Source organism: Petromyzon marinus, chromosome 2, assembly GCF_048934315.1.
Source record: "Petromyzon marinus isolate PM22_M1 ecotype Great Lakes invasive population chromosome 2, UKy_Petmar_22M1.pri1.0, whole genome shotgun sequence".
NCBI classification, from domain to species: Eukaryota; Metazoa; Chordata; class Hyperoartia; order Petromyzontiformes; family Petromyzontidae; genus Petromyzon; species Petromyzon marinus.
In genome coordinates this window covers 21,638,956-21,711,044 of record NC_133668.1, presented here as the reverse complement: position 1 = coordinate 21,711,044, position 72,089 = coordinate 21,638,956, and the positions used below count along the sequence as shown (strand labels likewise).

Genomic DNA, 72,089 nt, shown 5'->3' with positions numbered 1-72,089 from the left:
CATACGTATCTAAGAGACAAATAAAACATTTCTGTCTTTGAGATAAAGCAAATAAATAATTTGAAAATGTTGCACATCGTGGAAATAAAATCACAGCCTATTGCATTAAAACTATCATCTCGAACGAATGAGACAGGACGGAAACAAAAAAAAACATCTCAATGACAACACTCCATCTATATATATTCTACCCCTCTGTGTGTTATTATCTCCAGTTTTAAAGAATCAACCAGTTATACACAATACAATACATATCAATCTCTGACGAAAAAGCTACATTTGTAATCCGCATATTTAAGAAAATATAGAGACCATTAATTGTACTATCAGTGTGTATTACCTGGAGAATATATTTTATACAGCGAAATTTTCACTTCGTATCATAGTTGTGTTTTGTTTTATCAAGTTTATTTAAATAAAATACAAAATAAACAGTATGAAGCATTGTAGCGGGTCTTCTAACTCAACTCAACATAATATAAGACACCTGAAAATATCCCAGTGTACAGCTGTTGATCTGTTAATTTCCTAGTTCTTTATACGAGGCAGGAGCACCCTAGACCAAGTTTTCTCCAAAGGCAAAGATCCCCCGTATAGCCTTAACAGACTGTAGGGGCAAGTGCTGTTAGCGAGCAGCACCAATTGAAGGCCGGCACGGCACACGAGGGGGTCGGTGGCCAGCACCACGCCCGGCCGCCTTTTTCACCCCAGTGGCGATGTTTACACACCGCACCAGGCATTCGTTTGAGTCTGAGTCGACCTAGAGGAGGCCAATGACCGTAAGCGTGAACCGAACTCGGGTTGCCGGGTTCGCACTGCACTCCCCACACAGGGCACATTACCCACAGTTCTCCACCCGGCAGAACCTCACTTTCCCTTTCCTCTAGTTGCTCGGCCTACTTTGCGACTACATGCGCACAACTTCAAAGGCCACCTGCCCCAGAACACACATTTGCCTTGGTTTATACCCTGTGCGTTCTTTGCAAAGTGGAGTGGAAAATGGCAGCCTTCACCTGGCCCACTCTGTAAAGCGAGCTAACACGACTGATTTAATCAACTTAGCGACTGAACAACAATCCCCTATCTGCCAGTCTCCAGAGCAACAAATCGTAAAAAAAAACCGTACATATACTGAAGGTACAATTTACAAATTATGCATTGTCTAAACATTTTGGACAGACATTGTCCTATTATAGTACATTTATTCCAACAATAAATTGCATTAATATACCGTGTTTTGCTTTATAAAGCTTTGGTTTTAAATATAGATATAAACCAATGCTTCCCGTTACATCCAGCACACATTTAATTGTTTTTAATGCTTACATTGATTCACGTAATACTGACGCAGCGTATGTAAAAAAAATCACATTAAACCATTAATTTCCCAAATTATTTACAACTAAATATAAAATTCACATTATGTAATGCGTTAAATTGCGTTGTCTCGTACATTTTATTTTCATTGTGTTCGTCATGAACAATGCCCAACTGTTGCTGCTCTAGTGCTGAACAATTTGTGTCCAGCACTTGGCACAAAGGCATCATATATTGTCATGAGTAATTCTGACCATGGGCATTTCCCAAAGCTTTTTGTTTGTATATTTGCAGTTGAATAGGGTTGCAGAATCTTTAATCATTGAAAACATAATGCCACTGCTTTATCGCCCTGTTGACCAATGGTCTCAATGTGGATGGCTGTCGATGCTGTAATACTCATTGGCACTGAGTGGAGGTTTAATGCCATCCTTGTGTAGTGTAACACAAGTCGGAGATGAGGTAGTTGCAGGAGGCACCTTCTTTATTGTAACACTCTTTAGGTTCACGGACAGGCTCGCCTCCTTCCTTCTCATTGCCGTACGGCCCAGCCTAGACACAACCCTAGCCGCGTTACACCGACGGCGTCGACCGAGACAGCCAACAACTGTCTGGCCACGCAATTATCGAGTGAAGGCGGAAGCGACGAAGGCGGCGTAGACGACAGCAACGGCGAGACGAGTCCACTCCCACAGCCGGCAGCCCCGAGCTCTCGCTCTCCGCTTCTTTTATTCTACTCGGCGTGGCCTGGTTCCGCCCTGGCCACGCCGCCCTTCTCGAACCCACGAGCGGGTTCCAGGGGCTTCCCGATGAGGTCTTCGGTGACCCTTGCCCCAGTTCCTCCGCCCTGCCGACACACACGCCGTGTGTATATGCTGGACGGCGTGTGCGCTAACTGTCCACCGCAGTTGCCGCTGCTGGGCGGCAGTCGGCTGTTGCTGTTGAGATTCCTTCAATTTTTAATCACAAATAACGTGAAGTTGAAATGCCCCCACCGATGTTACTGCATATGAAGGAGGGTCACATTAGTGAATTAACAAATCATCATTACCATCGTCGACAACATCATCATCATTATCATCATCAATAGCAGGAGTCTATGTAGGAAGATGTTTTTGTGTGTTATGCTCCAGCCAGGACCACTTACTAATATGTCAAATTTTATTTGACATATTTAGTTGTATTTTTTATTTGCATTCTGACTGCTTGTGTTGTGGTTTTTGCAAACATGATGCCTTGAATAAAGGTGTCAGTTTTTGTGCCAGTTAAAAGGGTAAAACCTATTCCTATATCTTGTTTCTGGCAAAGGAGGTCTCATAATGTAAATGCTCACCCCGAGCCCTCAATACTCTGATAGTGCGCTGTTTTTGAGTTGTACGCCTTTTGGCGTCTTCTGGTCCAACACCAATGGAGACTAGGCTCTAAGAAAAGCTGTCTCGGGTGTGGACCAATCAAATTCAAGGACAGTGCATATTATTATCAGGGTTGTCTTCTTTTTTGTTTGCATTCTGACTGCTTGTGTTGTGGTTTTTGCAAACATGATGCCTTGAATAAAGGTGTCAGTTTTTGTGCCAGTTAAAAGGGTAAAACCTATTCCTATATCTTGTTTCTGGCAAAGGAGGTCTCATAATCTAAATGCTCACCCCGAGCCCTCAATACTCTGATAGTGCACTGTTTTTGAGTTGTACGCCTTTTGGCGTCTTCTGGTCCAACACCAATGGAGACTAGGCTCTAAGAAAAGCTGTCTCGAGTGTGGACCAATCAAATTCAAGGACAGTGCATATTATTGTCAGAGTTGTCTTTTTTGTTTGCATTCTGACTGCTTGTGTTGTGGTTTTTGCAAACATGATGCCTTGAATAAAGGTGTCAGTTTTTGTGCCAGTTAAAAGGGTAAAACCTATTCCTATAAAATAAATATTGTTTTGATTTGTAGTTTAATAGTATTCATGACCGAAATAAATATATATTTCAGATTACAAGAGAGCAACATATTAATTAATCATGCACTTAGTGCATTATATGTGCATGCTGTTTTACTTAGGGAGATTCTCACCAAAACGTTGCCTTTGGCTGCTAAACTCCACTTCCTATGCAGGACATGGAGTCCATTGGAGAGGTTTTCAAAAGGTTTGTTGGCCAGGGCTTATTTCCTGCCAGTGGTGTTAACGTAATAACTATTGCACTTGTATTATCAATTGTCTAATGTGTATTGAAAATGTGAGTACTGCAGTGAGTGCAAATTAATATTCAATCTTGATTTGAAGCTTTCGTGACTGCAGGAATCCATACTCCTTGGTTCTTACGGTAAAGTCACGTGGGTAGCTGTGGTTGTCCCACCTGATGACGATTGCTTGTGTTGCGATAGAAACGTCGTGATCTATTATTACTTTTCTACCTACAAGTTAATATTATTCAATTCTCAAAACATTTAGTTTTTTTCCCCTCTGCTTTGATTTTATGAACGTGTAAATTAATAGTTATATCATACGTGTATGTTAATTTACATTTAGACCAAGTTAGACCATGGAAGCTCCCTGGAGCTTGAGATCAAATTCGTTGAGGCGAATGATGACCTATTAAACGTTTACAAAATATTATTTTCAGCATTGTTTAGTATCAAATGGTAAAATTGTTTATTCAAGCCCCAGAGCATTATTAACAAAACGCACATTCGCTTCACAAATATTTGGCTTGGTTTTGTGCTGCTAAATCCACCCCGGTTATAAACATCGAAAAACACGTGAAGCAATCACGCCCCCCCCCCCCCCCCCCCCCACTCATTCTCTGCTGAGGACATCCAAAGCGAAATTGCCTCCAGATGTGCGGACGACCACGCCGTGTGTGAGCGGGGTGCTCCTGGCTCGCTCATCACCTTGCCGCCCTCTCACTGCTCGTGGCATTCAACACCGCCGCTGTGTGCCAGCCTGACCGGCCGTGGCCCGGTGGATATTGTTAATGGGCGTAATGACACAAGTGAACGCGTGGTGGTGGGGGGGGAGGTGATACCACCAGGGAAAAGCTTGGAACACTTGTTGTTTCACTTGATTGGGTTAGTGGGGAGGGCACACGGCACACGGATGCCGTTGCTGAGAGAGGGGTTGTTCCACCACCCGCCCTGCCCCTGAGGCCCCCTTCACCTCTCCTCATGCCTTTTCCACCAGAGGATCGATATGCCCCCCTTCGCTGGTTTCTGCCGCATATGTTGAACCCAATGCAGGTGTGCATGTGTGCACACACACACACACGTGTGTGTGTGTGTCTTTGTGCATGTGTGTGTGGTTAAAATACTAACCTCTCATTATAACCATACCACCACTCTAACGTTCCCATTCATTCAAAAGCATCAAGCGCGCATCAAACGCACACTTTTCAAGTTGTATATCGTTTCCTGTACAGCAAAAAAAAATAGTACCCAGGAAAAATGGAACATGAAACCCCTAATATGCGTGTTTGTGGATCCGTGTCCGTTGCACACTGGAAAATGTTTCATGGCACTTAAGACGTCTATTCGTAAAAGCATTGTCACTTTACCGGACAAGCACATGTTTTCTGTTTACAGGAGGGTGTAAATATTACGATTTTAAATGTAGCATATGTAATAATGCATAATTATTATGTAACTTTGTGGAAAGTCAAAAGTAGTCGTTGTATAAAGAGACCGGGCCCTGCTATTTGAATATGCGATTTTCACCAATGGCCTTCAACGGAGAACAGCACTGCCCCTTGTGCTGAATTTCCACAACCTCTGATTAGCACAACTGGCTACATACTGTGCGAAAGAAATTCAACATACATGGAATGTAAGAGCATTCATTAGTGCCCAGGTTAAGGCCATCGACTCACGACACTTTTGAATCTCGTCTAATCACAAGGTGTTTGCTCAGATTTGAGCCCAGGACCTCACGAGTACCAGCTCAGTGCTCTGACCTCTGAGCCAACCAGCCCCTTCACAACTCAGTTTAATATCACATCCAATGGCATAGCCACTTTTGGATGCTTGATGTTGTAAATTAAAGACTGTAGGCAGTCTACAGCCAAGTCAAACTCTAAATCACCATGCTATAAATATAAGCATCAGTGCATGTGTAGTGAGTCCAACTGAGTCGCAGACGTTTTTCTTTAGAGGCGACACATTTATTTGTAACATCAACATGTTAACACAAAGGGGTAACTGCCCCTTTACCAGATACAGCCTAGGGTGGTGGCCACCCAGCTAACTACACGATACGGAGGAGCTACAGTTACGAAGGGTCTGACCCTCACTCGGGTCCCGGCCACGTGTTGATGCCTGTAGAGCTTCCAGCTTGTAGATGTAGAGCTTTCAGCTTGTAGACGTAGAGCTTCCAGCTTGTAGACGTAGAGCTTCCAGCTTGTAGACGTAGAGCTTCCAGCTTGTAGACGTAGAGCTTCCAGCTTGTAGACGTGGAGCTTCCAGCTTGTAGGACGTAGAGCTTCCAGCTTGTAGACGTAGAGCTTCCAGCTTGTAGGATGTAGAGCTTCCAGCTTGTAGACGTAGAGCTTCCAGCTTGTAGACGTGGAGCTTCCAGCTTGTAGACGTGGAGCTTCCAGCTTGTAGGACGTAGAGCTTCCAGCTTGTAGACGTGGAGCTTCCAGCTTGTAGACGTAGAACTTCCAGCTTGTAGGACGTAGAGCTTCTAGCTTGTAGGATGTAGAGCTTCCAGCTTGTAGACGTAGAACTTCCAGCTTGTAGACGTAGAGCTTCCAGCTTGTAGACGTAGAGCTTCCAGCTTGTAGAATGCAGCGACCCCGGTCCCTCTCAGGGACCCACCTTATATCCTTCCGGTCGGGTCTGCTCTGCCCTCGGCCCCGCCCGCCTTCTAGCTCCCTCTCGATCCCCCTCGAGAGCTCTCCCTGAACATGTAATAACCCCCTAGCCCCCCCATCTGGGGCCTTCTCTGTGGACACTCCAGATCACGTGTCTATGGGGTCAACCAGAGTGCCATGGCCCGGGGCAACCCTACCCCTGGGCTGACACTCTCTCACTCCCCCTGGTGGGAGCCCGCACTACACGCTACGCGTGGTGTCCGCGCTATCCCAGCGCTCACCAAGCCCCGCTAGGGCTGGTACTACACCCGTCTACGGGGTGTACGCGATGACGGTGCATCGCACGCCGTGCTGTGCTAGAGCCGGCCTCACACAGCAACCCACACGGTGCTGTCCGCAACGTAGGGACATCGGACAGTGACATCCCTGATGTCACTACACATGTACAACACTGGAATTGAGTAAACTTTATTTATGTATTTTGCCTATCCCTGTTGGAGATATAGAGCCACCAGGATTTGTGTAACTTTCAGAAAAATATTAATGGTGAAAATTCTAAAACATGGCATGTTGGGGAAGTTCTCTGCTTGCCACCGAAATCTAACATGCCCTGCAGACAAAAATGCATATACATTACATCCCCACAAATGCTTATAATATTAATGTATCAACTGCCATCTTTGTGTAATTTAATATGCTTCATTCAATTAAGTGTCCCATATTTAACCTGGTGAAACCCTAACAAGATTATGCATCTATTTCGCCATGGAGTGCTCCAACATAAAAACAATCGGGATGCAGTCTCATTTCAAGTATAAAAATAATAAGTCTGGTTGATGCTCATTATTGATAATCAACAATGTTTTATTTCATTATTAAGAGTTGAGAAATGTTTTTATCAACTTATGAGTTTTGTTAATATTTGCTTCTCAGTGGCATTTATTTGTAAATGATGCAAGCATGGACTGGAACTTACCAGTTTGAGTATGCAAGAGCACATCACAGTAATAATTTGGCTAATTATGCTACAATTGCTTGGGCAGTGAGCAACCACAGTAAATATGGTGCATATGCTTATCAGGTACACTTCCATGCACATGTTGTATACACAGCTGCAGCAGTGGAAAATCAAGATGATAAAAAAATTGCCTTAACCCTTTCAGCAAGAATACAGGTGTTCAGATGTTCAAACACCAAATAGATACCTATCACAAGGATTCAAATTTGTATTAACCACAAAGCTTATGAGGAAAAATAGAAACAAGTATGCTTTGATAATATAATGTATGCATTGTCCTTCAAACTGAGTGGCCTACACCAGACAGAGCTCGACCTGAGCTCTTAATTCTAGATTTCTCCATTGTTTTTATGCTCTTCACCTTTTGGTATTCTTTGGTCTGACACTGGTGAGACATGGCCTAAAGGAGGCTCTCTCTGGTATAGGACACTCAGTTTCCAGGACAATGCATACATAATTATTCAAGCATGTTTGATTGCATGTTTTACACACAAACATGTGGTGGTTAATGCAGACGTAATGCCTTGTGATAGGTGTTTAAAGGGTCCCACTGAAAATTCAAGTTCGTGTCAAAGTGTCTATCTGCACAAGCGAGCAATTAGATGGTGTTCATCGCCGTTGATGGCCTTGAGCCAGTGGTAAAAATGTCACACATCTCAAGGTGGGTGCCAATCACCCCGAGGGAAACCCAAACGTTGCAACCTATTTCATCAAACCCAATGGAATAATGGGCTGAGTCAAACCCAGTCTGGCATTTTAATTCAAAGTCTTCCGATTTAGAGTCAGATGCTCCAACTGCATTGCTGTCTTCAGGACCAGAACTGAACATCAACCACAATGCAGGCTGAATCTTTATGTAGTCTTAGGCCTTGTGGACGTGCTACACGTCTGCCTATTGTGTTCTGGCCTCAGTGTTAAAGTGGGTGCATTATATCCTTTAAGACTATTCTGTGTGTGTGTTCACGCAATCAATCAGCCTTTAGTGATGAAGCGATAAATGTCACCCACCAGCTCCCCAATGATGGATTTTCCTGTCGATCCTGCTGAGTGGGGCTAGTCAAGTCTGCGCCTTCTGTGGACGTCTTCACCTGCAGAGTGCCATGATGGATCAGTGCGACCCTTAGAGCCCCCACTGAAGCAGCCTGTCTGTAGGGCAGAGACGGGTGGGTGAGTCAAGGGGGGCTGGTGGCAGCAGATGCCACCCACCCTCGTAAAACACTGCCCGGGTCAGTATGTGGACAAAGAAGTCTCTCGGGGGGGGGGGGGGGGTGGTGGGATGCAGAGTAGTGCGTTCCTCTCATGTGCAGCAGTGCAATGTCACACTGCATTACGTAGCTTTCCTGTGCCGATAGGTTTCGCCAAGAGATGGACCAAAATGCCGTATAATTAATCACTACACAAGCAAAATGTCTCGGATTAATTGTTAAAATGCGCCATTTTTCGGTTTTCTAAAGTGAAGATGCGTGCCTCTACAAAAGGGAATGGGTGGTGTGGTTTGTGTCGTGCATTGTTGTATTGGTTAGCTCACTGCGCTATGAATCCAGCGACATGCGTTAAATTCCCAGCGACGGCTAAATTGAGTGGTCAGTGGTGTCTGATCTCTGGTCCTGAGCTTCCTCCCACTCTGACCAGCGTGGTGAAGTTTGTCAAAAGGTCCTGATGACTGACATAACATGCTGAGGCCTTGATCTAGTAGGAGATTAACAAAGGGCTGTGAATGATTAAATTAGATGAAAGAGAAAATGCTATGCTTTTATTTGGTGTGAAAATGCTTTGAGGGTGTAAATCACAGATAAATATATTTTTTCTGAGAAAATGTGGTTTATGTTTTCAAAAGTTAACAAGTAAAGCATGCATTATATATACCCAAATAACTAATATGCTTGGAAACTATGACTGTTGTTTGGGCAAGTTTATGTTTCATGAGACATATGCATCATGACTTAAAACTTTCGTGACTACAGGAATTCATATTCTTTGGGTCTTTCGGTAAAGACCCAAAGAATATTTGGCTTTACCGAAAGACCCAAAGAATATATATGGCATCATATTTAGATGAAAGCTACAATTTTGCTGTTTGATTGCCAGAAAAAAGGGGAAAACCTATTCTCATATTTTGGTACTGGCAAAGGAGGTCCTATGATGTAGCTGTTCACTCCGAACTCTCATTACTCTGATAGTGGCATTGTCTTTGTGCTGTACGCCTTTTGGCGTCCTCTGGTCTAACACCGGTTGAGACTAGGCTCGAAAGAAAGTTGTCTCTGGTATGGACCAATCAGTTTCAAAGACAATGCATATGTCGTGACTGGGAATGCCACTGTGTGGTGCCGGGCCTGCGAGGCCACGGCGGGATGTATACTGTGCCTGACACCTTAGCAATAATTGAAGATTTAGTCCAACATGGACTGAATCCTGATGTTCCTACTCTGGTTAGGCACTGCCTTACCAACACTTACTTCACCTGGAATGGTACATTCTACGAACAAAATGAAGTTACCCCCATAGGTCCCCCCTTATCACCAGTGATAGCGAATGTTTTCATGGAAAAATTTGAAACAGATGCCATCAAGACATCCGCCCTACGTCCTTCCTTGTGGAAGAGATATATAGATGACACATTCGTCATTTGGCCACATGGCCTGCCAGCTTTGAACCAATTTCTCAACCACATTAATTCCATACACCCATCCATCAAATTCACCATGGAAGTGGAGAAGGATGGTCAGCTACCATTCCTGGATGTTTTGTTTGAGAAGAGACCTGATGGCTCGTTGGGACACTGTCTACAGGAAAGTCACCCACACATGTTCCTATCTGAAACCTGATCCCCACCACCACCGGGCACAGAAGAATTCCCTCATCAAAACACTACACCATAGGGCTCACTGCATTTCTGACCAACACCACCTAGCCAGTGAACTGGAACACATACACCAGGCCCTCAAGATGAATAGGTACTCGGACCGTATTATTCGCAAAGCTGTTTTTCCAACCATGGAGATACAACCCCCTGAGACGCTGATCAAAACCATCACATTACCATACATAGCAGGTGTAATCAAAATTTTTTCCAAAATCTTAAACAAACACAAGACCCTGTGGTGGCTGTTAGATTGGGGAAACGAAACGACAAATCTCAGACCGTGTTCGCGAGCACAAGTCAGATCTGAAACACGGCAGAACAAATACCTCTGCCGTGGCTGACCATTGCTATAACGCTGTGGGCTCTCATGATATTGTTTTTTTCCGAGACCAAGGTGCTCTGCAAACCTTCGGGCTACTATCAAAGGTTTGTTCATGAAGCCATCCAGATATATAAACATAGACATAACTTCAACCGAGAAGATGGATACAAATTGAGCAATCATTGGAAGGATGTTATTAACCAGGAAAAACCTTAACTGCTTTGTGGTGTTGCCTTCATATCCGCATCTCCAGTTTCTTCAGCCTCCCACTCCTAGCCCCGCCCACTTCCCCCCTTCCCCGGCATTATGTCTGCTCGTCCTCGAAACGCTCTCGTAGCGCTCCACTTCCCCTACCCCACACCCCCCCCTCTCTATCTCTCCTCCCTGGCTCCTCCTCCCCCCCTCTCTTACCTATATAGCCTCTTGTCACGGCAGCCCTTTTGCCCACTTCAGAAATTGTTTCTTGCTGTGGTTGTCCCACCTGATGCCGGACGCTTGTGTTGCGCCCGAAACGTCGTGATTTAATTTATTTTATTATATACCTACGTGACTTTACCGAAAGAACCAAAGAGTATGGGATGTATACTGTTGTGTGTAAACCCCGGACATGGGGTGTAGTACCAGCCCTAGTGGGGGCTTGGGTGAGCGCTGGTTAAGCGCGGTGGCACCACGCACAGCGTCCGGTGTGGGTTCCCTTTGAGAAAGCGAGAGAGCGTCAGCCAGCTAGGGTTACGTTGGGGGCATGATACTCTGGCTGACCTGGGGACACGTGACCGGATGATATTGGAGGGGGGCCACCGGTGGAGGGGGCCAATGGGTGGTCACATGGTCCGGGAAGAACTCTCGAGAGCCTTTGGGCAAGGGCGAGAGAGGTCGAGAAGGTGGGCGGGGCGAGAGGCGGAGCCAGCCCCAGCCCGGCCCGATATAAGGGGGGCCCTGTGAGGGGCTCCGGGTTCTTACTGTTGGAGAAGCAGGAGATACACGTCAAGCTTGAAGATGCCTCCAGCCACGCGGTCCGGGACCTGGCTTGTGGTCTGGACCAGGATAGTGGAACCGTGTCTAGTTCCGACGTAGCGTGGTTAGTTGGGTAGTCACCACCCGAGAGTATGTTGTGTTAATAACCTGGAGTATGTTGTGCAAATAGTTTAATAAAACGTGTTGCTTCCTATGACAACGTCTGCGACTCAGTTGGACTCACTACACATATTATTAGAATATGTTTTTTTTGCATTCTGACCACAAGTATTGTGGTTAATGCAGACATGATTCCTTGTAAAAGGTTTCAGTTTGGTGTTTTAACATCTTAACACCTGTTTTGTTGCCAGAAAAGGGGAAACCCTATTCTCATGGAAATATCAGTTTGGCTTAAGATGTGACACTTTTATTGCTTTTTTAATCAATTGAATATTTAAGTACTATAACCATTCACTAACGATTATTTGAGTTTTGTGGAAATTTTGAAAAGCATTAGGAAAACACCCTGCAAAGAAAGTGACTTAAAAAAGTGCACGGATTTTCACGAAGTAAGAATTGCATTACACATATCCACACTTAACTAAGTTGCCTCTGTGGTAGTAGTTACATTGGAGAAACCAATCGCCATGTCTCGGACCGCATTCGTGAACACAAAGCAGACCTTAAACACGGTAGGACCAACACCTCGGCCGTGGCAGATCATTGTTACAATTCAGTAGGCTCACATGACATTGACTTCTCCAAGACAGAGGTTCTTTGTAAGCCATCTGGTTACCATGAGAGATTCGTTCATGAGGCTATCCATATATACAAGCACAGAGACAATTTCAACCGAGAAGATGGATTCTGGCTTAGGAATCATTGGAAGGATTTGATAAACCATTTCAGGTCTTAATTGATTGTTCACGCTTACGGTGGCTTTCAGACAGCATACATTAATTTTTCGTCTCCCCCCTCCTCTTTTCAGAACATAAATGGACTCGTCCTTCTAAACAAACTGCCAAATCGCTGCCCGTGGCGCTGACGTTTTTTAAAAATTAATAAGTACATGCAAACACCATTTTAAAAATAAATAAATAAAACCCGCCACTTCTTTCAAATGTTTCTTGACGTTGGTTTTCACACCTGATGATGACCGTTTGTGTTATGGTCGAAACGTCGTGAGAATTTTTATTGTTTTATATATATTTTATTATTGTATTGTTTCCCTTCAACGTGACTTTACAGAAAGAGCTAAGAATATGAATTACTGCAGTCACGAAAGCTTTAAATCAAAAGAAAATTAAGATTTATTTTAAATTTAGAACAAAAAATTGTACAGAACCCCCAAGACAAAACGAATCTTGTCTGTGCGATGCAAGCTACACAGACATAATACACACACTAAATGAGTGCACTTCATATCCAAGGGAAATGAGAGAAATATATACGGTATTGACCACTGCGTACATTGTTAAAAATACGAGCTTGGATATTTCTATATGTGATAGTATGTATTATTAAAGCCCAAGATAATAACACGTGTGACACGGTTTTATACCATGCATAACGCGTGTGAAAGGTCCACTTCATTCAACACATGTCCACACACATTTATTACATTATTGCACACCTACAAATTGGTTCCATACACACATTACAGGCTGTGGCAAATAACGAATTTCATTAAATGAGCCGAGACAAGAAAAATGCAAAGCTCCCATCTAGCCAAATTTGTAAACATTAAACAACATTCTTGTGTATCGCTTCAGAGAGACTCGTTTTTTTATGATTTCAATAAATAGTTGTCTGGTTTGTTGAAATAAGTTCATCTCATTTGGCTCGGCTTTCACCATGCAAGGGACGGCTAAAAAACGGAATGATTTACAACTCGCAAAACCCGTGCTGTTTGATGTTGCTGAACTGGGCCGCTGTGAAACACTGGCGAGCCAATGCATGTCCACGCTCTGCACTGTGCCCTGAGTGTTTGGAGTAAAAAAAAAATCCCGCAATCATTGTAAGACGTCTTTTGTCTCTGTGCTCTCGTTTAAAGTAAGCAAAATCAACGCGCAAGAGCATCCAATCGCCGCGGGAAACTGGGAATGAACCAATGGGCGAACCGCGAGGTTTAATATCAGGGAGGAGAGACGAGGAGGGGAGGGAGCCAAGTAGGCTTTAATGCCATTACACACATCTGCTCTCACGCATAGCCAGACACCAGCGGCGGGGCTTGCGCCAGGAGCGGGCTTGACCAAAGTGCATCTCCACACCGCTGCGCAGTCCGCATAGCGGCGTGCATTCCACGGCCCTTGCGCGGTGCGTTTGGCCCCGAGGAGCTGTCGCCCTCCCGCGCTACCTTCTCCTCCCCGTGCGCTACAGTTTCTTCCTCGTGTGTCTCTCTCTCTCTCTCTCCCTCCGCCTGTCCACTTCTCTCGACATGTGGCCCAGAGTCGGGCTGCTCGTCGCCTCGCTGGTGAGTCTCGGGGAGAGGAGCCGGGTGCTGCTGAGCCGTCTGGTGCCCTGCATGAGGGATCGCTCGCTTTGGGGTTCGGGTCCTGGCCACGCGCGCGCTGTGCGGCACGTTTGGGGGCCTTTGATGAACGGCAGCCCTGGCTTAGTAGGGGTGAACGATTTTGGGGAAAATATCTAATTGCGATTTTTCTGACTGATATTGCGATTTGATTCTTGTTTTTTTTTTAAAGTCAAGCTTCAGTTCAATATTCACTGTGTAATAGATTTAAGACACGTGATGGAGCATTACCACATGATACCATCAAAATCTGAACTGCTCTATATATCTTGATTTGATGCAAGGGTGAGAACTTAAAATATATGAATTGCTTCCAACATGCATTTATTATAATCTTTTAATTGAAACAGAACAATCAAACTTAGAACGATTGTTAAGTTAAATAAATAAAGTTGTAATAATAAAAAAATGAAACAATTCCAATAAGAAAGTAATCGGACTTTTCAAATCGCAAAAAAATCGCAGCCTTTGCGATTTGCTAATCGCATTGTTTCAAATTGCGATTTCGTTTTGAAATCGATTAATCGTTCAGCCCGAGTTTGGGGTACCTTATACTCTTTATTTAACCAGTGTGAGTACAGAAGATTTGAGTTGTGATCTGCACGGACTTGTAGTAGTCGTAGTTAGTGCGTTGCTATAGCACGTGCTTCAATTTACGTATGTTGAACTTTTTTTCGCACCGTACATAGTCAACCGTGCTAATCGGAGGTGCGGGGAAGGACAACAAACTAAACACAAAGACCAGTGTTCTATTAATGTATACCTGTACTGTAGTTGTAAGAATACTAAACTCTGTACCACTTGATGGCACACTTGATGTGTATATATGCACGAACTACGGTCGTTGATATTTTAGACGCACTGTTTTAAACCTGCACGTGAAATTATAAATAAGGGTGACTGGCGGTAGGGGCTGTAGCGTGGATGCTTGTCATCCCCGACAACATGCCAACGTTGGGTGTGATTGGAGCCAATATTGTGCCAATAAAGTGAGCGCAATTTGGGCCAAACCTTCCATATTGACGGGAATTTTTTATGTGAATTGTGACATGTATATGGGCGTGCGCATATCACACAATGACTTAGCGCAAAGTATCGTCAGCAACCTCGTAGTGAGAGCGCATCTGCAAATGCCACGGCATGTGAGCTGCTGAATTAGTTCTAGGCCGAATAATAAGTGCCGTTGGGATGAATCTAACGCGAACCTAACAAAATTAACTGCTGGTGTAATGACTTCCGACAATATTGAATTCCAGGAGTTCTTAGGAAATCTCTGATTCTAAGGTCCGCCTGGTGTGTGTCACGCATCTTTCTGATGGCCCATTCATTGATCTGCGATAAAAAATAGTTGTGCTTCCAGATGTGTTGTTCACGGCAACTCATGACTCTTCGCGTGTGTTGCCCTGCCAGGTTTGATTTAGGGGAAATATAATAATCGACGACATATGGAGCAGCCGGCGGAAGGCGGTGGGGTTTTATTGGTCGTTGAAGGGTGCTCCCGTAACCTGCTCTGCTCTGCGGGGCGATTTTATTAAGGTTGGGTCTCGTCCCGTTTTAGGCGGCTCAACATTTCAAATGCAAGTAAATGTATTGTTTGAAACTTTAAACAACACCAGCCACGACACCGGACACCCCACCGCAATTGATAAAGTGGTATAGTTGTGTACGTGCCGCGATTGTAATGATTACGATGTTCGTTTTCCATGAAATTCGCGTGAAAGTGATTTTTTTGCGAATGGAGACTCACATTTCACAAATAGTGTCCTTGGTGGGACGATTTTGTAGTAACGCACTAAGACGGTCACCGCATCGCGCACTTTGAGATGCGCTTCTGCGGGCCGTCTGGAACGCTCTTCTTTCCGATATTAGGAAGCCGCTGGCGCTATGCACTTTAAAATCTAGATCGGGAACTCATTTCTTTAGAACTGTTTTTTTTCTGTTTAGTTTGTTGTCCTTCCACGCGCCTCCGATTAGCACGGTTGGCTACGTACGGTGCAAAAAAAGTTCCACATACGCACACATCGCGTGCGCGAGTGCATTACAGCACCACACTAAGCCAAGCGTAGATTTAAATGTTGACGGTACAGTCTAAATATTTTAAAAACAAATTTGTATTCTATTTTCAGGAAGAAAAAACACACACCTGGCGTCGTTTGTGCATATTTAACATTAACTCGTAAAGGCTGTGCATGCGATAGATTAAGTAGTTGCACGTATCACTTTTACTATATTCGCTAGAAAGTTTACAATGGACGGGATACATTGAGTGCAAGAACAGAGACCCGACTGACACGTGTGAGCAGGAATTGCAAACAATAATACAAAAGTAACACGCACACACACAAGATCATAAAGGCAAGAAAAAATAACCGACTCTTTTTTTTGCCTCGAATTCTCTTGTTTTGTTTTCGTTGCGATGTGAGCGCTGATAGGTGGTGATTACACGTGGCCACATGGGCACAATGAGGCTACGGCGTGACCAATTATGCCGGTCACGGCCTCATTGCTGCTGCTGTTGTTGCTCCACCGTTGCTCGGCACGCTGTTTTGATAAGCCCTCTGTGAGCCTATTAAACGCTCTCGAGTGAGACAGACTGAGGGATGTATAGAATGCCTTATTGTCCAGCACATCAAAGGGTGAGCTTCGGAAAGGGACACAGATAAGGGTGGCTTTTCCGTGCCAATGCACCCCGCTAAGGTGCAGCCTTCCCCTACCGGTTGTGCCCAAGACGATGGGCTGCGGAGGGCATTTTGCAGCACGGATTCTGAGCTAGCTAAACTGACTGGCTTTCCTCTGCTCTGTAGCTTTGTTTAGTTCGACATTTTAATCGTCTTTCAATAATGTACTGATCTCCAATTTTCACGATGGATACCGAACTTGTTTTTTTTGCTTCGGTGCACCTGTGGACTTTCTTTGTTGTGCATCGTTTAAATATATGTGAATGTGTATTTTTTTATTTAAAAAAATGTAGGCATCAACATAATTATCCATTGCTACTACTACTTAGGCCTCGAGACCACGTCTTACAGCTCTCGGTTGTAATTTCTTGGGCTCAATTTTTGATGCAATTCAAGCACGATATATAGACTCGTGTTCATCAGGTGCAGTTTCAACATAACTTCCTGAACATTTTTTTATATTTTTGTGTTTAATTTATTGTCCTTTTACCGCACCTCCGATCAGCATCATGGTTGGCTACGTACGGCACGAAAGAAGAACAATGATTTGATTTCATTGGCGAGTGATGACAAAGAACAGGCCCTGATGTGTACACCTTGGATGCGCGGTTTTAAGTTGGTCCTCTTTCTTGTCACTATTTCACTGAATAATTTCGAGTGTCCCTTCCCCCACAGCAGCCTCCACCCCCCGGCCACTTTTCTTATTCCCAACAACCCTTTTCTTTCCTCGATCCCCTTCTGCTAACTTGACATTATAAGGTCGCACCCGTTACACGCAAATGTGCTTGCCACAAATTAACCATGATACCTCGCTGCTTTCGTCAAGGGCCATAAACCGTCATGCAAACTCCTTGCCATCCTATCAGCGGCTTTTGGCTCGCCATCGAGCAAAAGAAGGTCACTGCATCACCGCACTTTCAGATGCGATCCTGCGGCCGTCTGGAACGTTCTTCCTTCCGATATTAGGAAGCCACTGGAGCTGTGCACTTTTAAATGGAGACTGAAAACCAATTCCTTTAGAACTGACTTTTAATGTTTAGTTTGCTGTCCTTCACCCGCAGTTCCGGTTAACACTGTTGGCTACGTACGGTGCAAAAGAAGTACAACATAATCCCTTCACACCCCCTTTTACTCCTCACTCGCTCGGCTCCTCACTGACTCTTCCCTAGACTCCTGCAGTCTACCTATTCTCTAACCTTCCCCAATAGCTCCCCCCATAGAAGGCAGGAAAAGTTATTGTTGCAGTGTATTTTCATGCAGACATTATCTTCCAGTTTATATTAAAAAAAAAACTTTGTGGAATGTTAATATAAAGTTTGAGGAGTCTATTATATATACATATATGTACATAATTGTAATAAAGACTTTGTAAAAACTAATAATTTTGATTTAAAGCTTTCGTGACTGCAGTAATTCAGATGGCAATGTTTTTTTGCAGATTTGTCTTGATGTAATATTTTTTCAAGGTACCAGGCACGAAGGTCTTTAAAAAAATATATATGCCTCTTCGGAGGGATGAGGGGGACACACACACACACATTCATAGCATATTGCAGCAGATTAACTGTATAGCTTTGTGCAACTTCTCTACGTGTGACACGCAGGTCCCCGCAAACAGACTTTGGCAAAAGCAAAAAAATATATATAGCAGCCCAGCTCTGCGCGTTGTTTCTTTTTCACTGGTGCGCCTGAGACACGGGGACGCTGTGAACAGGCAGGCGAAGAAGGGGAAATCGTACAACGTGGAGGCACGCGGCAGTATTTTTTGTTGTTTTAAGTGCCTTGCACGTCGCTTGGCGATGTGTGTGTGTGTGGGACAACAGAACGCCGGCTAATGCCCCGACACGTTGTTATTATTATTAGGGCTCGAGGCAACTGCGGTAGCAATGGCTGGTCAAGTGCATAGGTGCAATGTGTTCATTTTCACTTGTTTAAGCAAAGAGGTGTTCACGTTGTTCAGCTGAAACCAACAAATGTTGTACAGTACCGTAAGGTGAACTGCAGGAACAGTGTTGTAGTTGTATGCTTTGCTCTGTAATTGAAGAAACCTTTGAGACTATTTTTTTTTTTAAAACCTTGTTAATCTGTTCCAAGCCTCCTGCGGTGGCATTGGCGGTGGTCACACGAGGGCCTGACTCAACTCGCTATTTGTTTCATCACACACGTTATTGTACGATGGCTATTTTAAAATGCATTGCTATTTTATATAAACAAAGCATCTTTTTATACTCTTTGGTTCTATTCGGTAAAGTCACGTAGGTAAAACAAATAAAAAAAATAAAACAACAAAAATCACGACGTTTCGGCCACAACACAAGCGGCCTTCATCAGGTGAAGGGACCAGACTGTCTCGAGGACAGCGCTGGAGTGAACACAGCTAAGCTCAGACCGCGACCTTTAAGCATCTTTTTGTCTTATATTTTAGGGTGTTCTAAACTAACCAAAAAGCATTCCTAAAAGGCCGCTCTACTTTTATGAACTGCTAGTGAATGATTCAATATTTTGATGAGGTGCAGTACAAAAAAATGTACATTCAGCTCTTAATACTTATTCTGATGTATCACCTTGTAGCAATAAAACATCCCGATCAATTTAACACGTTGGCTTTCGCCACTAATGTTATTTCCAATAAAGGTGTTTTGGGTTAGATCTCTTAAAGTATAAATGTGTAGTACTCTTTGGATCTTTCGGTAAAGTCACGTAGAGAGAAAAATTATAAAACAATAAAAAAAAATCACGACGTTTCGATCGCAACATCAGCAATCGTCTTCAGGTGAAAAACATACAGGAGAGCTGCTGAGAATATATATAGGAGAATATATTCTCAGCAGCTCTCCCACTATATTTTTTACCTGTTGACGATTGCTTGTGTTGCGATCGAAACGCCGTGATATTGTTATTAATTTTTATTATTTGTTCTATCTACGTGGCTTTGCCGAAAGACCCAAAGAATGTCGTTAACCCACCTCCCAACAAAGCCAATTTAGTTACTACTGCAGCACACCAGTGTGTTGGAGAGAAAACCCACAACATATACAATGTACATTTATTCGATCTAACCCAAAACAAACGTTTATTATGAATCAGAATCCTAATGTCAATACCTAAAGCTGTCTGCTCTGCAAGAACATGCGCACCTAGCGAATGATTGTACAGTTTCCATTTGTATTGGAGAATATGGCGCCCCTAGTGGATTCAACTAAACTGGAGATGAGAAAAAATAAGTAATATTTTAAAATACCTTTAAAAAAAAAACACGCTTTAATTAAATGTGCAAAAAACAAGGAGCAGCAAACTCCCGAAGCTAAAAGACCACGCAGTGCAGCGCAGTGGAAGCGTGATATAGCAAACTTTAAGTAAGCACATGCCAATGAATGATTTTTGTATTCATCTTCTTTGGTTCTTTCGGTAAAGTCACGTAGAATGAGAATAAAATAATAAAATAACACAATTTAAAATTCTCACGACGTTTCGGCCACAACGCCGAAACGTCGTGAGAATTTTTATTGTGTTATTTTATTATTTTATTCTCATTCTACGTGACTTTACCGAAAGAACCAAAGAAGATGAATCCTTGCAGTCACGAAAGCTTCAAATCGAGATTTTTGTATTGTGTATTTTTGTATATAATTCTGTATCGGACTAGGACCCACATCTTAAAGAGAAGTTCCTCGCCTATAGCATCTGGCCTTTCACCAGCATTTATTTCAGCAAGCCTGACTGCTGATGATGACACCGTATGTTGAAACTGATAAGAGTTTGTTTGCATTGAATCAATGCTGCTGAAATTACACGCTCTCAGAAGGCACGGGGGCCGGCTGGTTGTGTACAGAAACTTACTTTTACGTGGAAAGATCAAAGTAGGAAAGAGACCTTGTCTGCTTACTATTTGTGTTAAATCAGCACACTCCAGTTGCTAACATTGCACTGGTGGGGGGAGGCAAAGGGCAACGTCTGATAGAAGCACACGCGGCCTTCCAAGGGCTAAGCTTATATCCAGCTTTTCCTGTCAAAACATTTGAGCGATTATTGTACGTTCACTCGTGTTCAAACTCGCAGCGATGTACACTAATGTGTCCCTTTGTGAGCAGAATTGTCGTGCGCATTTGCCAAAGAAGCCTATGTGAAGTAAACAACGTTTGGCATTGACTACATTACTCACATGATTGATTGCTGTCCGCTCAAATTCTAGAGGGTATATGCCTGCAGATAATACACGCAGGGCACTCCATGCGCGGTGTTATTGTAGCTCGCAAAGCCCAGAGGACTGTTCTCCTAATCAAATTACATTCTGCTTCACCGTTGTTTACACGTTGCTCCAGTTTGCCTTCCTTGGTCTTCGTATTTATCCGCGTTGCCTGCAACTTACCAAAATGAAGGTCTGACCAACTGGTATGGGTTTTGAACTGTATTTCTCTCGTAAGAAAGCAGGTGCTGTTTTTTTTTCTTCTTCCCACAGCTCATCTAGAAGGGGGACTTATTCCCGGTCAATACTCTACATCGCCCCTCTCATTGTGAATGTCCCCTCAAGGTTCTGGGCTTGCTGTGCAGACAGGTTGGAAGATGTGATAGCTATATCTTCTCACGCTGTAGTCATCTGTAAATAAGGCCACTTCTCATTTGATTTTGGGTAGGCCGATGCAGAGTTTATTTTACCTTGCTGCATAACACCATAGAGGCAATTGTACAAACGAATGTTGTACAAAGCATCATATTTAGCCCCCACTAAATGTTTCATCGACTCCGCTCTCTTTAAATTTACCAATTGAGAATTCATTTTTGTGGCCAATCCCATCATATTTGTCAACGTTTCTGTCACAGGCCACAATTTTTAAAACGTTGGCTTTGCTACCATTGCCTGCTCTGGTAGGCAGTGGTAGCGCTGTGAGTAACATCGCTGAGAATGTTTCTACTCAATACGTAACTTTGTCCGAGCACAACATATTAGCACAACGCGATTGCTGCAGTTTAATGGCGGAGCTGTTCTGGCGAGCAGCAAGAGTTGGCACTGTCTACAAATATTGAATTGCTGAAAATTTGTAGTGACACGCACTGAAGATGAACATTGGTTGATTTGGGTGTAAGTCAAATTCTCAACCCGACACACCCTAAATGTCTCAAGGAGAGACACGACTAACGGTTTCTGTGCTGCACCATGTTTTACAGGCATGTGGGGCATTCAGTTCATGTCCCAGCAAGACCTTCACAGACGATGGTGCATGCTGCTTGGAGTGTCCGCTCGGCATGGGAGTGGCGGAGCCGTGTCAGGGACACAACAACACTCAGTGCCAGCCCTGCTTTGACAGTAAAAGCCAAACGGCGGAAGCACACACAGCACACTCTCTCCACACACAGCACACTCTCTCCACACACAGCACGCTCTCTCCACACACAGCACACTCTCTCCACCGATGTGGCAAGCCTGCACATTTTTTCCCCTTGGTTTCGTTCGACTGCAGGCTTTAGCAGAATGCCGTGGAGTACTGATGACACACCTATTCTATTAGCACATTAACTATGGTATTCACAAGCCCAATTTCACCTATTTGTTGCTGCATACAGTGTTCGAATTTTGACTGCTAGAAAATAGGAGCACATGGATCGGTGAATAAACACGAATCGGAAACATTTTGGAAATTTAAAAAAAAGTCCAATCGGATTAGGCAGAAAATATCACGAGGCAGGAATGATGGCCCATGGATACGAATGGTGATTGCGTGCCAGCCAACGAAGGGAATGCGTCACGAGGGAGTTGACCATCATAGAGATGGAGCGATGAGATCAGTTTATGTGCAGCAGATGGATAGTAGCAGCACTGAACCTTGAGAGATGGCGACCGCATGGGTCGACCTTTATCCAGCAGTAGATAGGCAATTTATAATTATGATTACTGGATGTTATTTGTTTTTAGCAATATAACAATATAACATATAAAATAACGCGAGACAGTGGATTGTTCTCTCCAGGTGAGGAGGGAACAGCTGTCCTTAGTGGAGGAGTTTAAGTACCTCGGGGTCTCTTTCGCGAGTGATGGTACAAGTAGGAGTGCGAGATCGGCCGGCGGATCGGTGCGGCGTCCGCAGTCTTGCGGGCGCCGCACCGTTCCGTGGTAGTGAAGCAGGAGCTGAGTTCTCGAACAAAGCTCTCGATTTACAGATCGATCTTCTTTCCCCCCCCCTTATTGTGATGAGCTTTGGGTAATGACCGAAATGATGAGATGGCGGGTACAAGGGGCCGAAATGAGATTTCTCCGCAAGGTTGCCGGGCTCACTCTCCGTGATCGGGCGAGGAGCTCGGTAATCCGTGAGATCCTCAGAGTCGAGCCGCTGCTCCTCCGGATCGAGAGGAGCCAGTTGAGGTGGTTCGAGCACCTGGCAAGGATGACCCCCCGCTAGACTCCCCCTGGAACTCTACCGGGCAGCACGTCCCACAGGGCTAACACCCCGAGGCCAGCCCCAGGACACGCTGGTGGGACTATGTCGCTCGGCGGGCCTGAGAACCCCTGGGAATTCCCCAAGAAGAGCTAGAGTCTGTGTATAGCAGTGTATCGTGAATAGTAGTGTAACGTGAATAACAGTGTATTGTGTCGTGTATAGTGTATACTAATGTAGAGCTAGAGTCTGTGTATAGCAGTGTATCGTGAATAGTAGTGTATATTAATGGAGAGCTAGTGTCTGTGTATAGTAGTGTATAGTAGTGTATAGTGTAGTGTATAGTAGTGTATAGTAGTGTATACTAATGTAGAGCTAGAGTCTGTGTATAGTAGTGTATCGTGAATAGTAGTGTATATTAATGGAGAGCTAGTGTCTGTGTATAGTAGTGTATCGTGAATAGTAGTGTATATTAATGGAGAGCTAGTGTCTGTGTATAGTAGTGTATAGTAGTGTATAGTGTAGTGTATAGTAGTGTATAGTAGTGTATACTAATGTAGAGCTAGAGTCTGTGTATAGTAGTGCATAGTGACGTGTATAGTCGTGTATAGTGTCATGTATAGTAGTGTATAGTGTAGTGTATAGTAGTGTATAGTGTATAGTAGTGTATACTAATGTAGAGCTAGAGTCTGTGTATAGTAGTGTATCGTGAATAGTAGTGTATATTAATGGAGAGCTAGTGTCTGTGTATAGTAGTGTATCGTGAATAGTAGTGTATATTAATGGAGAGCTAGTGTCTGTGTATAGTAGTGTATAGTAGTGTATAGTGTAGTGTATAGTAGTGTATAGTAGTGTATACTAATGTAGAGCTAGAGTCTGTGTATAGTAGTGCATAGTGACGTGTATAGTCGTGTATAGTGTCATGTATAGTAGTGTATAGTGTAGTGTATAGTAGTGTATAGTAGTGCATAGTGTCGTGTATAGTGTATACTAATGGAGAGCTAGAGTCTGTGTATAGTAGTGTATAGTGTATAGTAGTGTATAGTGTAGTGTATAGTAGTGTATAGTGTATAGTAGTGTATACTAATGTAGAGCTAGAGTCTGTGTATAGTAGTGTATAGTGTCGTGTATAGTAGTGTATAGTGTAGTGTATAGTAGTGTATTGTGTATAGTAGTGCATAGTGTCGTGTATAGTGTATAGTTTATACTAATGAAGAGCTAGTCTGTGTATAGTAGTGTATAGTGTAGTGTATAGTAGTGTATAGTAGTATATAGTGTAGTGTATAGTGTAGTGTATAGTAGTGTATAGTGTATAGTAGTGTATAGTGTACAGTAGTGTATACTAATGTAGAGCTAGAGTCTGTGTATAGTAGTGTATAGTGTATAGTAGTGTATAGTGTAGTGTATAGTAGTGTATAATAGTGTATAGTAGTGTATACTAATGTAGAGCTAGAGTCTGTGTATAGTAGTGTATAGTGTCGTATATAGTAGTGTATAGTGTAGTGTATAGTAGTGTATAGTATTGTATAGTGTATAGTCGTGTATAGTGTAGTGTATAGTAGTGTATAGTGTATAGTATTGTATAGTGTATAGTAGTGTATAGTGTCGTGTATCGTAGTGTATAGTGTATAGTAGTGTATAGCAGTGTATAGTGTATAGTAGTGTATGGTGTATAGTAGTGTATGGTGTATAGTAGTGTATGGTGTATAGTAGTGTATAGTGTATAGTAGTGTATAGTGTATAGTAGTGTATAGTGTATAGTAGTGTATAGTGTATAGCAATGTAGTGCTGGAGTCCGTCGCCAGGAAAAGAGAGGTCTGGACCGCCCGACTCAACATGTTGCCGACGCGACTCTCACCAGGACAAGCGGACTGAGAAACGAACGAATGGGAGTTGTGTATATAGTATTTAAATAAATAACATTAATTGTTAGTATGATGTTTATCTCTTACACCGTTGCTGTGTCTGTATGTCTATGTGCATTACTCTTGTTACATTGTTTTTGCAGCTTTATTTTGGAAATTCGAAAACATATGGTTAATCTAAATTGTCTTTTGGTTGTTGTTGGCTTGCACCACATTGTAATTTTTGCACACAGCGTTTTAATAATGTTTTTGCGTGGAATATTTGCTGGTTGAATTCCAGGATGTTTCTGTTGCGCGTCGTCGCTTTGGGATGTTCTGTGTTCAAATTTTGTTTGTTGCGGTTGCACCCGACTTAAGAGCCGCATGGCTCACAGGGCTACACCTAATACATGCAACTTGAAAACTATTCCTATATCTTGAAACTTGATGTGCATGCAAATCTGCTTTGGAACGTTATACCCCTAACCTTTTACTGTTCTCAAAAACGGGGTCAGCTTTCTGCTATTCAAAGCCCCCTTGGTATTTGTGCTAATACATTGGGCGTTGTCTTTGTGTCACATCTGTTAGGGTGTTTTTCTTTTGCATATAAAACACATATGACGTATAATTGGCAAGGGGACACGTGTATTCTATGTGTACACATGAATGCCATCTTATGCAACCTAAAATGTTCGTATTATTCTTTGCAAGTTTTGTTCATCTGCAGTCTATTGCTTGGATGTTTTGCGGAATTTGTTAATTTCATGGCTTCATCCATGCTGATTAAGCCAGGGCCCTGTTGCTAAGAGAGACCCTGAAAATGACTGTAGTCAGAATAGTGATTTGACCCTTCTATGACCTCACCAGAACCAAATTCCCTCAAGTGGCTGGTGTGTCAGCCCAAGAAATTAATCTTTTGAATGTGTTACATTTACGTCATTTTGTAAGAATTGTGTACGTTCATCAGACATGCGTTGACATTGCATACACATTCATAAACTACTGTACATCGAATTAATTCTCACACTGGATAGTGCACATGCTATGTCTGGGTTATTAAGCCCTTGTTTAATTACTTACACCCACAATCTGTAAATGTATGCGTGTAATGTGGCATAAGGTTAAATACATGAGCAAGTCAGACGAATGCCCATATAGGAACAAAGACAATTTGAAGCAATAGTACACCTCATAATAAAAATGCTGATCAGCTGAAATGTCTTTTTTTCCATAACAAAGAGTCTGAAGTGTGCATTTTGATAAGCGGATATGCTGTAATTATAAGTTTAGGATGAACAAAACGTGACTGATTTGACAGATGAGCACAATTGAATTATTGGACTGGTATTAACAAGACAAAAATAGTGCAATGGGTCATGATCAAATTATCCACATGTCCTTCCATGGCCTGACATGACTGCCGAGCAAAGGCAGTAGATTTCGATTTAAAGCATTCGTGACTGCAGGGATTCATCTTCTTGGTTCTTTCGGTAAAGTCACGTAGAAGGGAAATAATAAAAATAAAACAATAAAATAAAAATTCTCACGACGTTTCGGCCACAACACAAGCAGCCGTCCTCAGGTGAAGAAACAGAACTGTCGGAAAGACAGCTCGCAAGGATGTAATGATTCACATCCCACTCACACCCACCCCCCAATTGGTTGTGACGATTCAGAGAACAGTATTGCAGCTACTCGATGATTGAATGTTTTAACGTAATATATTTTTTACATCTTTTTGAATCTCATTGTAATCGTTCTGGTTTCATTCATTAGCCTAAATATTGTATAACATGAATATATTATTTTCACATCAATTTTATAGTGAAAATTTCCCATTCCCATACGAACGATTTAGTGCATGTATATCGAATGTGAGAATGTATGTTACATACACATAGTAGCCACTTATAGGGGACTTATGAGGGAAATGGTTTGTTGTAGAAATGCACGCTCAAAGTTTACACATCACAACACTCTCAGGACGGTCAGATGTTTTACCCGCTGTTGTACAATAATTGCAATCTTGCTTCATAGCGTAGCTACCATTTACTGTACGTACAACCATGATTGAATTCCCTTTGGATTACATAGAAAATGCAATACCCTAATCAGAATCTAAAGTTAAAATAATATTATAAACTATTGGCATTGACGCGTATGTGTTTTCTTTAAATGGTTGCTAATCGTGTATGTTGTTATTTAAAGTGCAGATGTCCCTTAGTCTGGTCGGGCATCATCAGGAAACTGACAGTGAAGTGATTTGAAATCTCTCTTTGGTCATGCTATTTTAGGAAGCTTTAAATAATCTGACCAAAAAAAAAACACCCAATGCAAAATGCAGTATGCGTACAATTACGTATACCACACATTTAAGTTATAATCACATGTGTGAACTTAATGGTCCTGATATTATTAAACCCAATGAGAATGGAGGAAATGTTCTAAATGAGCGAGGGGCCATAGAGTTGACCTTTGCGCGTGCCATATTAGAGCGTAATGGAGTATTGATTGAGTTGTAGTTTTCCTCAGAGCTGCTGTTTACAGTCAATGCCCTGATCAGTGTCATTCGAACATTCCGTAGGCATAACTCCATTTGAGTATATCAATATATAATGCCCGACAGAAAGGATTTGACATTAACACTGATTTATTGTGTGTAATGTTACATGAGAGTGGTGCAGGGGTACTAAACCTGCGTTGTTAGGATATGCCTATATGGGTAAGGGTGTCTCATTGCCATAATGCTTGTCAGTAAATTCTTTAAACAGTCTCACAAGTTTCATGAAAAAAATACTCTTGATTTATGAATGCCATTCAGTTGCATTTTGATGTCCAATGCTACACTTTGTGACGCAACTATTGACCTCAAAATTTAGATTTTTCTATCAACAAGGTGAATGGGTTTGCATAATTTTCTCCAGCAGTGGAAATTGGTAAATCATATTTTTTTTCGACTGTTTTAACTTCCTTCAAAGCAATCCCTTTTGGCGATGAAATATTTTTGCGTTGTAAGCCGTGACACGGAGATTGTTTCACTCGACACCCAATGGGGAATGCATTTCCTTTTGTGATTGTAATCCTCTTAGATTTAAATATATATCGCTGAACACAGATGGGCCGAAAGTACTTGCAAGCAATATAATGCACAATACGGATGAGAAAATTAGAGGCTGAGATTAAAAAGCCGACCATTACATAACAGCTGTGACATTACCACAGCACTTCTGTCAGGTGAGGTGCACTTTGAGGCTACTTTTGGGTGGCTTGCTTTGCAGGTCAGGGGACAGAATCAGATATTCGGGGTTAACTCACTGGGGTGATTGACCTGCACTCCCTACTGTGCTAGCCTGTGTTTTAGCCGCCTAATGTTCTGCTCACCAACTCATTGTTGCAAGCGCATGCACTTGCAATGGTCCCGACCAACACCACACACACGCATCACTCACTGCCACTTTTACGCAGCCTATTCAATCCATAAACCACGAAAGTTAAACTGTGCCTCTGCTCAAGTTTAATGAGCAACGTGCACTTAAAACACAGTGCCGCTTTACAAAAGCGCTCGTGTAATGAGGAATCTTCATCGCAACCGTGTCTTTTGTTTAAAAGGGAAGGGGGGGTGCATAGAAAAAGCCAGAGTGAGGGGCATGACACCGTTGAGGCTCTCGCCTCAACTGTGTATATGAGGAGGGGGCTGCAGCTCCCATAGTTTTCATTTTTCCATTTCATCCAGCCCCTTCAAGCATTTAACAACAAAAAAATTGTTGACTTGAATACATTTTTTGCAGGAGTGTTGAGTCCTCTAGCCCTCGACCCGCCAAAACAACAGGACTGCTTAATCTTACGTATATGTTTTCCAAACTTCCTTCCCACCGTACGGAGCTAACTTTGCAAATTGGAGGTGCAGGGGAAGGACAACAACCTAAACACAAAATCAGTTTTAAAGAAATTAGTTTTCTATTTATATTTAAAAGTGCACAGCTCCAGTGGCTTCCCAATACCGGAAGGAAGAACGTTCCAGACGACCGCAAAAGTGCACCTGAAAGCGCCGCGCGATGCGGTGACCGTCTTTGTTTGATGGCGAGCCAACAGCCGCTGTTGCGAGGAGGACCGGGGTTCACTCGATGGCTTTACGCTCCTGGACGAGATCGGCAAGGTATTGTGGCTCATTTGCTTCGTGTGTAATGAATGCAAACATTTCATTGCCTCCCACCCGTTCTGCCATCTATTCCCCCCCCACCTCCCCACGCCCGTGCAGGCGTGACGTTCTCAGCCACAGAGAGCCACGTGGAGGAGTGCGTGCCCTGCTCGCTGTGCCCCGCGCGGATGCGCGTGCACGCGCCCTGCACCAGCACGGAGGACACGGTGTGCGAGTGCAGCAGCGGGCTGTTCGCGGACCCGCAGCAGGTTGGGGCGTGCGTCGAGTGCCGCGTGTGCCCGCCGGGCTTCGGCGTCGTCGTGCAGTGCTCCCCCGACGAGGACTCGTCGTGCGCGCCCTGCATGTCCGGCTTCTACTCGGAGGAGAGCAGCGATGTGGAGCCCTGCATGCCGTGTTCATCCTGCTCCGAGGACCAGGAGGTGCAGCAGGAGTGCACGAGCAGCGCGGACACCGTCTGCATCGGTGAGGGCGGGCTGCGCCAGATATAAGCCCCAATTGAGTTCCTAACTCAATGCAAAAACGCTTTTGATTCGAATAATATCTTTATTTTTTTTTCTATTGTAAATTCCTCTGCCGGCTACCATTGTTTCATGCGCACATTTGTATGTTGGGCTTCTTTTGCACCGTACATAGGCAACCGTGCTAACCGGAGGTGCAGATATAACGAAACTACATAGCTTGTCCGGCACGTCACGTTTGCAGTCACGTGGCACACCTAAACATGATCTCTGTCACCCCAAATGGGCTTTGTCCCCCACTCGGGGAGGCCCAGGCGTGTGTGTTCTCTGTCCTCTGCACGTTAATGCCTCACTGAGAGGGAGAAGCACATGCCACACGTACAGCATACAATTTAGTAAATGGAGGATAATCTATCATTATAATGCGCAATATACTTTTCACACGACGCAAGACATGTTACATGTGCGGTTAAGTTTCAATGTTGACGGGCTATCTTTTTTCTTGTTCACATGATCAACAGAGTGCTTATTTCCACTGTTCATTTTGAACCGATGGTGACATTTCCACATTCCTGTAACAGGATCCAGTTTTTCTACAGGACAATACAGTGCAGTAATCTTTTTACTAAGGGTCTTATTTATCAATTACCAATGGCTGAGTCAAGCGACATTTGAACCTACAACCTTCCATTGGTGACTTAGGCACTCTAACCACAGCAACCACCCAGCCATAATGAAATTAAAGGAAAATGGAGTCAGCCTTAGCTGATTCAATGCTACCTTGCTTATATATGGCAAGGCAAAAGATTCTAGAAAAAAACATTTAAATTATGCCGAATTATGTTCATATTTTTGTTAATACTGTGTTCATCTCTATCAATGCCTCTTTTCAATAACTGTATGTGATTAACGCGTGAATAATGGCGTTAGAGTTAATCTAAACTAAATGGAAATGACATTTCAGATGTTTGCCCTCAGCACTTTTTATAGCTCATCACAGACATGTATTGTATATACATGTGGTCACACATTGCATCATCGTGCCAGAAACGCGGTATTTCTATCTTGACCAAACACAAGCCTATCTATGCGCAGTACTGGGAGAGAAGGAACAGCTGTATTGTTTAGGTCACTCGCTGGCATGACCTTCAACATAAAACAGCTCATCTGTAATGAATTCAATACAGCTTCTAAACATCGGTGTTGATGGCAAAATGTCTAATGCATTTGTCATTCACTGCAGAGAAACTAAAGTGGCATTTCCATTAATCTCAAGATGCGAAACAGGCACTGACAGTGGAATCTCAGGCAGTTTTAACGCACTGGCTCTTAGTTAAAAGTGGGCAGCTTGAACAGGGTGGGTTTTTCCCCTTTGCCATGTGGGGCAATTCCAGGACACCAACGTATATGTCATTGATCATCATTACATAGCTCACATCATCGCACAGCACATGTGGTCAGCTCGGAATGCACGTGTGGTTCGTGGATCTATTGCTAATGCATTGCATCTGTTTTCATCAACCTTTCTGCGACTTATGATAGCATGCATAAAAAAATGACACGATTAAAGAGAAGCGATTTCTTAAAATATAAATCATATCATATTTTCAGAGGTCGATCGCATTTGTGTGTGCGTGTGTGATGCTTCTTGCCTGAGCAATGCCACCGTTCGTGGAAGAGAAGCGTGCTGGAGCTTGAGTGATGTTTGGGAAATTGTGACATCTCTCCCAGGTCTTCTGTAATCTCCGTGGCAGATGTAGAAAATAGGTTCACTGCAGTTAAGCCATAAATCATTGCATTCAGTTTCAATCCGTTGAATGAACACGTTTGTAAACCTGATGCATATCACCGTGCCTGCTTAAAACGCAATCTGGACTCAAAAGTAGAATGACATATTACGAACAACATTGCGCTCGTAATTCGCATTTGCTCCGGAGAGAGTGATAGGGACGTGTAGTGTGATGGGTGGGATGGGGCTTTCATACATAAAAGAGGGGGCTAGCCAAAGAAAATACACTAGCTTTCCTTCGATATTGCTCAATATTGCTTAATTGTGGCTGGCTGGCTCATTTGAATAAGCGGATCCTCAAAGGAATGAGCTGCAGGAATGAACCCTCTCTCACATACAACACAGGTTTATTTCCTTTCATTTTTGGTCACAGTCCAATGAAAACAACTGATGTCTCTGTTATAGATTCGTATTTACGTGATGGTGTGAAACTGTAGTAAATACACACACAATTGTTGACTAATATTGGTGAATAAATCGACCCAGCAGTTATCAGTGACGACATAACATTAAATCATATCAGAGTGTAACAAACATTAATATGCCTTTGTATCTTCATGCCAAATTCATTTGTCTGGGGAACATGGGAGCATATGACAAGTAGTTTTTGATCATCACTTACAATTTTCCAAATTATAAGCCTCGTGTGTTATTAAATAGTGATTTGAGCAGTTCCACTTCCCATGCTGTTACTGAAATTGCAGTACAGTATATGTACAAATTAATTCCACATTTAATCACGCAAGTTGATAAAAACGCAACTATTGCAGTCAACGATCTGATACATTCCGCTGCTGAAAGAAGCCTCTGAACAACCTTTATTCATAGTTGCTGTGTTACTGCAAACATGCTCTATGAATGAACAGTTAAAGGCTGCGAATAATACCCAGTGTGTGGCCAGTAGTTCAAAAAACTATTCATGATTAATCATTTCACATTTGGGGAAACTTTTTCAGTAACGTACCGTATCAAGGTTCCTTTTTACAGACTTAAACCAAACGTTAACCACAGTAACAAGCAAGAGACAAATGTGGTCGTTTTTTAAATGGAAGAGTGTATTAAAAGTGTCCATACATTTGACGTTTTATTATTTAAATGAAACTAGTTTTTTTGTTTCGACCAATATAAATCACAAAGTTGGTTACACTGATATTTGGAATGATTTTATCAGTCAATCTCCATCGCTCATCTCAGTGTTTCCACACCCACAAGTGTGTGTTTACAAGTGCGGAATTTATCTTGGCTTTACAGAAAACATAACCATCGTAAATGCATGCCATATATATAAAACAAAGCACAGACTCGTGACACAAGGAAGCCTCCATCGTGTCTATGTCGACCAGCGCAGATAGACACCAGGACAGATGCTGTCCGTTACGTTCCATCACCTCTGTGCACGCTGGCTTGACTCCCCGACCCGAGCTGGAGTGAGGTCGATGGTTGTGTGTCGTTGCCTTCTGTTAGTATTGCTTCTCAGATTACGTACAACGCTGCTTTTGATCAGGCTAATGAGCGACTAACAGCGTTGCCGTTAAATGCATACGGACAGGACCTTGAAGGCTGATTCTCTATGCTTGCAGGGATGAGACTTCAAGCCCATCCATTGTTTGGAGTGACGTGCCCCCTGGGCAATGGTCTCTGACTCACAGATGTGCCCTTATAACTTGAGCCTCCTTTCTTGGGATGACCAGAGTTGACTGAAGAAAAGAAAGCCCTTTCACAGGATTTGCTTATAGGAGCTATCTTATAATGATCTGAGAAACTCGATGCTGAGCCAGATCCTCTGAAAAATATGCTTTCCATTGCCTAATAATGTGCACATTTAGTATTTTGTGGTATGGAAAAAGACAGGCCACTTTTATATGCCCAGAAAATGTATTTTTTAATGGAATTCATTCAAGATTTCATATAGTGAACGCATGCCTTAAGAAAATCACGTGATAAAAGCCGTTTTTTTATTGTCTTCCCCCAAATGTTTTCCCCCAATAGCTAAGACCACTCAGTTATTAAGTTTTATTTCAACATTTTCAGTTCCATTCCTCACTGTCGTCAATGAGCCCAGAGCGGACATTCTGCTTGTCAGTCACACCTGAGGTGGCAAGACGATCGTGGTTCCCAATTTCTTTATCTGGTTAATAACGCGGGATTACGTCATAACTATTTGAAATGAGTGCGTTAAAAATAAGTCACTCTTTTTAGCCACACAAATAAATCGGTTATATAAAAGTGTTACAACCTTTCTAATTACCAACTTCTACCCTGGCCTATTGGGTTGTTTTAAAATTCCATTGCAACTGGCCACATTTACCACAAAATGTAGACAATCACCAGAGGCACTGTGTTGGAATGAATGATGGAAAGTGTTTCATTTTAATCTGGGAGAAGAAAGAAGGGAGGAGTTAGAGATTGAGATCTTTATTTGACAGGTATGGGCGGAACACTGAGAAAACACGTTTTTTTCATTCGGGTATTTGATTTTTGTGGGGAGCCTCAGGGTTTGAGTTGATGACCTCACCGAGACGTCCAACCAGCCCTGTAAGAGGTTTTATTTCATATTACGGTAATTAATAAATTATATCTGGGCAATGTGCTAGTTCTGATGCTCTGTCAAATCAGTTTAATAAAGCGCGAGTCTAAAATTATGGTCGGTAGCTCTAAAACTTCGGACGCGTTCACATTGCACCAACATTGAAATTGAACGTCATAAATTAATACTCTTCCGAGTATAGAATTCACATTCCGATTGTTTCAATAAAATTAGTACATACAGCAACCGCCGATTGCCATTAAGTGACGGTGGCATCACTACAGTGCTTTTGCCAGGCCAAGTGCACCTTCAAGCCACGTGACTAGCATCGACTTGTGTATCTGGTTAGACTTTGGATAGTGACTGGATGTAAATACTGCTATGATACGTGAGGTACTAGGAGGGCCCGCACCATGCCATGCTACATTTCTCTCACCAGGGTTGACGTAGACAGACTGCATCACGTACTCATTCTGCCCTGGGCCAACCTAGATTTGGTCTGGGCCAGTTTCAGACGTGACTTGCTACTTACATCTATGGCCAAAACATCAAACAAAGATCCCAATGAAGGCAGGCACGGCACATGAGGGTGTGGGTGGCCAGCACTATGTCCGGCCGCCTTTGTCTCCCTAGTGGTGATGTTTACACACCGCGTTAGGTACTTATTTGAGGCTGAGTCGACCTAGAAGAGGCCCAGGATCGGTTCAGATAATTGTCACTAGTGAAATGAAGTCGGGTAGCCGCGTTCGTAGCACAACACGCTTACTGCTGCTCCACCGCTCCCCACAAATTGACATATTTAAACTTTACACAAATATACATACACATTAAAGCACTTATTTAATATCGAGATGTACTGTTTTTAATGTATTAACTTCTTATGCCAATAGTGGCTTTGATTTTACGAATGTAGGATTGATGTGAAAATATACACAATGGTATAATTTACTGCCCATTCATACCACAACCCTCACAATTTTACACGGGTAACCGTCCACAAAATGTTGGTTATATTTTAAAACTTTTAAGTGTTAAATGTCCGGCATTAGTTTAAATAAAATGTTATTGTCACAACACTGCACACTTATAGATAAATAAAACGTCCAATAATATTTACAGAGACTGTTTAGGGTAAAGGAGAGATAACATGGCACCTTTTTTTGGCAGTGTCAAAGTATGAAAAAATAATAATTAATTTTACCCTTTCTGGAAATCAAACATTTGTGTTAAGATGTTCATACGCCAAATGGAAACCTTTTGCTAAAAATAATGTCTGCATATTTGGTGTTTGAACATCCTAACACAACTGTTTTATTTCACAGAAAGGGTAAAACCTATTCTTATTTTTTCATACTTTGATACTGGAAAAAAAGGTCCCATTTTGTAGTTGCTCACCCCGAGTTATAAATGTCCTGATAGTGCGTTGTATTTGTGCTGTTCGCCTTTTGCCATGCTCTGGTCTGACACTGGTGAGACTAGGCCCTAAAGAAAGCTGTCTCTGGTGTAGACCAATCAGTTTCAAGGACAATGCATCATATTATCAGAGCATGTATTGTTTGCATGTTCACCACAAGTACGTGTGGTTAATGCAGACTTTATTCCTTGCAAAAAGGTTTCTATTTGGTGTTTGAACATCTTAACACAACTGTTTAATTGCAAGAAATGGTAAAACCTATTCTTATTTTTTTTTCATTCAAGGAGAGATAAGTTGTTAAGTGGGCCACAGTAGCTGAAGAATCCTGTGAAGTGATTCACAGCATGGGTTCAGGGTTGGGAGGGTGGCATTAGCACTACCTCAGTGAAATCCAGCTAACGTGATACTCCCACAGGACTTTTGTCATTGTATTTTAGGTGCTGTATCCGGCAATGACAGCACATGTTCCACAATACCCTCTTCTTCTGCCCCCCACCCTCACCAACCCCGCATCGAGGCCCCTACAGAGATGCTTAAATGGCTCTGGGAAAGCTATGTACATTCCTGATGTGATTTCTTGCCAAAAGACCCGCCTCCTTCCATTGGCAGATGTTCTGCAAATCTTCCAAAGTGGATGTGACAGCTTTGATACAGGGTGGTGTGTGGTGCACAAGTAGAATTCAACACACAGCCAAGGGTTAGGCGTGTGTGGAAAATAAACTGCACTCCAATTATCTCTCAAAGGGGGTCCTGCTCTAAGGAGTTAATAGACACTGTCGCAGGACGTGCCATTTGCTATTTTGTATCAGGATAGAGTGGGCTTTAGGGCAACATGCCTGTATCTAAGTCTTGGCACTCTATGAGATTTGATCTGCCAACACGTGTGCCCACTCGGTCACCTGCCATATTGCATGTGAATACTGTGATATACTAGCCCCATAAGAGTTGTGTGCCTTTAACTCCAATAGTGCACGTGCGTTTATGTTCGCATTAGTGGAAACAAGAGTTGATTGACAGTGGCAAGTTTTGGAATGATGGCCATTTTATATTGGTAATAGTTAATATTGATTTATGCTAAACGAATTGAAATTGTGGTTCTTCACAAATGTATCTTTTTTGTGTAAGGTCTTACACTACAAGCCTTTAGCACTATCTTTCAGAATTATTAGACTTAACAGGTTGAACCTCGAAATACATATCAAATCGTCGAGTTAATTTTAATGAACAAATGTCAACATTGACTGATTTTCACGTGCCAATATGCACTTATATTGTGGGAAATATCCTGAAGGAATGTTTAATATCGCAATTTTATCTTGCATTTGCATGGGTCTAAAGTGGCAGGTAATGACCAGGGTATATCACAAGTCACAGGTTAGGACTCTTGAATTGCAATCCATAAGTTCAATTCCTGGTCAGGGTCAGTGCAGCACACCTGGCATCTGGTAGAATGCCAACAGCAGTTTTCCTATGGAAGCATTGGTCTCTGCCATAAGAAAGTGGAATCACTGGCTCCGGACAACTCGTGGATATGTTCCCTCCGTTATCAGCAGTGTAGAGCACTGCTAGACTCTGCACGATCGTGTGAATACGGACGAATGCACTGCCTTGCATGTAGGTGCCATGTCCATACAGAAAATTAGCCGTGGCACGAGCCGCACTACTGCCAAACTCCCTGATGCAAGTCGACTCACTGAAGCACTGCAGTTCTCAATGCTTGGCTCCCACATATCAGGCTGTGTACCCTCTCCTGCATCCTCCCGTAACCATCAATGCGTGAGCTGGCATGCGATCGCTAATAAATGCAGGTGGACAAGTTGTCATTCTTGTTTTCCTAAAGCTTCGCGGAGATGTTTTCTGAGACTAAAGTGGGGTCCCTAAAGGGTTCCAACACGAGCGTCTTTTTTTTTTCCATTTTAAAAGCAAATGCACATCGATTTTTCTTGCTGTTGGCAATATAGGTTTAGATTGTGTTGGTGATCAGTTGTCCTACAAGACCACAATATGAGAACAATCATCTATAACGGTTGTTCTTTAAGCAGACTTTTATTGTGGCTCCTCATGAATATGTATAAGATCAATGGTGTTTATAGATAAAAGTTTGGTGCTCAAAAGTTATAAGATGTGCTTGTAAAAAAGTGGAAAATATGAAAACGCTGAGCACATGGTCAGAAATGTTCGAAAATATGCATAGTATATTTTCAGAAAACGCACAGTATGTGTTTATTCCATGCACTCCAGACCAAATGGAATTTAAACATACAATCTTAATTATCCTATTTGCAAATGTAATCAATTCTAGGCATAACAATGGCAGCATTCTTCATTATTGCCGATTGAAGTACGGTACAAAATGTGCATATATTTCATAACCTGGATTTATTATCCAATAAATAGTGGCCATAAGTAAACGTTTAAATTAAAAACGAAATATGGCACGCCTGCTTACAGTAGTTCTTTTCGTGATTTTATTGCTGCAATATGAAGAATGTGCCAATTTGTACAAATCTCACAAAAAAAAAGTTTACCCTGAATTTATAACATCAAGTTCATGGCCTCACAATATTGTATTGAATAGTTAAGCTTTGCTGGCCCATTTCCACTCACTGCTGGACGTTCACCAATGCGATATTTACATAACTGCTTGATATTATTGTTAAGGTTCAGGAACTTGATTGTGTTGTATCACTCATACAGCTCATCTATACAATGGTACATCTTCTTTGGTTCTTTCGGTAAAGTCACGTAGAATGATAATAAAATAATAAATTGATAAAATAAAATAACACAATAATATTCTCACTACAATGGTACAGTTGCAGCGTGATCATCTTTGTGAAGCCCTGGCGGTTAATTTAATGGCCAGACTGTGGATAACTTGCAGGAATTAAAATGGCTGGGCTCACAAGTCTCAACAAAACTGTGGATGTGTTTTGGCATATGATGACAATGAGACGAAAAATATGGGTCCTTGCGGTGTTGCATTTCATCGCTCCCTTGCCCCCAAGTATAAAAAAACACCAGTTTAATAACTGTACAGCATGCCATTACAAACAGTTGTGACATTATTATTAAAACTATAAAATAAATTAAAACATTTTTTTGTAATTTACCAGGTATGGCCCAATGAGCTCTGCAGATTTCTTTTTTTAAAAGCCACCTGGCTATCACAAATCATAGCCCAACAAAGTGGCTTGTCACGTGGAAATTTATAAGCAGCCAAATACTTTATAAACGCATGTTTTTTTTCTAAATGTGTGGGGTGATAAAAAGTGGTTTACCCAGAGAAAAATCCACGCGACCACGGAAAGAACATGCAAACTCAAAATATACAGGCGTCAGGGTCGGGATCGAACCAATGGCCTCTTGTTTACCCGGTCAGGGAGTTAACATACCATCACCACGGCGTGGTGTAAGGGCGTGTTCGTGTGAATGCATTTGCGTGGGTATGTGCGGCTGTGTATTTACGTGGTAGATCGTAGTGGAGTCCACTGTTGTATCATCACAGCAAACCTGGTTCAATCCCCTACCCTGCAAAATGACTGTGGAAATTGTAATCGAAATCTGATGTGAATACCTGGTTAGGTGCATCAGACATCAACACCAGGAGGAACAGGTGGCGGAGTGTGGTGGTTCGCGGTCACATGTTATCATCGTGTGACGTTCCAACCACAATAGGTGCCTATCAAGCGGTGATTTGTGTACACAGGTCTTCGTGTAGATATAGAAAGTGCTCAAAGTAGAGATGGGACTGTGTCATATACTCTATTTTGTTTAACATTGAAAACTAATCTCTTTAGAACTGCTTTTTGTGTTTAGTTTGTTGTCCTTCCCACTGATTAGCACAATTGGCTACATACAGTGCGAAAGAAGTTCAACATACAAACAGACAATCCTATACTGTGTGAACGTCATATATAAAAAAACGTATCAATGCGGTAATATAGTGCCAGGTCATGTCATTTTTTATGATTCTAACATCAAGAGATGAGCGATCTCAATTTAACTAAACTATGAACTTAACACCACATCTTGTACAATACAGTAATATGTTACTTCGAAGCAATCTAGCCACAATGTAGATTGTCACAATAAAGGCAGTGCCAGACATTTCCAAGTGTTCAATACATTCAACGTGTGGCACCCTATTACAAAGTCAAATAATACTGCATCCACATTTCTAATATCTGGATCTCATTGTACTCTTGAAGCTAAACATGTCCCAGGAAAGACCAAATATAATTGTTGACAGTTTATGCAGCTATTTTGTGAAAGATAATAACAATAATACTGAAAGCAAGTTATTTTAGTCATTTAGAGATATGCATTAGAGGTCATTAATTAACTGCATTAATGTCCATTAGTAAAGACATGATAGTTTTGCAAATAGTAGCGCTGAAAAATGAAGATAATTGCAGGCATCATTAGACCTCCTTTGCCAGTACCAAAATGTAATAATAGGGTTTTTCCCCTTTTTTCTGGCAACAAAACTGAAACCTTTTTTATAAGGATTCATGTCTGCATTAACCACAATACCTGCAGTCAAAATGCAAACAAAAAACATACTATGATAATATATGATGCATTGTCCTTGAAACTGATTGGTTTCACACCAAGGGACGGCTTTCTTTTGAGCCTCGACCCAATTGCAGGCAGTTAAATATAATGCCATGAACCTAATCTCCATCTTGTGTTAGCCAGCCTTTGGCACTGCAAGTGGCAATTGCAAAAATGAGTGTGGTGCCATTTACATTTTTGGCTCTAATTCACTGACAGACTCAACAAAAAACCCCCCATGTAAGCCAAGCCCCCTTGTTAGTCTGCTCTGTGGGAATGTCGTAAAAGTACTTCCAGACTCTGTAGGTAAAATGTACATTATCTGTGTAAGGGAGCCAATGCTGGCACAGTATAAGTGCGTATCATGTTTATAAGACACGATGTTTGACCTACAATAGCAGCTTGTTTTGGAGGAGCATTTTTAGATGTGAGCTTAGATTGTTGGCCCCTCTTGTGGACCGCTTGCCCAGTGGCGCCCCTTTCATCCCAGCCTTCGAATGCTTCGGTACCCAGTGTCACATTTCTCCACACGAGGGTTGGCACAGCCTCACCCTGGGGCACAGACGGGACTAGAGTGGCCCATTGTGGGTGGTGCATCAGCCCAACAAGTGTCCCTGGAATGGCACATACATCTTCAGTGTGGGTGTCTGTCTGGCATGCAAATAGCGCAAGGCATTGCAACGTTGGAGGGAACAGACTAAGGGGAGGGCAGCGTGGCAGATGCAAGTGCATGCCTCTTAGGATAGCTGACCAGTGGTAAAAGGGTTTTTGTTGCAAACGGAAACTAGTGGTGTATGTATGTACAGTGAAGGAAAAAAGTATTGATCCCCTGCTGATTTTGTACGTTTGCCCACTGACAAAGAAATGATCAGTCTATAATTTTAATGGTAGGTTGATTTGAACAGTGAGAGACAGAATAACAACAAAAACATCCAGAAAAACGCATGTCAAAAATGTTATAAATTGATTTGCATTTTAATGAGGGAAATAAGTATTTGACCCCCTCTCAATCAGAAAGATTTCTGGCTCCCAGGTGTCTTTTATACAGGTAACGAGCTGAGATTAGGAGCACACTCTGAAAGGGAGTGCTCCTAATTTCAGCTTGTTACCTGTATAAAAGACACCTGTCCATAGAAGCAATCAATCAATCAGATTCCAAACTCTCCACCATGGCCAAGACCAAAGAGCTCTCTAAGGATGTCAGGGACAAGATTGTAGACCTACATAAGGCTGGAATGGGCTACAAGACCATTGCCAAGCAGCTTGGTGAGAAGGTGACAACAGTTGGTGCGATTATTCGCACATGGAAGAAACATAAAAGAACTGTCAATCTCCCTCGGCCTGGGGCTCCATGCAAGATCTCACCTCGTGGAGTTGCAATGATCATGAGAACGGTGAGGAATCAGCCCAGAACTACACGGGAGGATCTTGTCAATTATCTCAAGGCAGCTGGGACCATAGTCACCAAGAAAACAATTGGTAACACACTATGCCGTGAAGGACTGAAATCCTGCAGTGCCCACAAGATCCCCCTGCTCAAGAAAGCACATATACATGCCCGTCTGAAGTTTGCCAATGAACATCTGAATGATTCAGAGGACAACTGGGTGAAAGTGTTGTCAGATGAGACCAAAATGGAGCTCTTTGGCATCAACTCAAATCGCCGTGTTTGAAGGAGGAATGCTGCCTATGACCCCAACAACACCATCCCCACCGTCAAACATGGAGGTGGAAACATTATGCTTTGGGGGTGTTTTTCTGCTAAGGGGACAGGATAACTTCACCGCATCAAAGGGACGATGGACGGGGCCATGTACCGTCAAATCTTGGGTGAGAATCTCCTTCCCTCAGCCAGGGCATTGAAAATGGGTCGTGGATGGGTATTCCAGCATGACAAAATCACTCCTGAGATGTGTGCAAACCTGGTGGCCAACTACAACAAACATCTGACCTCTGTGATTGCCAACAAGGGGTTTGCCACCAAGTACTAAGTCATGTTTTGCAAAGGGGTCAAATACTTATTTCCCTCATTAAAGTGCAAATCAATTCATAGCATTTTTGACATGCGTTTTTCTGGATTTTGTTGTTGTTATTCTGTCTCTCACTGTTCAAATAAACCTACCATTAAAATTATAGACTGTTCATTTCTTTGTCAGTGGGCAAACGTACAAAATCAGCAGGGGATCAAATACTTTTTTTCCCTCACTGTATGTTGAACCTCTTTCGCACTGTATGTAGCCAACCATGCTAATTGGAGGGGCGGGAGAAGGACACAAAAAGCAGGTCGAAAGAAATGAGTTTTCAATCTAGATTTAAAAGTGCATAGCTCTAGTGGCTTTCTAATATTGGAAGGAAGAGCATTCCAGACGGCCGCAGAAGCGCGCCTGAAAGCGCTCAATGTAGTGACCGTCTTTGTTCGGTGGCTAGCCAAAAGCCGCTGTGTGGATGACTGGAGTTTGCGTGATGGCTTATGCTCCTTGACAAGGTATTGTGGTTCATTTGTGGCAAACATTTGGTGTGGAATGAGTGCGATCTTATAATTGCTTGTTTTGTAGGATAATTTTATACGTGTGCTTGTTGGGGGCAGGTACCTTTTAACCTGTAGACTGCCCTGCTGGATTTGTGTTTGGTGGTCAAAATATTATACGTTTGATTTGAATATGATAAACAATTTGCCAGAATTTAAATCTGTTAGTGAGCGCCACATGTCTGCTGTGTGCATTGTAAGCAGATGTTTCTCGGATATCACCATCACAATGACATCACAATGCTGCCAAATCTCAAAGCCATTAATTCCCTTCGCAGCACTTGACATTTATTTTACAACCTGATTTTTTTGGATAAGACATTTGCCTGCCAGTGTATTTAGGATATGATTTTTTTATATTTATGAGGTCATTCACTGTACATTGTTGTACAAATGCTTCATGGTTTGTCTTTTTATGGACATTCCTGATGTAAAAGTAGCATTACATCTAAAGCATATTTTACAGATTATGTTAATGTTTTTAAATACCTATCTTCTACATTATAATATTGAAATCATACACATGTACAGTAAATCTATATATGTGCTTGGTTAATGTTAAACCAGACCGTCTCAGAATCAGAATCTTTATTTATCCTGGAGCAATCCGATGAGCTCTGCAGGTTATTTACAGATTTCCAGTAGATGCGTTTGTACAGATGCATGATGATCTGTATCATGCAAATGATATTGACTGTCTTGCAAATGTTTAATTTGATATCTGTCCCATATTTCTCTTGGTTGTTCCAATTTTGACAATATTCTAATCAGCGGATCTCCACCTCTTATGCAATACTTTGCTTTTCGTAAGATTATTTACACATTTAACTTTAACTTTACGTCTAGTAAACAGGGTGACTGAGATGCATGACATTTCATAGGGATGTGCTCAACCCCAAAGGAACACATTTATTCATTTTCAAATCAGCCAATGCAGTTGATTTTGAAATATCAGACGTAACATTAGTCACACAATGACCTTACACTTCCAATGGCATCATTGTGCCTTTGACAGTGTTCCTTAATGTTGTCAGCCAGCATGATTGAGCGGAGATTGAAGCCATTTCGACGAATGCTTGCAATTTGCCTCCTCAGTAGAAAGTGCATCACCCCACTGGGTTATCCAACTGCCCAACGGGGTTAAGTTAAATTTTGCCGCTGGCGCCAGGCCATGAATCATGAGTTGTGGAGTCCTGAAGAGACGAGGTTAGAGGTGAGTGTTTAATTTAGGCTCAAGTTGAAGTTCTTCCTGCCAAGATGGAGAGTCTGCTTTGCAGTGGGGCCTTTGCACACTTTTTGACATCGAACCCCCCATAGATGACCTTCGCACACAAACTGCGAACACAGAACACGTGTGTTCTATTGTGAATCTGGCCCAGTATAAAGATGAATTAAAGTCGTATGTGTGGCCATGCTACAGTTAAGTTCCACGCGAGTATGAGCGTACGGTGATGTCAATTTCATTATTTTCGTGATATTCTCTGGGACTTTCGGTAAAGCCACGTAGATAGAAAAAAGAATACAATAAAAATCACGACGTTTCTATGGCAACACAAGCTGTCGTCTCTTTTTCACTTGAAGACGATTGCTTGTGTTGTGATCGAAACGTCGTGATTTGGATTTTATTATTTTTTCTAGCTACGTGGCTTGAAGTCACGAAAGCTTTAAGTCAAGATTTTCGTGATATTTATATTATAGGAGAAACGTTTATCTTGAGCAAGTATGTTACATGTTTATATTGTGAATGCATCAGTGCGTTGGTGATTGTGAATTTGCCTTGTATTTTCTACGTATTTTTTATTACATGCGTGAAATATTTAATACGAGTGTAATGCAGTTAATTATTAAGAAACTGTACCAATGGGGTTTTATAATTCATGATGTAACATCAGTATATGTTCCAATTTAACATTTTGATCCAAGAAGTAATTTATATTTTGCCAAATTATCCTCCTATAAATAATATGAGAGTGAAAACTAATAACGTGATACCACATTTTAATACAGTGCTGAAAATGTTGAAAATTACTAAACTGAAATAAAAAAAGCACAATATAATAATTCAAGTAATATTAACTAAATATCCCATCAGTATGCATTTAATGATGTGTGACCAATTGATAATATTACAAAAGAAACTAAGATATATGGGATGATGCTGTGGGGCAATGGTTAGCACACTGGACTTGCCATCCAGAGGTCACCCGTTCGATCTGCTGGCGAAGTAGCAGAAACAATGGGGAAAACTTTATTAAATCTCTGTCCGCCCAGCAGTATAAATGGGTACGCCAGTTTGTCGACCGGTAGGTCGCACGTGGTTGGGGTAAAGTGTGGGTACTCGCACCACTTCCAAGATGTCTTGCCAGTGTGGACGAGTTGGCAAAACACCCTCTAGAGGGGCTATATAGCTCCGTCTCATGAAGGCCCTTCTGCAAGCAGTGGTGAATGCATACACAGTCCCTGCGATCACTGTTACGTTGCAATTATGGCCTTAGTTTTTGGTGATTTGGAAAACGTTGTTTGGTTTGGACATGTTTGTTTTGTTGTAGTACGGAGTTAGACTGATGGCCTTAATCTAAGTTTTCTTGTGGTTGTTGTTGTTGTTGTTTGACTTGCATCCCACTGGGATTTTTTGCACACAGCGTTGTTGGTGTACGGTGCTTTTTTTCAGGAATATTTTTGCTGTTTTTTTTCATGGATTTTCTGTTTCTACAGTCACATAGAACACTTTAAGATGTTTTCTTGCTCGGGTTTTTGTTTTTTTTGTCTGTTGTGGTTGCACCCGATTCAAGAGCCGAAATGGCTCACAGGGCTATACCAAAATAAATAAGCTGAAATAAATTAAATGTAGAACTTCTTTCGCACCATACACAGCCAACAGTGCTCGTCGGAGGTGCGTTGAGCAAGCGATTGCAATCCTGCACCTTTGCCTTTTTACCCATATCTACAGAGTATATATAAATATTTTTTTTTATAAATCAATGAGCATATCCTGTTCATTTTGCAACGTAAATCTTCTCCAGCGAACGCTTTACCACGGTAACATTGAAATAGCGCGTAAGCCATAGCGGCAGGTTGCAGAATTCTTGTGACAGCGGGAAGTCCTGCGTGAATGCAATCTGACAGGTTGTTATATACAGCGGTGGATTTTGCCATGAGCTGTGAAAACGGGAAGCTGCAGCCGAGTGGAGCTGTCACTCTCGCGCTGCGCACGATTTATTGCCGCGTGCTCTGTCACTGAGCCCTCGGCTGATCCCAGAGCCCATCAGCTGAGGAATTCCAGAGAGTTACACAGTCTCCTCTCAGTGTCGCACGCAACGGCGCAACCGCAGACTTCCTGCGGTGCAAAACGTACCAGTCTGTTTTCTTTTGCTTACTGGATGCCGAGTGTTGTTGGTTTTCTTTATTTATTTATGTATTTACGTGGAACCGAAGTCAAATGTGTTCCTTCCCCCATGATCAATTTCATTATCTTGGGTACTTTGATCTGTTTGTCCCGAAACTGGAAACTTATTTCGAAGTAACACTTGTTTTCTCCACGTAAGTTGGATTTGGACCTGCAATTTGCACAACTGCGATTATATATTTTAAATAACTTTAATGTGGAAATTGTACAATTTACATTTAATTACCTATAGGCATGTTCACGGTAATGTTACATCAATAGTTAACATCAGACAACTTGTCTGGAGGTAATATATCCTGAATGGAAAAACGAAGGCCTGCCTTAAGAGCTTATGCTAGTTATCTATTTATATGGATTTTCAAACAAAACTTCATTACTCTAATAACATATAAACAAAGTGAAATGTGAAACACAGGTCTCTTTCTCCTCTGTGGCCCACCCATTACTTCATTAATAACAACAAGCAAGCTCGCACTTATACGCATGTAATTTAATGATAATAATAAAATAACCCCTACACCCATGCTGTGTATTCTTCAGACAAAGATCCAGAGCAAGGCGATTCACTGCCGAGCAGCCAAGATATTTTTCCAAGTGACCACGACTACATCCCGCAAGACCCCTTCCCGCAAGATCCCTTTCCCGAAGACCCCATTTCAGAAAATCCATTCCCAGATGAGAACCCTCCTGACAAAGCCAATGACGACGAGGAGGACGAGGAGGGGGACGAGGAGAAGGAACAGGAGGAAGGCTCCGAGGAGAGTGGTCACGCAGTCAATGGGACAAACGGAACGCCGTCAAACAGCCAAGAGCCGCTGGGTGACCATTCCCGCGACATCATCCCCGTCTACTGCTCCATCATGGCGGCTGTCGTGGTGGGCCTGGTGGCGTACGTTGTCTTTAAGAGGTGAGGTTCGGCGCCTTCTTCTCCGTGCCTCGGTGGGAGACACTGGCAATGGTGGCGGGGCGTGATGGCTCACGCCCACAGCCCGGTGAAATGGAGGCAGGATTAGTGGATCGTGTGTTGAGGTCATGAACACGATGCACCCACACTTTGCATGGGCAGTGAAGTGGTAGCAGTGGAATAAGTTAACCTGTGAGCGTGGGGCATCCTCTGGTTACTACAGACACGTGTTAATCTTTATATTGTGCACGGTGCTTGCACGCATGTGTACATGCATATGTGCATGCAGTTAGATAATTGCGTGAGATCACTCGCACGCAATTTGATTTAATGTTTTCATAAGTGTGCATTTGGCAATGGCCAGCAGTTTATTTCAAGTTTATTGCACTTGAGCAACTCTTGCTGTGGGTGGCATCATCATGTGTTTGTGCTTTACGCACTGCCTATTATTATTTACGAAAAAATATCATTCATGAAAGATCTTTTGTTGAAATTTCATGCCAGCCATTCTGCCAAAGCAAACATAATGCAGATGTTCTAAGAAAATAGAATTGCAGCATGCTGAAGTGCATTCTGCGATCCTTCTTGGTTAGCGGACACTGCAATTTTAATGAGAACAGCAAGACAATACTTGGATGCAGTTATGTTGTTCGTGCTCCACAGTAGTAGCACGTGCTATGTTTCACCTTTCTGAGCCGAGTCACCTTTGTCCCATGCATCTCACAACGTAAAAACGCACACAGCAATCGTCAAAAAACAATCATATACAGGGACACACGAATCCTAGGGTAACATTACGGGTGGGGAAATTTTCAGGATAAGGGGGCAGTCCATAAATGACGTCATGCACCTAGGGGGTGGGGGGGGGGGGGCAGACATTTGTGACGATGTGTGACGAGGGGGGGGTTTGAGAAATGTGACGTCACATCAAAATGCGCAACTTTAAATAAATATAGACAACACGTTCTACTTAATTAAATACATATTTTTAATACATGTTTTCTCCTACATCAGAGTGCAGCGCCACATTAAATACGCACTACAATGACAATAGTTTAAAGCGATTTGAAGCATGTTTTATTTGGGGGGCGGGAGGGGGGGCAGAGCTTGGTGACATCATATTTGAGGGGGGGTCTGACTTTTTGTGACGCCGTGTGACGAAGAGGGGGGGGTCAAAAATCGTCCAAAACAGTGTGACGTCATTTATGGACGGCCCACATTAATTAATTACCCATTTTGAGGGGCACTTTTGTAAGATTTTGCATAGATTTAATGTGATAACTTTACTTTTTAAAAGCTGATCAAAGACCTTATCAATCACCCAGGTAGTGATTTCCCATATCTTATCATCTGTCTATTGGATGAAAGCCTCCCCACGCTGTCGCATGCCTGCAATGCCACAATCTATCTCGCTCCTACACATGAATGGATCTCATTGTTCACGTGCAAAAGGTGCTGTCCCCGAGTATCGATGAGAGGTTATTTGAAACATTTTCAGCGGTAGCTCAGAGATGTCCGCTTCCATAGACCAGTCTCTAATCGTCATCCTCTCTCTCTCACCTGCCATTCCATCACTGGGTTTGTTCATTGTCCATTGGCAATCATCCTATCTAGCAAAGTTACCTGCCCAAGCCCACTTTCCTTTCTTAACAATTTCCCATCCAGGTTGAAAGTGTTCATGCATAAGCTTTGTCCGTCCGTCTGCCTCTAATGACATCTACCACTGAGCCACATTGTCCCCTGGCCAATATAAATCTCTTATAACGCAATTGCAATAACGTTGCATTGACGAGTTCGTTCCTTTAGTTACGTAGCTATTCAAATAATTAACCAGTTTTCACATCTGAGGTGCAATGTTAGTGACACATAATCTTCCTAGTTGTGCTGGCTGATAATTAAATGACGGTTTATTTTAACAACATTAATTCAATTTCCATCGTATTTCCTTTAGAAATATCACAGAATATAAAATAAATGAATAAATAAAAAAAACCTCGTAATGGTCATGGGACCTTTGTAAATCATATATATAACTCAGTTTGATTTTCAACTATTTTGATTTGGATGAAGAGAGAAAAACACAAGACACAACCCAGAAACACATGAGAAAGCATCACGTGCGTTTGTTTCCTTCTTGATGCACTCGCACACACTTGGTATCCGTACAGAGAAAATAATATTGTATGTCAGGAAAAAAACTAATTGGAATGGGTTTGCTGACACTCAATTCCCACACGCTTTAAAAGGGCCCAACATAAATGCAGTTCACCTGGCTCGGTTGGGGTGCAAGGCTGGTACCAATCTGCAAACTCTAATGTCTGACAGCTGTGCGGTCGCCCATGCCAGGAATTTTGGATAGGGAAGGGTCGAGGGAGTAAGGATGAAGGGCTCTTTGAAGGAGCCAATGTAATGTACTTCTTTCCCCGATATAGGCTTCCATTAGGAGGGGCTATGGGAGGACTACTGAGCAGATATATGGGTGGCTTAGGACCTGCCTGTGGTATAAACATGCCCTTCCCCGAACTCCTGATGGCATTCTCCAGTGGCGTTCAGCTACCCTGCATTTAGACTGGTTGATGCAAATCTGGTCAGGGATATCACCGCAGCATTCTCAGACTAATTTTAATCCCCCTCTATAGCAACTGAATTTCGGGCAAACGTTCACAAACATTGAGTTTTGGGATCAGAAAAGATCATTGGGTAATTTCAGCCACACCACGAGGGCACCCGTTTGCCTCTGGAACTGCCACCGGCGTTTGTTTGGCAGGTGGCACAGCTGCAAGAACGTTCAGGGCAGCAAAGCGCGCGGCGAGTACAGCCAGGCGGCCGACGGGGAGAAGCAGCATCAAGACAGCGGTGTGTTTGTCGACGTGCAGAACGCACAGGAGCAGCGGCAGCCTCAATCTGCAGCAGGTGAAGCAGGAGTTCGTCCGATTGCTCGACGCACTTCATCCCATCCACATTCAGTTGCGCGTATCCATCGGATGTGAGCTGTTGTGATTAAGGACAGGTGTGTTTATTATGCTTTAAAATATATATTTATGTGTCAATTATGTGCTATGTGTATTTAGCAGACATTAAAAAACCCACAACACTCCTTGATTGGAACATTACATAAACTCACCATCATGTTGTGGAGCATTATGGGCAAATTAATAACTAAATAAATGGATCTCCATTCTGTATCTCCAGATGTATTGATTTTTTGTTGACCAGGGTCCAGTGGCTCAGACAGAGTGATTTTGCTCATACCATTTGGCAACCCTGCCAGTATTTGTTTAAAAAGCCTGCTTCTTCTGATGAAACCCAAAAGGTTGAAACCGGCCAAGAATGTTTTAATTCAAACGAATGCTGCTCGATAATAATGCACTGTAAAGTCTTTGCAACCAATAGAAAATAGACACGCTTTATATTCCTGTGCAGGTATGGAATAGCGGTTGCTTGATATATGCGATTAGAGTCGTTTTATCCATTGATCTGCTTAAATCGGGTGATGCAATTATCCCATTTTAATACTGCGTGTGAATAATGCATTCAGATCACCGAATTTAACACTGCACCGCATTTCAGGTTGCTCGGGCAGTGTGTGACATCACGTCTCCACACTTTTGTGCGTCGCGTTCAGCATGTTCCACAGGATTGTGCTGTGCAAACAGATCGATGCCTTGCCTTCATGCAGTTTATCAATTTAATCAGTTCAGGCTACATTTCCATCTGTTGTGATACTGCAGCAATGCTATGCTCGTTATCGCACGAAGTTACGCGAAGGGTATTCGTGTTGTACAAAATTCCCCGTAGCTATTTGGCATCTAATATGTGGCAATACGCTCTCTGCATGAGAGCTTGCTGAAGCAAGTGTGAATTGTTTGTCACGTGTCCGCGGTGCGTTCGAAGCGATCGGACATCGGGATGCAATCAGTTGCACCTGGAAATGATTGAGTCAACAGGAAATGGCGTGGAGTAAGCGTTTGTCAAAACAGACACTGCCGATAACAAACGTTAGTCGAAGATACGCACCTCATTAAAACATTACGCTAATTTGACTTGCACGTTGGCTAAAAGGGGCTTTTGTTTGCAGGGTCACCGACTAAAGAGGCATTCGTTGGTGTTTAGCAACCATGTGTTAGCACTTACTAAACATGAGCTTGTACTCAATAATCAGTTCCCATGTGCTACTAACGATTCAGTGTTGAATTTCGATTTAAAGCTTTCGTGACTGCAGGGATTCATATTCTTGGTTCTTTCGGTAAAGTCACGTAGAAGGGAAATAATAAAATAATAAAAAGAAAACAATAAAATTCTCACGACGTTTCGATGGCAACACAAGCAATCATCATCGGGTGTGAAACACCACAGCACCATCAGGTGAAAACACCTGATGATGATTGCTTGTGTTGCAATCGAAACGTCGTGAGAATTGTTTAATTTGTATTATTTTATTATTTCCCTTCGAAGGGACTTTACCGAAAGAACCAAGAACATGATTCAGTCTTGCTCTTTTGAACATTAGGGATGCTACTGTGGTGTGACGTTTCGCACAATGGACTTGCAATTTAAATGTCGTCGGTTCAATATCCCGGCACAGTAATTGAACAATGTCCACGTATCTCACATCCCCGTTCCTCTGTCCACCCAGCAGTATAAATGGGTAAACCGCAGTTAGTTGATCCCCACTTTACAGGCCATTGGGTACAGTGTGGGTACCTCCAAAGATGTATGTTGAACTTCATCCGCACCATACGTAGCCAACCGTGCTAATCAGAGGTGCAGGGGATGGACAACAAACTAAACACCGAAAGCAGCTCTTAAGAAATTAGTTTTCAATCTTGATTTAATATCGGAAGAGCGTTCCAGATGGCCGCAGAAGTGCACATGAAAGCACGCGATGCGGTGACCATCGCCGCTCAATGGCCAGCCAAAAGCCACTGCGAGGATGAGCGGAGTTCTCGTGATGGTTCATGCTCCTTGACGGGTTCAGCAGGGTGTTGTGGTTCATTTGTGGCAAGCACTTTGTGTGTAACGAGTGCCACCTTATAATGTATTCCCTATCATGTAATGCCTGGCAAGAGTGCAAGAATAGGAACAACATCCTCTATAGCGGGGCTCTCTAAAGCTCCCTTCTGTCAGCAGTGACGTGATGAAGCTATCACAGGGCGGCACCTTCGCCATTTTACACAGTGGCCTGCGTGGGGACATGCTGACGACCTCTACCACCATGCCCCATTCGGCTCTGCCAGGCAACGCGGCGGCAGGCACGAAGTGGCTGTACGACGCGCTGCCCCCCCACAAGCAGGAGGAGGTGGAGAGGCTGCTCCTGGGGGCGTCCGGCACCGGCGCCGACGATGCCACCGACTGGAAGGCTCTGGCGGCCGCGCTGGGCTACGCCGAGGCCGAGATTGCGGCGCTGTCCGAGGGCGAGCGACCGGCGCACGCGCTCCTCGCCGCGTGGTCTTCCCGCGAGGGAGCCAGCGAGGAGCTGCTGCTGGACGCGCTGGGGCGCCTGCAGCGCAGCGACGTCGTGGCCACGCTCCGCGCCGAGGCCAGCGCCGTGTCTGTCGTGTGAGGATGGGGTTTTGGGGGAGGCCATTCGTTTCCGGTCCCGATCCCACCTCCCCGTCCCCGTCCCGCTTTCCCGGCCGCCTCGTAGGTGGCACCCAAGGAGGGAGGTGGGGTGGAGGCTGGAGCGGCGCCGTACGGCTTCGGGGGGAAATCGTCGGCGAGATTTGTCGACCCAAGACGAGAGCCTTCGGGGCGTGGTGTGGCCACAGCTGGACTCATGCCCCCAATTGTGTGGTTGCTCCCCTACACAGCCCTGCAGTGATCACGTCAAGCTTTGCCCCCCCCCCCCTACCCTCCGCCACCAGGCCAATCACCAGAGATGCGTGCATTTAACGTCGCGTCTTTGCTTGAAGGAAACTTTTGTCTTCTGAGTGCGGTTGAAACCGATTTCGTTTGCTACATTCTCGAATCTCAGCCTCTGTTTCAAAGAGAGGGAGAGAAAAATAGTTAAAGAAAAAAAAGTTCCTAATACGTCACTGTTTCATCATCTACTGTAACCTTTCTCTCCTGCATTGAGATTATATCTTGTTCCCTATTTGTTTTTTTGTTTTCATGCTCCCAAATGTATGTTGAACTTCGTTCGCACCCTGTGTAGCCAGCTGTGCTAATCGGAGGTGCGAAATGACACCCTTTAGATACATAATGGCCAATGTAGCTTCACGCAAATATTCGTTGTAAATCTGTGAGGATGATTATGAGATAAATGAGGTGAAATGCAAGTGTTCCCTTAGGCTGCACATACCCTATATCTCATTAAGTCGTGTTAATGAATTCACATTGCATAGAAGGGATAACAGTGCTATGCATTTGTAAATACAATTCCCACAAATTTAGGGAATACAAACTTTCAATTTTAGACAGTTGCCAGGCTTGGGGTTAAAGTCTCAACTCCACGGCAAGTGTCACTGTCAAAGAATTATAAAATAAATAAACAAATGTAACCCCCATCCTAACCCTCACCTGTTATTAACCCAGTAATTGCTTATTAATTACTCAGAACTAGCATAGTTGCCCTTGATCTCCGAATGTTAATTGTTAACCAGAAAACGCCACACACATCTGTGTAAATGTCTGCTCACTCTTAATGCAGCCAAATACATCTGCTTACTATTAAGTCAACTATTTTTTCTCTGTTTTTGTAGTTAGAAAAATAATTAAAAAATCCTAAATTATCGTTTTGTATATTTACCCTTCTTCAACAATGCATGGGAAAATGGCGTAAGTTTCTTGTGATATGTCAGTTTAAAGCTAAAAACTAAGTGATCAGGCAATCTTTTTTTTAAAATAACAATTACATGACCAATCAATGAGAACTGCAGAAATTGTGCCGTTTGAGTGGTTCTCTGTGCATGTTAATGGGAAAGGGTGTCCGCATGATGAGGGTTGAACATTTATCGGGTGGCCACGACCTGCGAGATCACTTGGAGGCTCTAGAGCCCATTGCATTACTGACATCCGCGTCGCACGCTCGACACGCCGTCTTGTCCGCATTATTGCGCTGCATTCTGGCCCAACGATGCTACCTTAAATGTCGACGAACAAATGTCAATCGCCGCATTCATTTGCTATTTTTTTATGCTTCTGCTGGAAAACGCAAACAAAACGGCTTAACGTGTGTTGGGCGTTGTATCCGTGCTTTCGCATGCGCGCGTTGTATGTACATTTGTACGCAAAACAACTTACATTATCAACGTTTTTTAAGAAATGTAAATTCCAAAATGCTGTTTATACTCAGCTATTTTTTTCTGAAATTGAATAGTTCCAAATGGCGTGTGTGTGTGTGTGTGAAGGTTCATAGTGAATGTTATGTGTGAAGAGGCTCTGGGCTTTCTCCCTATTTCATGGCTGATGAGGATGAAATGACAATTGAATGCTGCATTATATATGGGGAAAGAGAATCATCAATAGGCGCTTATTTGTCACGATTCATGGATTTCAGAAAACAAATATGCTTCCGCGTATTATCCCTCTGAATTCCATAGGTGCAATTAAGATGACAACACATTAATTGTACACGGAGTAATTGTCCGTAGTATCGATGCAAACATTTATTAGATCATACATTCAGGTTTAATTGGAGATAGTACAGTAATAGGGAAAACATACTGTACTGTCGTAATGTTAACACGTGCAATATACAACATACGTGCTTCAGAAAAAACATGTATTTCAACCAGCCAACAATTACCAAACTCAATCCGAGGCTCTCCTTTTATGCTATGGAAGGTAAACAGGAATCGTTCCAGATTTTTTTTTATTTATTAACGTAAGTACAACCCACTGTGTTTTGCGAAACCACACTTTGAAAATTGTTCGACTATGTGTATATGTTTCGATTTAAAGCTTTCGTGACTGCAATGATTCATCTTCTTTGGTTCTTTCGGTAAAGTCACGTAGAATGAGAATAAAATAATGAATTGATAAAATAAAATAACACAATAATATTCTCACAGTGAGAAATAAAATAACACAATAATATTCTCACAGTGAGAATATTATTGTGTTATTTTATTTTATCAATTCATTATTTTATTCTCATTCTATGTGTATATGCTTTAGCAGTCACGACCATCGGCACTGCTTGTGAGCTTTGGGCCATTGCATTTAACGATTTTGTATCAGTACCCACAACCAACCATACCACAGGGATGCAACCACACTCCGTATCGCTGTAATCACAGTTCTAAAAGGTATCAAATTATAATGCTGCTTGTGTTATTTACTTCAGTGGCATGGCAAGGGGAGCATACGCATGTCCATTACTGGGTTAGGATATTGGATATGAAAAAAAATGAACATCATGCATTAGCACTGCATCCGGCTATGTCTCATTATAAGCCAGGTGATTCAGTGTAGCATGTATATCATTATGTATTTCTTGATTGCAGTATATAGCTTCTATGACTTGCGAAATAGAAAGAAGGGCCATGATCATCAGATATTGTGTTTTGGATAATCTTCACACAGTCTACCTTAATATTGTATCTAAATGTGTTTATACACCTTAGCCAGCTTCACACTATTAATACTCTCATGTATTTACATCTGTATTACAAGTAAAACAGTATATGACATTACACCACCAAATTTCTTCAACTTCAAAATGCACGAATCTAATTTTAGCGGCGTCCACACGAAAGAAGTTAACCATTGCAGACAATGGGTTATCAAATGTGGCATCTGTGCTGGAGAACGTTGGACATGTTTAGTTCTAGATTTGAAGTTTTCGTGACTGCAATGATCCATGCTCTTTGGTTCTTTCGGGAAAAGTCACGTTGGTAAAAAAAAGTAAAGTTAATCAAATCACGACGTTTCGGAAGCAACACAAGCCACCGTCATCAGGTGGGACAGTCACAGCAAGAAGTCATTTGCGTGTAGTGGACGACTACAGCAAATTACTACTACAGCAAATGACGTATTGCTGTGACTGTCCCACCTGATGACGGAGGCTTGCGTTGCTTCCGAAACATCGTGATTTGATTAACTTCATTTTTTTTTACCTACGTGACTTTTCCCGATAAGAACCAAAGAGTACGCGTTTTGTTGTCCAATGCATTTGAATGTTGACATTAGATATTGAGCTCAACCTTCAGTAACATCCATCAGTGGTGGGGAGCATGTGTCCAGCGCAGGCCCCTACTCGCGTGGCTCCCATCTGGTCACCCGATAATAATTCCCCCGGCACTAAAGTAACCGGAGAATGATCCAATTATAGATACCCATCAAAAATGATAGCGAGGCATTATGGAGATTTTTTTTTTTTATTTCAGACAGGCATGTATATGTGCTTTCTTGAGCAGGGGGACCTTGCGGGCGCTGCAGGATTTCAGTCCTTCACGGCATAGTGTGTTACCAATTGTTTTATTGGTGACTATGGTTCCAGCTGCCTTGAGATCATTGACAAGATCCTCCCGTGTAGTTCTGGGCTGATTCCTCACCGTTCTCATGATTATTGCAACTCCACGAGGTGAGATCTTGCATGGAGCCCCATGCCAAGGGAGATTGACAGTTCTTTTGTGTTTCTTCCATTTGCGAATAATCGCACCAACTGTTGTCACCTTCTCACCAAGCTGCTTGGCAATGGTCTTGTAGCCCATTCCAGCCTTGTGTAGGTCTACAATCTTGTCCCTGACATCCTTGGAGAGCTCTTTGGTCTTGGCCATGGTGGAGAGTTTGGAATCTGATTGATTGATTGCTTCTGTGGACAGGTGTCTTTTATACAGGTAACAAGCTGAGATTAGGAGCACTCCCTTTAAGAGTGTGCACCTAATCTCAGCTCGTTACCTGTATAAAAGACACCTGGGAGCCAGAAATCTTTCTGATTGAGAGGGGGTCAAATACTTATTTCCCTCATTAAAATGCAAATCAATTTATAACATTTTTAACATGCGTTTTTTCTAGATTTTCTCGTTGTTATTCTGTCTCTCACTGTTCAAATAAACCTACCATTAAAATTATAGACTGATCATTTCTTTGTCAGTGGGCAAACGTACAAAATCAGCAGGGGATCAAATACTTGTTTTCCTCACTGTACGTTGTTTTCTCTTCGTGGGCATGGTTTTGCAGTGTGTGACAATGCGCCATTGCACATTGTCGTAGATCACAACGGCTGTTTGGGTGTCGAATGTAACATTCAATAGCCCAGTTACGTCGTTCGTGGGAGTTGGGGAGATGGGGAGATGGCAAAAGGCAACAGAGAAAGTCAAGTGACCAGAGAGACAGGAACTGCGATTCCCATGGCAGATGTTTCATTAATCTAAAAGTGAAACAATAAAAGTTCAAGCTTTAATTCGTGATGGCAATTGCTCCCTATGTTTCACGTGAATTATTGCTGTGTTCGTGTCAAGTACATTTATTTTATAGAAATGCATGCTGGAGAAGAGCTTGGGTACTTCTGAAAAATAAGAATAGCTGAAATAAAGTTGTGTGTACCCAAATCAACAACAGCTGTTACAATGAACTTGTCCTTACCCGCTTGTTTATACGTAACATGTATATAATAGAATGTAACTTTGGTTACGTTTGTGTGCATTGAGATGCCTTTGATATAACCTATTTTTGTTTTTGCCAAAGGTAAGCGATGTCATATCGCAGATTATACTTCACTGCGGCGGTATAATTGCTGTATTAATGAAAGATTTGGCACGGTGGTTAAAACAAAACAATTTTGAAAGGATGTTATGATCAATTCAACGAGATTATAATTGCGGGCGTATGCAGAAATAGCAACAGATGCGTGGATGCATTGACTTTTTTTTCCAACGTTCGAGACCTTCATTGCACGTGTGAGAGGATCAAGATCAGTGACCGAGGTGTGGCACGGCAAATATTTAATTCCGTTCATGTTGAAATGTAATTTGAGAGCAAAATTAATTAATCTAATGATGATAATTAGGCACTTGAGGAATGTTGCTCCAGGTTCCATATGACAGTGTGATGACGCCGTTAAACTCCCATTGGAAATCTGATAATAAAGTGATTAGCCAACAGCGTTCTAATTTCAGTAAAATGCTTGGGAACATTGCACTCTGCGACACTTTTGTGAATATTGTTGGATAGATCCTTTGTAAAAAAAAAAGTGTGACATACGTGTGCATGATCATATACGGTACTCTAAACGTCCTGCTTTCCTCGGCCTATGTTTGTTTCTATATTCGTAAAACGTTGGTCTAAATTTGTATGTAATTCCCAAAATTATTGGCAATGTCTGAATTGATGGCATAGTAGTGATAAAGTGTTTGCCTCTTGGCATAGTCGCGTGTTGTTTCCAAGATATTCCGGTGTAGAAATCGGTGTTTTCCTAAATCATCCATCATGCACAACGCTGCTGGTAAATGGAAACGGTGTTATAATGTATTGCTCCAAACAGCTCACAGCTGTTTCATTTCACCGTCTTTATCATAATAAAAAAACGTATTCAAGCACACGCTTGAAAAGTTTGTGTATTCACTGTTTTACCTGTAGCTGTCTTTCAACTCACATTGCTCCAGAAACTTGAAACTCTCCCGTAGGACAGAGACAGAAGATTATATGAAGGTTGTCAATTCCAGGAATTATAGTTCAGAGAAAAGTAAGGCAAGGTCAAAAATTATCCCAAGTCTCTCATTTGAAAAAAAAAACATACGTTGCATGCTGCTGGTAAACATGTTGCACAATGATTTATTTTTATTGAATATATAATACTTCTAATTTAAAAACATTGGCTGATACATAATAATTTACGAAGCACAGCTTGTTTTGTTTGCGATGTCTGGTCAATATTTTAGTACTTTTGTATCAGTAAAGTCATATCTGAGTGTATGAGAGCCACTGAAGCTATGCACTTTTAAATCTAAATTGAAACTAATTTCTTCCGAAATGCCTTTTGTGTTTAGTTTGTTGTCCTTCTCCCACACCTCCTAGCACGGTTGGCTACACACAGTGCAAAGAAGTTCAACATACATGCATTTGAGTGTTCTCATATATCAATTATCCTTATGCAGTTTATACTCTTTATTTGGGAATTGAATTTTAATTCTGATTTTAAAATGTTAATCCCAATTTTTATTCTGAACATTGTCAAGAAATTACATCACACAATTCAACACATTTGTAAAACTGAAATTTTGACGCACGTGCAATCCACGTGCAATTATCAACTCTATTTCTAAAGACCTTCTGCTGTGGGAATTCTCATTGGCAGGTATTCAAGGTGGCCTTGGAGGCTGCTAGCAAAATTACACTAAGCACTCCAAATGAGATTTCTATAGGGAGTTGTGTTTCTGTGGCTTCACAATTCATGCCTGCAATGCGCTCTAAGAAACCCTTCCGTTACACACGCACACACACCATGCTGTCGCCGCAGTATTAGCTATAGCCTATAGGTGTCACATAAATATAATGTCCGCGAGACCAAGGGCCCTGCACGTTTCTGCAGGTGGGCAACACATGTTCTGGGATAGTGCGGTTATGTGCGTGTAAGGCACACACGTGTATCTCATTCATGGCTGTTGGCTCCAATGGGCCAATGTGAAAAAAAGAGAGAGAGAGAGAAAACAACTCAAATAAAAGCAGCTGGGCCCCAAGCGGAGAACAAAGGCTGCTATGGAAGCGCGGTTCAGCAGTGATCAGACAGGCGAAACGCCTCACAAGGCGGCGTGTCTCCGACGCAAGGCATGGCATTAATCATCCCTTGCGCGCCTCTTAACAAACGCCGACCCCAATTGTAGTGAATAGCGGTGAAGCTCGGAGTAAAGAAGGAATCGCGCTTGATCAGGCCCTGGAAGTCTCACAGTTCGCCATGCAACGGTTTAATGCTGTACGGGTGCCGTACGAAATAACAAAACGACGCTGTGCAATTAGCATTTGGAGGGGTAATTAAAAAATATATATTTACACCTCGAGTTGTTTAATTGCATTGATAGATTTCGCGACGGGAATAATAGTGCAGTGGGTTATCTCAAGTTGCATCCTACAGGCCTTTTGGAGTAACTACTTTATAATGCAGTGCAGGTGCAGCGTTGGCACAGTGGTTAGCGCACCCCACGTTGAACCCGGTGACCTGGGTTTACTTCCTAGCCACAGTTCGCATCACTGGGGAGTGATATTTGAACTCGTCCTGGCATCCCACCCATCCACAAATCTGCACTGAGCAGTGTGATAAAGTATGGTCAAAGAACCCCCCATGGCCAGCACAGCATATGGAAGTCTTCATCCAGCATTTGACTGATGAACGGAAATAAATTTAATCCGTCATTATTGTGATATTTAGGACAGGTCAATATTTAGTGGTTAAATTAACATTACGGAAACACTTTCTGCATAGATAGCATCAGCAACACATTTGAGAAAGTAATGTACTTTGCCTTACAACAGCGGCATTTATGGTCTTAACTCAAAAAGTACAAACATTTCGCAAAAAGTGATTATCATCTACTGGACATCTGTGAAAAACTACTGGACATCCGTGAAAAAGAGCTTTGTAGTTCATCGAATTCCTCCAGTATAGATACATATTCTGATTCTGCTTACAAGACATAGGAATGTGCCAAAATCGGTTTGCCTTCCACATTTTTTTGGCAACCAACATGCCACCCACTGTGAAGCAATTCACCGAAGGGAAAGTTCCCTTCCCATGGTGTCACATTCGATGACTCCCCCGCTCGCTCGCGGACATTACCCAGCGAGCTTTAATGAAGCGTGGAAGTAAGTGTGAGTGGTCTTCCTGAGGGCGGCCCTCTCTCAGCACGCGGCCCTGGCCGGAGGTTTGTACGTCACTGGTCACTTCCGACTGATTTCCCTAGGCTGTCATTTGTCTCTACGAACTTCTGGATAATAATGCCCATGACCTAATCTCTTTAGGAAAGGCCCTTTCGCGTCTGTGGGCCTCGTGCAATTGACATTATCTAGAGTGGACGTGCAAGCCACTTATTTTTCCTGTTAATTTGCGGTGTTGTGTTTAAAGGTGTAATTGATTGAACACATTGCCTTGGAATGCGAAAAGGCCACTGTTCTCAAACGTACTGTGATTGTGTGTGATATAATGCATTCGCTGCGCTTCGTTATGCGCGTGTATATATCACAATATTTCTCACTACATCGATGAAGCACAAACCAGGGTATGTAAATCGAATGCTTAAGGCAGAAAGCATGGCTTCTGAATATGCTTATGAGGCTGTTTAAGGATCCACAAATCTTTGGGTTTGATAGCTGATGCATTTATTTCAGGTCAGCCTGTGTTATGATGACGAAAATTGTGCCAAGGAGCCAGCGCATCTGCGCATGTACTTGTTACGTGAGCTTTTTTAATAAATGCCATGAATTCCAAAAAGTGAAAACTGTTCCGTATACATGTGTGTTGCATGTTCAGCATTGCTTTAAATTATTTTTGACATGAAATAGAATCTTTATTTGAAGCTTTCGTGACTGCAGGAATCCATACTCTTTGGTTATTTCGGTAAAGTCACGTGGGTAGAAAATTAATAGATCACGACGGTTCGATCGCAACACAAGCGGCCGTCTTCAGGCGAGAAGACGGCCGCTTGTGTTGCGATCGAAACATCGTGATCTATTAATTTTCTATCTACGTGACTTTACCGAAAGAATCAAAGAGTTTGAAATAGAATGTTGCGGAGGAACAGTGGAGCAGTCTTTAGCACACCAACCACTGCTCAACAGCACCACTGCTACCCTTCACCAACCTACATTTGCCATCGTGGTGAAGCATGGTCAAACAACCCACGGTTAACATCTGTGGTGAGTGATGTCAGAAGCTGTTCTGGGTCCCACTCATCCACCAATGCACAAGTATGCTAAAGTGTGGTCAAGCAATCCCCACGAATGTCACAATGTGGAGAGGCCTTCACCCACCAGTGGACTGACAAAGGAATGTTTATTTGTATTAATTTTGTATAACAGGCTTGCTCATTGAGGATTTGTCTTTGTCAAAATATGCATCGTGAATAGTCTAAAGACTATGAATGCACTCTGTTAATGCCGTTGTACCCAATGTCACAGCAGACAATAGACCGCTCACATAAAGTGTCAAGGGATCTTTAGCATCTGCTAGCACATGCGATAACTTTTTTTTATCACTTCTCTAATGATGGTTTCAAGATGCCTATGCCTACTACACAACACTGAGGCTAGGATTGAGTCTTCAAGCCATTGACCTATATAGGGCGAGGAAGTGAATGTTCCCATCTGTGAGTCCAGCAGCCAGAACCCCTGTGATGATCAAAATACGAATATTGCTTTGTCCTGGAGGAATCCGATTAGCTATAAAGCTCTTTTTCACAGATGTCCAGTAGGGGCGAGTTTAGAACGTTACAACAGCAAACAATACAACAACACGATCGTAGTGCAAAAGTACAAGGAAGGTAAACAAACCATCCAAAGACATACAAATAAAACTAAACCATCCCCATCCTACCAGGCAAGGCCTACTGAGGTATTAACCGCAAGGGGCACGTGGGAGTCTGTTAAGGCAGCGGTGGCAGAAAAAGGTGAGATCGGGTGAACGATTGCATGCATCCTCCAGTCACTAATTTCCCTCCAGTATAAAACAGAGTTCGGTGACGGAGGAGGGGCACCGTGATTAGCGTATTGCACGATGAATCCAACGACGATCTGAGATCGATCCCGCCTATGGCTAGCATCGGTGGCGAGCACTATCTGCACACATTCTGGGTGCTCCCTTCACCAAGCTGCGTTGACCGCAGTGGTGACGCGTGGTCAAACAAAGCCCACTGACCAATGAGGCATGGGGGAGGCCTTCATCCACCAGTGGCATGAGCAAATAATTGCAGGGGAACACTTTAACTATTTTAGATATGTGAGGTTTACACAGACTTCCCATCACACTTCTTTCGTAGAGCTATGATTTTCCAAAGCAGCTGTGAAAACAAGCGTACTCGTGCACACACTAGGATGTAGAAAATATATAATTGCTGTCATTGTAGCAAACTGACCATTATAAAGTCTCTTAATTATCCTAGTCTAGAAAGCTCCAAATATTAATTTAAAGTTGACTATTTTTTTACCTGCACCATTGTTTTGTGAGATTTACTATTTTTTTAATATGCTACGATATCATTAATACGAGTAAACACTGTTAAAGGTGAACAGTAAACGGCAGACTGACAATGAAACGTCTTTGTTGCTTAAAATTCCCGATACATTAACAAAGGTAAATGCATTTCGGGCTGTCAATGGTCGCACCTTGATTATATTGGCATGCAGGCTACACATGGAGTAAAGTCCAGACAAGCCGATCCATCTGTGCGTCTGCCTTTCTGAGATTTCTAAATACTCCGCCATGGCTCCCGATCCTGTTCGTGATGTAGCCTCTCTCTGGCTCACGGTCGATGGCCTTCGTCAATATTTAATGCATCGTTTTAGTGAATATTTTTTTCTCTTACAAATTCCCCCCCCCCCCCCCCCTCAATATCCCAAGAGAGACGTGATGAGGTCCATTATAAATCAGTTTTGTACAGTTGAAGAGTGCCTTACGTAGGGAGACTACCGCTCGCATTAGAAGTTTAATTAACTGTGGCGGCTTTGCACAACAAAGAGAGCTTTGTGCCCTAAGTATGAGGGGTCCCTTTTTAGTAAAGCAAATGGAACTGCAAGAACAATAACAACATCTGGGGGGAGGGAGGAGGAATAATAAATAAGTACGTAAATATATAAATTTAAAAACTCGAGTGGCCTTGAAGGCTAATCTCCACCTGATCCCAGGAGCACCCCGTATGACTCCGGTTAGAGTCCCTCATTTACAGAGGTTCAGAACTGGTCACTCCATGTCAATTGTCAGAGGAGACAGACACACAAAGCTCAGGCTGACTTTGTGAAGGTTGGTCCCACTGTGCCGTGACTAATTATGACGGGACCTCAGTGCCCTCATGGTTACGGCTATGGCCATGTATCTTTGACCTCTGCCTGGCCATTTACCTCATGCTCGTAAGGCAGCTTTTCTTGCTGGAGCCACACAAATGCTCTCCTGTGCTTTTCCCGTTGCCCTGGCTGGCTCCTCCCATGCTCTGCCTGACGATAGTGCCTGCTGTTCCTGATTGAATGCACTCTAATTGCCCGAATGCATTAAACGCTCCAGACAGCAAAAGCCCCTGGGTAAAGACATGCCGTGTAATGGACTTACTTTATTGATACGACTTTTGATACAACTCAGAAACCCCAGATGTAATTTTCCTTTGCTGAATTTGATTAGAAAGATATGTGGCCATGAAATATTGATATTCTGTAGGACTCCTTTAAAGGGTTTGGTTTAAAAATAATAACTTTGTATAAAATTCATTTTCAAGAAATTGTAATATGTTAAAATTATTTTCTCGAAAATGTGGCATGTTGGTTCCATTTATAAGTTCATGTTGCTGTTGATTTGCTCATGTAAATTATTTTTCACTTCTCGTATCAAACATACACAAACACACGCTCGTTCACCAAAACAAACACGAAACGACCTCTCCATCGGGAATGAACGCCTGTAATCAGTTGGCACAAGTGGATTGAAAATGAGTGCAGGAAAGGCTGTGACCAGATTCCCAAATCCAACCATAACGTGGAATGTGTGACTTGGTGTTATGAGTTGCACAAACCAGCACCCTCAGCAAAGACTCAATCAGTACGTTCAGGTGCTAGGTAAAGGTGGAGCCCTGCAATTGCTTTTATAGGCCACTGCTTGGGGAAGGGCCTCCACTCAGACCTCGTACGTCTTAATCATGTCTATGGATTTGACAAAAGCAATGCGTAATTTCTTGATGCACCACCATCACAGATTCCTTATTGTCATTACATGGTAAAACAAAAAAAACACAACAAAGGACGTTATATTGTCATAGTATTTATTGGAAATGTACTTCGTAATTGTCGTCCAACAAATGGACTAATTTGTATTACATTTTCATGAAATGTTTTATTCAACGAACATTGAATGACGGATTGCAGAAGTGTTACATTATTTGTGCACAACACAAATGGATATTGAGCACCATTGAAAATAATACTTTACAGCCCTGAATGAAAGCTTTTCCCTTTCCTTTGAGTTCAAGGGGGTTGTTTATCCATACTTCACCAAGTTGGTCGGCGTGGGTTAGTGAAGGCTTGGGGAGGGGGGGGTTCAAGTCCCAAGACCGGTTGTGAACTGTTTTTTTTGTGATTCACCCTAACAAAAAAAATTGACTGCCAACCGGAACCAAAGCATTACAAAAATAATCAGAACCATTACGTTTTCTACACTGTTTATAAGGCCAATTAAAATAATCTTTATCCACACATCCCATCGCCCCATTTTGCATTCCCAGTTTGAAAGCTTTTCGGAAATGAGCTTAATTATGTGCATTCACTGTCAGTAGCCAATGAGCCGGACAAAACATCTGTGTGGCTGACAGGTGGTGCCTGTAGCCTGTAACCCGAGGCCATGTGGAGGCTGACCTAAAGGCTGCTAGGGTCAGCATTAAAACACACGAGGGCTCGAAGGACACGCACAGAGTTGTTCCAGTAACACATGTGCGTGGGAAGCTACCTAGAAAATTATTTGGCTGAGTTACACATGCGTATGTATGTTGAACTTCTTTCGCACCATACATAGCCAACTGTGCAAATCAGAGGTGCGGGGGGAAGGATAACCAACTAAACGCAACAGACTGTTCTAAATAAATTAGTTTTCAACCTAGATTTAAAAGTGCACAGCTTCAGATTTTTCCTAATTTCGAAGGAAAGAGCATTTCACACGACTGCCGAAGGGCATCTGAAAGCGTGCTGTGCGGTGACCGTCTTTGTACGATGGCTAGCCAAAAACCACTGCAAGGATGACCGGAATTTGTGTGATGGTTTATGTAGGTATATATATAGGGATGCTGCCATGGTATAATGGTTATCACACTTGACTTGCAATCCCAAGGTTCGCCGGTTCAATGCGATCTCCTTGGCATGGCAGTTGAAGCAATGGGCCTGTCTCTGAAATTCTCCTGCTGATTCTGTCCACCCAACTGTGTCAATGGGTACACCACAGGTCCCATGTGGTGGTGTAAAGTGCGGGTACTCCCATCACTTTTAAGATGCCTGGCCAGCATGGAAGAGTACAGCGAGGGAAAAAAAGTATTTGATCCCCTGCTGATTTTGTACGTTTGCCCACTGACAAAGAAATGATCAGTCTATAATTTTAATGGTAGGTTTATTTGAAAAGTGAGAGACAGAATAACAACAAAAAACTCCAGAAAAACGCACGTCAAAAATGTTATGAATTGATTTGCATTTTAATTAGGGAAATAAGTATTTGACCCCTCTGCAAAACATGACTTAGTACTTGGTGGCAAAATCCTTGTTGGTAATCACAGAGGTCAGACGTTTCTTGTAGTTGGCCACCAGGTTTGCACACATCTCAGGAGGGATTTTGCCCCACTCCTCTTTGCAGTTCTTCTCCAAGTCATTAAGGTTTCGAGGCTGACGTTTGGCAACTCGAGCCTTCAGCTCCCTCCACAGATTTTCTATGGGATTAAGGTCTGGAGACTGGCTAGGCCACTCCAGGACCTTAATGTGCTTCTTCTTGAGCCACTCCTTTGCTGCCTTGGCCGTGTGTTTTGGGTCATTGTCATGCTGGAATACCCATCCACGACCCATTTTCAATGCCCTGGCTGAGGGAAGGAGGTTCTCACCCAAGATTTAATGGTACATGGCCCCGTCCATCGTCCCTTTGATGCGGTGAAGTTGTCTTGTCCCTTTAGCAGAAAAACACCCCCAAAGCATAATGTTTCCACCTCCATGTTTGACGGTGGGAATGGTATTCTTGGGGTCATAGGCAGCATTCCTCCTCCTCCAAACACGGCGAGTTGAGTTGATGCCAAAGAGCTCAATTTTGGTCTCATCTGACCACAACACATTCACCCAGTTGTCCTCTGAATCATTCAGATGTTCATTGGCAAACTTCAGACGGGCATGTATATGTGCTTTCTTGAGCAGGGGGACCTTGCGGGCACTGCAGGATTTTAGTCCTTCACGGCGTAGTGTGTTACCAATTGTTTTTTTGGCGACTATGGTCCCAGCTGCCTTGAGATCATTGACAAGATCCTCCCGTGTAGTTCTGGGCTAATTCCTTACCGTTCTCATGATCATTGCAACTCGCCGAGGGAGATTGACAGTTCTTTTGTGTTTCTTCCATTTGCGAATAAACGCACCAACTGTTGTCACCTTCTCACCAAGCTACTTGGCAATGGTCGTGTAGCCCATTCAGCCTTGTGTAGGTCTACGATCTTGTCACTGACATCTTTGGAGAGCTCTTTAGTCTTGGCCATGGTGGAGAGTTTGGAATCTGATTGATTGATTGCTTCTGTGGATAGGTGTCTTTTATACAGGTAACAAGCTGAGATTAGGAGCACTCCCTTTAAGAGTGTGCTCCTAATCTCAGCTCGTTACCTGTATAAAAGACACCTGGGAGCCAGAAATCTTTCTGATTGAGAGGGGGTTAAATACTTATTTCCCTCATTAAAATGCAAATCATGCGTTTTTCTGGATTTTTGTTGTTGTTATTCTCTCACTGTTCAAATAAACATACCATTAAAATTATAGACTGATAATTTCTTTGTCAGTGGACAAAAGTACAAAATCAGCAGGGGATCAAATACTTCATTCTCTCACTGTAGGACAAATACCCTCTAGAGGGGCTCTCGAAAGCTCTCCTTAGTGGAAGCCCTTCTGCCAGCAGTGGCATGAACAGGACATTACAGGGATGTGCCTTGACCTTGTACATATATATTGTAATTTTACAAACGTGTTTTTATCAGTTGTAAACGACAAAAAGTAGACAGATTTTGAAATAATTGTTTTTATTATGATCTCTGGAACTATATGAACACGATCGTCACTTTGATTTTCTAAAATTCTGTAATCACTCTTTCTTTTTTTGTTCTGCTTGTAACTGACATAACAGGTTTGTGGAATTACCCTCGAAGCAGAGGTTGAAAATTCCACGTGTTACCATGACATTTTTGTCCACGGAAATTTTGAGCAACGGCCCCTCTTTAACAACACTACGGGACTTCGACTTCAAATAAGTAGCATTGTGCAATTCGTTCGCGTGTATATATATGTTCATGTCTCAGGCGGGATTTGCCATTGATGTTTTTGAGAGCTTGAGCTTTCACCATGACTGACAATTTAGTCGGTCGAATCTTGAACAAAAAAAATCTGAATACTGTACACGCACGCGCGATAATATAATCGACATATATACGCAGGATTGTTTACACAAATGCTTGTGCATTGTACCGTGTATCTATATAATATTACAAGCTCAATGTTTGTTTTTACATGTTTATTTTGCCGTTGATTTGTTTTGACTGGCATAAAACTAACAGAGAAGGATATTCTGAGACGGTAATGATGATGTTGTTGTGTAAGCACAACAAAAATGTGAAACAGATGCTGCAGTCACGAGGCGAAAATATTAATATACACGGACATATTAAACCCCACATATTCGCGCAGTAGCAACAAAACATGTAAATGTCACATTGGTTCAACATTTTTTTTAAATTCCAACCAGTAAACTTGTATCCAGTTTCATAAAGCGCTGTTCAAAGAGCACTTTGAAGTCAACGTACGGAAACAAAAAGCCACGGTGAGGGAGGGCAGAATTCTGCGAGCTCCGTTAACCTCCAGGCCAAAGTTTCACGTGTGGCAAGGAACGGTCACTTAGACAAGGAGACCCCGGCGCCAGTTCTAGCTCAACCCCCCCACCCCTCAACCAACCAACCATCGTGTTTCAGCCGTCAATCTCAGGAGCCACAAGTGTACGGTACGTATGTTGAACTTATTTCACACCGTACGTAACCAAACGTGCTAATCGGAGGTGCGGGGGGAAGTACATAATGTTGTGGGAATACCACCGCACCGCACTGCCAGCCTTAGGGGCGGTTTCCTACTGCTACGACTATGACACAAGTCTCAAGTCGCACCTTAAAGATTGACAACAAATGTTGTACTTCTCCATTGGACATCGGCACGATGTCCAATGTTTTGCTTCGCATGCTGGGCGCTTCTGCAGTTTTTTTTCTTCAGAATTCCATTCCTTGCTGGGAGTTTCTTCATAATTCACGTACTGAAGGAGCTCCCCATGTGCATGGAGCGAAACACGCGGTACGACGCGAACACTGACGTAATTTAAATGTTTTAAATGTGCGAAACATTAGCATAAACGTTCTGCAATGTTTGTTAAGTTTGGTGTGTGGACTGTATTCAGGCAAGGTTGTGAGCGTTCGTAAAAAAAAAAAGTTTCTGTGCAGTAACTACAACTACATGTTTTGCATTTATATTTGGTCAACAGTTATTACTTCATTAATAATCGGCCTAATCTAGATTTGAAGTTTTCGTGACTGCAGGGATCCATACTCTTTTGTTCTTTCGGTAAAATCACGTAGGTATAAAATAAAATAAATCACGTTTCGGGCGCAACACAAGCGTCCGTCATCAGGTGGGACAACCACAGCTAGAAACAATTGCTGAAGTGGGCAAAAAGGGTGCTTTTATCAAGAGGCTATATAGTTAAGAGAGGGGGACGGAGCCAGGGAGGAAAGATAGAGAGGGTGGGGGTGTGGAGCAGGGGGAATGGAGTGCTGCAAGCTGCGATACGAGCGGGACAAAATGCCGGGGCTGGGAAGTAAGCGGGGCTGGGGGTATGAGGCTGAAGAAACTGGAGATGCGGATATGAAGGCAAACTATGAAGCAGTTAAGGTTGTACTTGGTTAATGACATCCTTCCAATGGTTGCTCAATTTGTATCCATCTTCTCGGTTGAAGTTATGTCTATGTTTATGTATCTGGATGGCTTCATGAACAAACCTCTGATAGTAGTGATCTAATCCCATCTGTGAAGGATGTCATTCCTGACATGCAATATCTTGGAGTCTACAAACTAAGTTGCACCTGTGGTGGCTGTTACATTGGGGAAACGAAACGGCATTTCTCGGACCGTGTTCACGAGCACAAGGCAGATCTGAAACACGGCAGAACCAATACCTCCGCCGTGGCTGACCATTGCTATAATGCTGTGGGCTCTCATGATATTGTTTTTTTCCGAGACCAAGGTGCTCTGCAAACCTTCGGGTTGCCATCAAAGGTGACGTAATTTAAATGTTTTAAATGTGAAAAACATTAGCATAAACGATCTGCAATGTTTGTTCTTAAGTTTCGTGTGTGGACTGTATTCAGGCAAGGTTGTTTGGTGTGAGCGTTCGTAAAAAAAGTTTCTGTGCAGTAATCACAACAACGGACAGCATCACAAAAAAGGGCATGAAACGCCGCGGTCCCTAAACTCTGGAATCGCCTCGCCCAGGACGCAGGCGCCACGCGTCATTGACGTCCTTCTCCACGGCGGTAAGATCCACGCGGAGGACTCCGAGCACAAGAAGTTGGATTTCCAGAAGCCGTGCAATCGCACGGCTTCTGAGAGCTCGGCCACCGGTGCGCCCGCGCCGAGAATTGCCCGGCCTCGTGCACGGCGCCGATCAGAGAGATGCAGGCGTGCGGGCGCGAGCGCGAGGTGCCGTGCGGCCGCAGGCACGAGCCCGAGCCGTGCGACGAGCGCTGCCGGACGGTGCTGGCGTGCGGCCACGCGTGCCGCGGGAACACGCCGGTCGCGCAAGGACGGGCGGTGGCACGCGGCGTGCGGGGAAGCGTGCGAGCGCCCGCTGCCCTGCCCGCACCGGTGCACCGAGCCGTGCGCGGCGCGCGGCTGCCTCCCGTGCGCGCTGCGAGCACCTCGTCGAGGGCACGGGACTCGACCGGTGGATGGAGACGACCGACTGCGGGGGCGCGGGCGACGGCGGAGAGACGCCCGTTGTCGTGAAGCTCAAGGGGTGCCCCAAGTGCAAGACGCCGGTCCGGCGGAACCTGCGCTACGGCAACATCATCAAGCGCACGCTCGGGGACATCGAGGCCGTGAAGCGCAAGCTGTGGGGTAGCGACGAGGAGATCGCGCAGGCGAAGAACCGCGTGCGGGAGATCCTCAAGAAGGTGAACCCCAAACCGCTCCACGCGTCGCCGCTGTACCCGATGCTCAACCCCCACCACCTGTTCCTCCAGGCCATGACGACGGCATCCGAGTGGAATATCACGACGATTTATCTGAACGCGCTGCTGGACGCAGAGCTGAACCTCCTAAAGGTGAGGGCTCTGGAGAACAAAGCCACGCGACTAGATGGAAGTCGCCAAGCTGAGGCCAGAGCTGTGGAAGATCAGCACGGAGAGGAAGGAGGTGGTCAAGGAGGCCCTCAACGAGCTGGTGGAGTGGATGTGCGAGCGGCAGACGGCCGGGGCTGACGGAGCAGCAGCTGCAGGACCTGCGGACGGTGATGCTGCGTTTGAGCTTCCTCATCTCCGTCACTGTCGACACCTACACCCTGTCTCCATCCCTTCAAAGTCACAACCTTGGAGTCATTTTTGACAATGACCTCTCCTTTGAACACCACATAAAACAAATCACCAGAACTGCCTTTTTTCACCTCAAAAACATCTCCAGACTTCGCCCATCAATCTCTTTCTCCGCTGCAGAAACCCTCATCCACGCCTTCATCACCTCCAGAATCGATTACTGCAACAGCATCCTATACGGCACCTCAACCAAAACATTAAATAAACTCCAGTACATCCAGAACTCTGCTGCTCGTCTGCTCACTCACACCCGCACCGGTGACCACATTACCCCTGTCCTCCAGAACCTCCATTGGCTCCCGGTCCCACAACGAATTAAATTCAAAATCCTCCTCCTCACACATAAAGCCCTTCATAACCAGGCCCCTTCCTACCTCACTGACCTGCTCCACCGCCACAACCCATCCTGTAGCCTTCGCTCATCTGACGCCAACCTCCTGACTTCACCTCTCAGGACCAAGCATCGAACCTGGGGCGACAGAGCCTTCTCTATAGCTGCCCCCTCACTTTGGAACTCTCTCCCCAAAACAAATCCGTGACTGCACCGACCTTCCAGCGTTCAAATCATTGACTAAAACTCAACCTTTTTAAAATTGCTTTTAATGTTTAGTTGTTTGATGTGTTTTTAGTGTATTTACCATTTGATGTTTTTTTTGCTGCTTTTATGATTTTATGTAAAGTATCTTTGAGTATTCAGAAAAGCGCTCACATATAAAATGTATTATTATTAGTACAAACGGTAATCACTATTGAAGTAAATGCATGCCTTTTGTAGGCATGCATTTATAATGTACTAGCTTTTCTACCTGGCTTTGCACGGGACTTGGATTCACCACGCCCGGCCGCCTTTGTCTCCCCAGTGGCGATGTTCACACACCACACCAGTTACTCGTTTGAGGTTGAGTCGACCTAGGGGAGGCCCAGGACCGGTTCAAATAATTGTCACCGGTGGTGGCCGTGAGCGGGAATCGAACTCGGCTCGCCGGGTTCGTAGCGCAGCGTAGACACACACACAGACAGCACGCTAACCACTACACTACCGCTCCCCACACACACACACAGACACACATACAAACACACACACACAGACACACATACAAACACAAACACAGCACGCTAACCACTACACTACCGCTCCCCCCACACACACACACGCGCGCTAACCATAGGTACACATACACGCGCCT

At 43.1% G+C, this 72,089-nt stretch overlaps 1 protein-coding gene across 2 annotated transcripts; it reads left to right on the top strand.

Annotated features, from left to right (window-relative positions):
• Window positions 1-13,177: 13,177 nt before the first annotated feature.
• Window positions 13,178-57,908, top strand: LOC116945086 (tumor necrosis factor receptor superfamily member 16-like). 2 transcript variants are annotated; one of them, XM_032959195.2, is made up of 6 exons: window positions 13,178-13,732; window positions 21,634-21,772; window positions 28,941-29,303; window positions 46,060-46,426; window positions 49,191-49,336; window positions 51,661-57,908. In XM_032959195.2, exons 1-6 carry the CDS (start codon window positions 13,697-13,699, stop codon window positions 51,984-51,986), a joined length of 1,377 nt encoding a protein of 458 aa, XP_032815086.1. In that variant the 5' UTR covers window positions 13,178-13,696; the 3' UTR covers window positions 51,987-57,908. The 2 variants fall into 2 exon arrangements, with proteins under 2 accessions (XP_032815086.1, XP_032815093.1); XM_032959202.2 differs by having other exon boundaries at window positions 13,179-13,575.
• Window positions 57,909-72,089: the final 14,181 nt, after the last annotated feature.

Bases quoted from the DNA above. Each gene is read 5' to 3' on its own strand.
- LOC116945086 (XM_032959195.2), top strand. From the start codon at position 13,697: ATGTGGCCCAGAGTCGGGCTGCTCGTCGCCTCGCTG. The intron at 29,304-46,059 runs GTGAGGGCGGGC...TGTATTCTTCAG, and splicing joins CGCGGACACCGTCTGCATCG to ACAAAGATCCAGAGCAAGGC. The intron at 49,337-51,660 runs GTGAAGCAGGAG...CGGCTCTGCCAG, and splicing joins GCAGCCTCAATCTGCAGCAG to GCAACGCGGCGGCAGGCACG.